Raw genomic sequence first — 72,089 nt, 5'->3', positions numbered from 1 at the left:
ATGATCAGTTTGATTTAGGTGTCAATTGGTACACATGACAACAATATGTTACATGGTCTAGAGACACGGTCGTGTGCCTCCACCTATACGGTCTTAGTCATCTCACACAGTTGAATAACACGGTTATGTCCCATAGCACCACATGACATTAGCTTGTCACACGACCTGACCACATGACCGTGTGACCCCTATTTTCTATTTTTACCATACTTTTCTATTTTGTTTCAAATTACTCCCTTCTTGTTTCTAAACTGATTTTGAATCTTTGTAGGTTTGATTTATGCCCCATTTTTGTATGAATGATATTATTATTAAATGATTATCTACAAATGAATGTTTTAAGTGAATATTGAATTGAAATTGCATATTCTTGACTTGTTAATTATCGTAGCATCCCGTAATCTTAATCCGATGACGAAGATGGGTGAAGGGTGTTACATAAGTTGGCATGGGTTGGTGATTTAAAGAAATTGAGATGAACTTGTGCTTGGTGATGTTGTTATTATAGGTAAAAAAAAATTACCGTATTATATGAATGGTAGGTTGAAATCGAAAAGGATAGGAATCATTGTATTCGGCCTACAAAATCGCGACACCACCTCATGGATGTCATGACATTAGCTTCTAAAGTCATGAAATTGTTCCATGGTTGTTGCAACACCAATTTTTAATTTCCCAACGTCCCCTATTTGATGTCATGATGCTAATTCATTGTCTTCAATGTCGCGACTTCAACTTGGTAAAGTTTGGAAACTTTACATTTTGGTCCTTAAGTTGTGTCACCAACCTACTATTTTGAAAGTTGCGACACCGAATCTCTGATGTCCCGACGCCAGCACAATATATTTTGAAACTTCATTATTTTAGTCCTCAAATGGTCTTGGGTTATCAAAATAGCTTTCGTAAGCTCGTATAAACCCCAATTCAGATGATATGTTATGATATAATGATGCAATAATGTTAATGTATATAAAGTATTGAATTGTTAGAAAATATCTTTTATTTAAATGTAATTACTCCGACAACGAATGTGGCATCCTGTAGCTTGGACTAGATGACTAGGTCGGAAAGGGGTGTTACATAACCCATTTCTCTAACTTCATCACATCTATCCAATTCTATTCATTTGATTCAACATGCAATTCAATTATGGTTTCAACGAGCTAACAAAAGGACCGATTGAACATATGTGATTATGACTCAAATGATTTATAATTAAGGTCCAACATTTTGCTTATTAATTATAAACTCATTTAGTCATGAAGTCATTCTACTATAGTATCGTGATTGAGCTCTCCCTAATAACATACCATTACAAAAGCTACCTAATCTGTTCTCATCCAATAACCTTGTTATAAGTGTGTTACCTTCATAGAACATCCTTAAATTTGTTCTCCTAATATGATCATATTTATCTTATGGTAACCGTTACACCTTCCTTAGTGAAAAGTCAATTAATATCAAATAGTAATTAAGTCATCCATCATAAAGACAAATGACTTGTGGTCACATCTACTTTTCATCTATCATGTAATGCTAATGAGAGGATATTATTTATCGATGTCTTGAGCTATGATTTCCACTATTGTGAATGATGTTACATACTGCAGAAGTCTTATACCCAATGCACTAGCTTTTAGTTCCTTATCTATCTGAACTCAGGCTTTTACTTATATTAAAGTATACGAGTCATGCATGCTTAGTCATCATCCACTCAGGATTAAGATATGCCACATTATGAACATCACAAGTGAATAAATCCATAAAAAGATTCGGGATATATTCTACTTAGGTCTTATTTGATGTACTTTCAATCCGATCGGTCACATCTATGTCTCTATCTTCTAGGAGTCATCTACTCCGATGCTCAAGACAAAGCATGTTCCCAATTGGACTAAATAGATGACATATTAGTCTTTCAATCAATTTCCTCATTTTTGATTAGACTGAGGAATGTTTAAGTTCATCTACTAATACAAGTTGTCTTTCCATATTACGATCCGACCATGCAATACCACTAATATTTGTTTCCATTTTGCCTTGCATGCAAAAACCATTGAGGACAATATACAAATGATATTAATGTCATTCATAATAATTTTATTAAACTAATATGTTCAAAAAAATTTACAAATATACAAATGAATATACTAAATTTAGGACACCAAATCCAACACCAATGAGCTTCAGTATTAATGCTCGTGTGGCATGCTGCACGTCTATATCTGCCACAACCTATGGTAACACTTTAGGAAACTTGTCCAACCATATATGTATGACGAACGACCCAATGATTTTATCATCTGGAGGAACTACTCAAAGGTAAGCATTACAAACTAGTCAAGGCTAGTTCAGTATCCCCTACTACGACCAACCAATCAATGGGTAACCCAAGTATGACTGCAACGTCTTGGAGAGTGATAGTACACTCCCCTAACGGTAGGTGAAAAGTATGCGTCTCCAGTTGCCATCGTTCCAAAAACGTAAAAACCAACTTTCAGAAAATTGTGCATGCCCTTATGTTTACAACATATTTGAATCTGGAAACATTGAAATATTCACAGATTCGATCATCTATCAACCCTAAATCAAGCTAAAACTGGCCTCGATTATGCAATCAATAGCCTACCAATTTATTTAGTCAATCATTTCAATGAAAATTTTAAATTTATTTTTAAAATCTTATTATTATTAAATTAAATTTAATGAATTTTTCAGATCATTAGTCTAACACCCCTAGCCCATCCCAATTGTTGGGACTAAACTATGGAGTGCTATAATACAAAACGGAACAATTAAAGACATTTAATTGTAACAGCTTAATTTTCGGTGGTGTCGGAAACAGTGATTCGAGATCACTACATCCAACGAGTAAGTTTGAAAATTTAGTAAATTAATATTTATGAGTCAAGTGTGACATTATAAATATTCTTGAATTAGTGAATTTTGTGAATTAAAAGAATTTATTAGGTCAAATGGGTCAAAAACGAGGTATCAAGACCTCAAATTCATAAATCGAGCCATAAATATTTTTAGAAATATTTATGGAGCATTATTGAGTTGGCATTAAAGTTTTGTTAGAAAATTTTAATGTTTTAATAGTTAATTAATTAAAAAGAACTAAATTGTAAAAGGTGCAAAACTTGTTAAAGTGATTAAATAGCTTAAATGTCTAATAAGGAGTGTTTTAAAAGGCAATTAGACCCAAATTAAATGGGTTGGACGGTTTGGGGCATGAAATAAGTAAGAAAACAATGTGAACAAGGGGCAAAATTGGAAATAACCTAAAATTCATTAGTTAAAAATGATTTAATTGAAAAATCTAGAGATTTCATCATTTTTCTTCAGATAAAAATGCCATAGCAGACCTTATAATCTTTTTTTTTTCATATTTTTTCACCATGTGAGTTCAATTCTTGTTTTTTCTTTGTAATTTTTATGTTTTTGTGACTTTTACAATTAGGTCCACTTATTGAATTCATTAGTTTTTGATTCTATGGGTGAAATTGAAAGTTACCATGGTTGAGTGCTGGGATTTTGTGATGAATAAATATGGATTTGAAGCTTTAATTTTGCTATGTGATGATTTTATTAAGTGATTTCAATAGAAATTTATTTTTAGGACCTAATTGTGAAAATGTTAAGAATTAGGGTTTTGTATTGAAATTATGAATACCATAGGTTGTGTAGTAGTTTAGAATGATGGAATAAAGTGTTTATTAAGAAAAAATTAGCTCAATTGATGGGTTAATTGAGTAGAGACTAAATTATAAAAAAATTGTAAATTTTGGTGTAAAAGTGTAATTTTAAAAATTGAAAGGTATAGATTGTGAAGTGAATTAGAATTGAATTAGATGCTAATGAATGAAAAATTTTATATTATAGATCGAGAATGCGAAGATAAACGAGGAAAAGAGAAAATTTCTGATTAATCCTTGAATTTCTACAACTTTAAAAAATTAGCCCAGGTAAGTTCATATGGCTGAATTTTTATGTTCAAATTTTAATTTAGGATTGATAAAATATTTATAATTTATATATTTTTTTATTTAATTATGATAATTATATAATGTGAAAATCGAATTGAAACTTCAAATTACGGGAAACGCAGGAATGATTACCTTCATTCAGTGATCAGTGATGAATTGAAAGTTAAGACCATGGTTAAACCATGACAAAGTGTGAAGTGTAAGACCATAGCAGAGCTATGACATAGTGTGGAAGACCATAACTGGGTTATGGTCTGTGAAAGTGAACGTAAGACCATGATTAAATCATGACAGTTATATGTGTGTACAAGTGTAAGATCATAATTAAGCTATGGCATTGTGATAAAGTGTGCAATCATGGCTAAGCCATGATAAAATGTGTGCAAGAAAAAAGTGAATTTGGCATCAAGCTAACGACGTACTCTATTCCGTAACACATTCCCTAATTTGACAAGTATTGGTAAGTGTTATGTGAATTTAAGTGTTGGGATTTAATTAGATGGTATTGAGCTCAATCAAGTGAAATTATTATTTGAAATTGTGTATGATAGGAAACATTAGTGAAAAACTTATTGTTTGATTTGTTATTGTAATTTGATAAGATTTATGTTTTAAGCCTATGAGCTTACTAAGCTTTCTTAAGCTTACTTTTGTGTGTTAAATGTTCTTTGTAAATTAACAAGAGTTTGGAGGATCGGATTATCACACCGGTCAAACTATCCAGATTTCACCAGTAGATTTTGTAATATAACTTAAGGTTTATATGGCATGTATAAGATGGAATTAAATGAAAGTAAACTTGTAATAGGGTTATGAATGACTATTCTTCATATACATATTTATATGCATGTGTTTAATAAAATCTATTATTAGTTAATGAATGGAATTAAATGACAAGTTTATGTAAGAGAGTAGTGCAATTATAGGTATAAAACTTGATAACTAGCTTGAATTGGTTGTTGGATTAGTGTATATGGGTTTATGAAAGTGGTTTGTGCAAGTTGGATGTATAAAGGGTGAGAAAAGTGACCTTAAAATGGCCTATTTTCGTCCATACGAGTAGACACACGGGCGTGTGTCTTGACCATGTGTGACACACGGCTTGGCATATAAGCATGTGTTCTTGCCGTGTGTCCCCTGCACCTTAAAAATGAGAAATAGAATGCTCAGAACTGAACACATGGGCAGGGACGCAGGCGTGTGTCTCAGCCGTGTGAGTGGCACGGCCTTGGACACGGCCATGTGATTTGACCCTGTGAAAACTACACCTAAAATGTAAAAATTAAATTAACTACACGGCCTAGCATACGGGCGTGTGACTTGGTCGTGTGACTTCAATTTCTTCATGCCTTATAAGTCAGAGAGTTACACGGGTTAAGGACATGGGCATGTGTGACCACAAGGCCTGACCACACAGGCATGTCCCTAAACCACACGAGTGTGTGGGCACTATTCATAAGAAAAAATTTGTAATTTTGCGAAAAGTTCTTAAAGCTTCCGAATTAGTCCCGAATATTGGGCTTCGATAGTCCAATTAAGGGACAATATGTTTATTTCTGAATTGAATAGTACTTTTGCATGATTTATTCGAAATTAATCTGTAAACTCTGGTAATGCTCCGAAACCCTGTTTCGGTGATGGATACTGGTTAGGGGTATTACATTAACAGAAAACTTGAGACAAAAAATCTAATAATTCAATAATATCAATTATTCAATACAATTTAAAACCTTTCATGAGTTTTATACAACCTTACATAAGCTCTAAAGATGACCCGAGATCGAGCAAGGACCAAACTGTAAAAAAATTCAAATATTCAAAACATCGCCGTGACGTGATCTTCTCTACGTCCTTACGTCACCAGATAGTATGTCACATCACGATGTCGGACCACATGACGTTAGGACATCACAAACTATTGGCCCATGTTGCGACGAGGGAAGTTCGATGTCAGGATGAGGAATTTGTTTGATGCAAAACTAGGCCATTTGGTACTTGCTTCAAACCAACCTTTCAATTAGATCAAAATAATTCACTTCGCATTGACAAACATGTTGAGAACATACCAAAATATAACATACAATTATCTAATCAATCCACAAAACCAATATGCCACATTTGGCAGCAATTCACAACAAGGATATATGAATCAATGCAAGTCATTCAACCTACTTATACCATTTCATGCCACTTATCTATTCCATACAACAAGTGAATTCATGCATACCTAACTCATTATAATTGCCAATCCATATATGATAGCAATGCCAAATCTATAAACATGAGCAAATTGCCATTACCATAAAGTTTATTGGCAACTATGTTCAAACCAAACTTGACTATTCAAACAACTTGACACTTATAAGTACATGTCACATATAAAAGTCTACTGAATCAAGATATGGATAGTGTGAGCTCCTCACGAATCCGATTGACATGTTTTACAAGCCAAAATCTAAAAAAAGAGGAAAAATAACGGGTAAGCATTACAAATACTTAACAAATTCATAAGTATTTAAATAATTAATTACCTCATATAACAATTATACACATTAAACTAATGTTCATACAAATTTTACCTAACATATCAAAACACAACCACAACATAATGAGCTTCAACACATGTTCAATCATTTAATTTATTAAGTATGAAGCATGACATCTCATATCTTCTAAGTCATCAATTTAACCATATTTCCATCATAATTGAGTTAATCATATATATGCTCAAGGCTTATATTCAACTCATACGATAATTCCATATTTGATAATTCTACATTTGATTATGCCTCTCAACTTGTATTACTAGTTTTACCTGATGAAACTCAGAAAACAAACTTAATTATATAGGTACTAATCACATCAGAGGCTCGTCCGAGCTGAACATATATTTGTGTCAGGTTACTAGTATGAGCTAAACCTTTATCGACACATCAAATAGCTTGACCAAAGCTATTTATATACATGTAAGGTTACTAATCTAGGCTAAACCTTTAAAATGATATTAAGTTAGCAGTCCAAGCTAAAGTTGGGTCACATGTATCTCCATATCCGCAAAAAATACTGGAGCTCAGAATCATCGAAAATCAACTGTAACCATGTGTATGATATATTTACAAAGTTTCATCAGGGTAATTTCCATTACATGAGTTCATATTTATCTCTTTTCAATTTACTCCAAATCTTAAACTTCAATACTAAATTGCAAATAATTCAAAGTACAACAAAACAAACAAAGATTCATAATATAAAATTCATAAGAATTTAAATACAATTATACCTTATTAATTTACCTAGAAAAATAGGTAGACGAATTAAATTGCAAGGACTATCTCGTAAATTTTCTTTTTCCCCAATTATCCTCTAGTTGATTCAAATCATCATGTATATGATAATTCAATTAAATTTATCACTTTCGAATACTTTATAACATCCTATTATATGCATATGTCATTTTAATTTTTAATTGCAAAATTTCCCTAGAGTTTCGTATTTTATTCAATTTAGTCGCTAAAACTAAAATTACCATATCTTTCAAATTTGAGCTTTAGTTTTGAAACTAATCTCAATTTCATTCTTCTACAGCCCCAAATATCTATAATTACATTAATTTCATGCTAATTTTGAATTATTCAAGCTTTAGTTCAAAAATAACAATTTTCACTTTACCAACTAGTCCTTTTTCATATCTAAGCTCAAAACCTATCAATTTAGTACCTGAAGTTTTAAGATTCAATAATGAAAACTTTTGTAAACTTTAACAATGTAACATGCCGATTTAGACCCTATTCGAAACGGTGGTTTTGGAACTATGAATCCGAGCCAGAAAAATATTTAAAAATTATTTTTTGTGTTAATTATGTGTGAATTTTTATGTGTTAATTTTTCGTGTTTTAATTTTACTATTTGGATGCCCGATTTAATAAAAGGGCTTAATCGCTTAAAATGAAAAAGTTGGTAGTGAAATGTGAAAGTGCCTAATTGTTGTTGACTATGTAATATGAAGTATTTATGTTGCAATTAGACCATAATTATAAATGATGGATGGTTAAGGACATGAATATAATGTTTGTATAATTATTTCATTAAGGTTATATTAGTAATCAACGTAATAATATATGATTTAATAAAACATAAAATAAATAAAAGCCATGCATTCATATTCTCAAATGGCCAAATGTTGTAAGAAAGAAAAGAAATAAAGATTTAAGGGTTCGATCATATGCATGCTTAATTAAGGTATGTAATTTACCTCGGTTTTTGATAATTTTTACGTTTTTGAGATAGTTGCAGTGTAATGTTCAAAGCCCATGCTTGAATTTATGATTTTGATGAATATTTTGAATTATGCCATTGATGAATAATTGATTTTTGTGATGTTACTTGATGAATTATGAAAGATATGTTTTGGATTAATATGTTTTGTATTAGAATTTTTGATGATTTTGAGTAATTAGGGCTAAATTGAAAAAAATAATAAATTGAGGGACTAAAATGTGAAATAAATGAAATGTATGGACTTGTATGAACATGGGTAGCATTCGGCCTAAGCATGGTGTGTGCAAATTTTGCATGATTTGTATTTTGTGCAATTTGATCTAAATTGTAAAAAGCGTAAAATGTTAGGGGTAAAATGGTAATTTACCCATTTATGTGGTTTTGGACTAAATTGAATGAAATTATGTTTGAATGAGTTAATTTGAATATGTTTAGATTAAGAACCAAAGAAATCAGACTTAGATCGGGGAAAAACCAAAGTTGTCAAATAATCGTTCTGTTCTGATTACTGTTGTCCGAGGTAAGTTTATAGGCAAATAGATATTATAATTTTCAATATATTTATATTAAAAATGCTGAATTGAATTGTTATAATTGTTTTGAGAATGTGCCGAAATGATATATGTTTGAGAGCAATGGTTACGAGTTCGATTCAATCGAGTTACGACGTTCAAAAGCCCCGTATAAGCATTAGGAATAGATGGGATATATATGTCATGACATAGGATTCCGATATGTGATGTGCGAGTTAGACCATGGCATCGATATATGTGTGCGAGTAAGTCCACGTTTAATACGTTGGCATCGATATGTGATTCCGATATATGTGTGCGAGTAAGACCACGTTTAATACGTTGGCATTGATATGTGATTTCAATTTATGTGTCTTAGTAAGACCCTGTCTGGGATAGTGGCATCAATATATGATTACATGTAAGACCACGTCTTGAACATTGGCATTGTACGATATGTGTGATTATCCGAGTATCCTATTCAATTCTGAATGGTTCAACAGGCAATGATAAGTAGTGATCGAATGTGTAAAATGAGCTAAGTGATTAGGTATGAAATAGTTGATTACTTATTTGAAAATAAGGTAAGTTGGTTATTTGAAATGTGATGCAAATTATACATTATGCTAATGTAAATATATATGTGTATATGTGAAGTATATTTGACCACATGATATGTATAAGTATGAGATATTAAAGTTTGATTCATACTTTATGCTTGTGAATGTGTATATTCGGTTATATAATGGTACTATGTTTTAGAAATTGAATATTACTTTGATAATAGATACATGTATATTTAGCCAAAATAAAATTATATATGGAAGTATATGTTATATATGAAATTGTGTATTTGAAATTAAATGTGACTATGAAAGCATAAATTGATTTAGTTAAATTGAGTTGATATTGTCATTGAGATATTTATTTGCTTATGACTTACTAAGTTATGATAGCTTACTGTGCGTGTTTATGTTTGTCTCTGTTTTATAGATTTTGGAGACTAGTTACAAGCTCGGGGATCGTTAGCGAAGTTTATCACACTATCGACTGTTTCGGTATTTTTATAAAGTTGAACTTAAACCTATGGCTTGTGTAGGCTAGCTTATGTTTATACTTGATTTTGGGTTAAGTAAATATGAGCCATGCGAAAATGGCTTATTATTTTGTTAAGTTTGGATTTTATGTCTTAATCAAATTATGGTTATGTTTGGTTGTGGTTTTGATGATTCGGTTATGGTTTATACATAGATAAATATATGTGAACTTGATTGATATGCTTTGTTAAGGTTTTACTATGTGAGTTGGTATTTGGCTATATGGTTTGGCTTGATTATTAGGTTAATTGATGATTTAGTAATTTGACGTGGGATAAGCATATTTTGGTAAGTATATTCTTCGTAAATGTGTTTGTGATGTTTAGTTAAATGATTCAGCAATGAGGACTGGTAATCAAAATATATAATCATTCTAATTATTAGCTCATATTGGTAAGTTTGTTTGATGGCATAGTTTGCATTTGTGGATAGTTATGAATCGGTTTGTGTGATGTTAATGTAGTGATGGATGTGGTTTCGGTTGTAGCAAGTTTATAAAAGTTATATTATGAATATATTATTTCTTGTGTAATTGGTCTTTTTGGTACGGTCTGTGATAGCAAAATATGACTATATTCCATGGATGATGAGTCAGTCATTTGAGCAAGTATAATGTATCTAGTTAATAATGTTAATTAACTACGAAATGATATACCTAGTTGAGATTTCGTTGTGATAATAGTATGATCTATTGAGGTTAAATTTGATGACCGAATATATATATGGCTAATTGATTGGTTGAGTATATTGTGAAAAATAAAATAAAATAAAATAAATAAAATAAAGAACACAGAAATTTTACGTGGAAACCCTTTCGGGAAAAAAACCACAGGCAGAGGAGAAGAAAATTTACTATGTCGAAAAATTTGAATCAAATACAAGAGGAATAGACTATGTCTATTTATAGGCTTGCAAAGCCATATTCTAGTAGGATTGAAACACCTTATCCTAATCAATATAAAATAGATGGGGTTTAATAAGGTTTAAAAACCTTATTCTAAAATAAAATAAAAGAAGTCTAGTCGTATATGGATTTTACTTTTATTTTATTTTCCATCGTATTTTATTTAAATAAGAATTTGGGTCACTTAATTCTAACAATCTCCACCTTGATACAAATTCTTAATGAATAAGTTCTTCATTGCGAACTTTCAATAAACAAGTTCTCCACCTCTTCCATAAAACCCTTTAAGGGTTTAACTTCAACAATGAACACCAACCAAGTCTAAGCAATGCTCATACTTGGTTATAGGAAGTGACTTAGTCATCATATCTACAGGATTTTCATGAGTACTAATTTTGCTCACAACAATATCACCACGAGCAATAATATCACGAACAAAATGATACCGAATATCAATGTGTTTTGTTCTATCATGAAACATTTGATCTTTTGTAAGAAAGATGGCACTCTGACTGTCACAAAATACTGTGCTGATTTGAAGGTCTTTATTGAGTTCACTAAATAGTCCCTTCAACCAAATAGCTTCTTTACAAGCTTCAGTAATCGCCATGTACTCAGCTTCAGTGGTAGACAAAGCGACTGTAGTTTGCAAAGTGGCTTTCCAACTAATTGCACAACCTCCGATTGTAAAGACGTAACCTATGAGAGATCTTCTTCTATCAAGGTCTCCAGCAAAATCAGCATCAACATACCCTATAACTCCATCTTTAGTTCTTCTAAACTGTAAGCAAACATCAGTAGTGCCTCCTAAGTATCTTAAAATCCATTGAACTGCTTTCCAATGTTCTTTACCGGGATTTTTCATATATCTGCTAACTGTACTGACTGCATATGATAAATCTGGACGTGAACAAACCATAGCATACATGAGAGATCCCACTGAACTAGAGTATGGAACATGTGACATGTACTCAATCTCTTTATCTGATTCAGGAGACAAGACCGATAAAAGTCTGAAATGGGCTGCTAAAGGAGTACTAACAGGCTTAGCACTCTGCATATTGAACCTGCAAAGAACTTTCTCAATGTACCCCTTCTGACTTAGGTACAATTTACTTGCTTTTCTATCTCTGAGAATCTCCATACCAAGTATCTTCTTTGCTGGTCCTAAATCTTTCATCTCAAATTCTTCACTTAGTTGGGCTTTGACCTTTCTTCTCTCTCATTTATCTTTTGCTGCTATCAACATGTCATCAACATAAAGAAGTAGATACACAAAAGAACCATCACTGTTTTTCTTAAAGCAAACACAACTGTCTAAACTACTTCTTTTGAAATTATGAGAAGTCATAAAGGAATCAAACCTCTTGTACCACTGTCTTGGTGACTGTTTCAAACCGTAAAGGGACTTTCTCAGCAAGCAAACATAGTCCTCTTTTTCTGAGATTATAAAACCCTCTGGTTGTTGCATGTAAATATCTTCCTCAAGTTCTCCATGCAGATATGCAGTTTTTACATCTAACTGCTCAAGCTCCAAATCATGCTTGGCCACAATACCAAGCAAAGCTCGAATCGAACTATGCTTAATAACTGGAGAGAACACATCTGTGAAGTCCACTCATGGAATTTGACTGTAACCCTTTGCAACAAGCCTTGCTTTATATCTGGGTTCTTCAACTCCTAGGGTCCCTTCTTTCTTTTTAAGCACCCATTTACAACGAACAACCTTTTTACCTTTAGGAAGTTTTACAAGGTCCCATGTTCTGTTTTTGTGGAGTGATTCCATCTCTTCTTACATAGCAAACATCCACTTTTTTGAGTCTTCACAGCTAACCGCCTCAGAATAATTAGATGGCTCTTGATTCGCATCTATATCTTCAGCCACATTTAAAGCATAAGCAACTAGATCAACCTCGGCATACTTCTTTGGAGGTTTAATTTCTCTTCTAGTTCTGTTTTTGGCGATAGAGTATTGTGGTGAAGAAGCAACTCTATTCTCAATTTTTATTCTGGCTTAAGGAGTTGACTCTGTATTAATCTGATGCTTCACCTGCTTTTGATTTTCTTTATTGGAAGAGTCTTTAAGAGATAAGTTAAGTAGCATAGCAGTTTCATCCAAAACAACATCTCTGCTAATCACAACTTTTCTATTTTCAGGACACCATAACTTATACCCTTTTACACCAGCTTTATAACCAAGAAAAATGCATTTGATAGATCTCAATTCCAATTTTCCATTATCAACATGAGCATACGCAGGACACCCAAAAATCTTTAAATCAGAATAATTAGCAGGATTACCAGACCATACCTTCTGTGGAGTCTTTTTCTCAATGGCAACGGATGGAGATCGGTTGATCAAAAAACATGCAGTAGAGGCCGCTTCTGCCCAAAATGCCTTCGGTAAGTTAGCATTTGACAACATGCATCGAACCTTCTCCATGATCATTCTGTTAATTCATTCTGCAACGCCGTTTTGCTGTAGAGTATGACGAACTGTCAAGTGTCTCATGATCCCTTCTGACTTGCACAACCTATTAAACTCATCAGAACAAAACTCTAAGCCATTGTCTGTGCGGAGGTATTTTATCTGTTTTCCCTTTTGTTTTTCAATCATAATTTTGCAAGACTTAAATGCGGAAAACACATCACTTTTCTGCTTCAGGAAAAACGCCCAAACTTTTCTGGAAAAATCATCAATAAAGGTTAGCATATAATTAGCTCCACCTCTCGAAGGCACTCTGGATAGCCCCCACAGATCAGAATGAATATACTCCAACATTCCCTTCGTGTTATGGATTCCTCTAGTGAATCGAGCTCTCTTTTGCTTCCCAAAAACACAGTGCTCACCAGAAATTCAGTTTGCAAATTCCTTGCCCATTAAGAAGTCCTCTTTTGCTTAATTTTGCCATGCCATTCTCACTCAAATGCCCTAGGCGCATATGCCAAAGTTTAGTAATATCATCATCTGACAAGGAAGAGGAAGCGACAGCTGTATCACCAGAAACAGTAGAACCCTGTAAAACATATAACTTGATAATCTTTCTCTGCCCTTTCATCACAACAAGGGACCCTTTGGAAATCTTTAAAACCCCACTTTTACCTGTGTATCTGTACCCTTTTGAATCAAGAGTACTCAACGAAATTAAATTTCTTTTCAATTCTGGAACATGCCGTATGTCACTAAGTGTTCTGACAACTCCATCAAACATCTTAACTTTAATTGTTCCAACACCTGTAATTTTACATGAAGCATTATTTCTCATCAAAACAACACCTTCAAATACTGTTTCGTAAGTTGTAAACCAATCCCGATTGGGACTCATGTGGAAGGTGCAGCCTGAATCAAGTATCCACTCCTCGCTTACTTTAGAATCATTGACAGAAGTAACTAAAAGTTCACCATCGCTGTAGTCTTCTACAACATCAGCTTCACCAGAATTTTCTGGTTGTTTTCCCTTTTTATTCGCAGCCTCCCTTTTAATCTTATTTTGTAGCTAATAGCACTCAGATTTAATGTGCCCTTTCTTCTTGAAGAAGTTGCAAGTTTTACCTCTGTTTGAAGACTTCGATCTACCCTTAGATTTACCACGAGGATTCCGTTTCTGTGTCCTACCACGATCATCATCAGCATTCTGATCTTGTCTCCCACGAACAATGAGACCCTCTCCCTGAGAGTCGAGTTTAACCACAAAATGCTTCATCTTATCATACGAGGTTAAAGAATCATAAACCTCATCAACTGTGAGAGACTCGCGGCTATATAAAATCGTGTCTTTAAAGGTTGAATAAGACGGGGGCAACGAACAAAGTAGAATCAACCCTAGATCTTCCTTATCATACTGAACCTCTATGGCCTCCAAGTTTGAGAGAATTTCTTTGAACACTGTTAAATGTTCGTGTACAGACGCACCTTCCTCCAAACGATGAGCATAAAGACGCTGCTTCATATGCAACTTGCTTGTTAGAGTTTTCGACATACATATTTGTTCTAGCCTCTTCCATAATGCAGCGGCAGTTTTCTCTTTCATCACATCCTGCAAAATTTCGTTGGACAAATGCAGATGTAATTGTGTTAATGCCTTTCAATCCTTACGCTTCTTCTGTTCATCTGTTAATGTCGAAGGCATCTTATCTATCCCTAGCAGGGCATCCTCTAGATCCATCTGTGCAAGAACTACTTGCATCTTAATTTGCCACAACGCAAATCTGGTGTTGTGATCCAACAGCGGAATTTCATACTTCAAAGATGCCATTACCGTGATCGAGATGAATAACCCGGAAGCTCTGATACCAATTTGTGAAAAATAAAATAAAATAAAATAAATAAAATAAAGAACACAGAAATTTTACGTAGAAACCCTTTCGGGAAAAAAACCATGGGCACAGGAGAAGAAAATTCATTATGTCAAAAAATTTGAATCAAATACAAGAGGAATAGACTATGTCTATTTATAGGCTTGCAAAGCCATATTCTAGTAGGATTGAAACACCTTATCCTAATCAATATAAAATAGATGGAGTTTAGTAAGGTTTAAAAACCTTATTCTAAAATAAAATAAAAGAAGTCTAGTTCTATATGGATTTTACTTTTATTTTATTTTCCATCGTATTTTATTTAAATAAGAATTTGGGTCACTTAATTCTAACATATATGTATTTTGGTATGAAAAAAATTAGCATGCGATTTAGATGTTCTTTGATTTGTTATTTATGTTCAAAAATGTTAATGTTGCTATAGTGCAATAGTATAACTTGGTAATAATGATAATTATATTTGACCATTTGTTGAAGTTTGATAATGACTCTTATATGGATAATTAATAAGTTGTATAATATGGCTTATTTTTTATTTGATATGTGAATGTTCATAAGCATGCAAAATAAATGTACTTTTGGTTGATATTTGTACTCAAAATGGTTCATTTTGTTTGGTAATATGGTATAATATACAAATGTATATTGATTATATTTTTAAAAACCAATGTCGCATATGTTAATATTAAATAAAATTTGGTTATATGATATGCTTGGTTAATATTAAATGGGTTATTAAATACCGAAATTATTTGAGGTATTAGGTTTCTTTAATGATAATAATAATACATGAATTTTGTATGTATTTGAAAGTAGATAATATATATGACTTTGGATTTTCATTGATAATTGTGTTATGATTTAGATTATGTATTTAATGTTTAAACGGATTTATGTTTTAGTTATGTGAATATAACATATGTGTATATGTAAATGTTCAGAACTCGTAACCCCTTTCTGGCGACGGATACATGTTAGGGGTGTGACAAAAAATTTTATGAATTGGTACTTAAGCTAGCTAAATTAAGTTCTAGAGTTTCAAAAATATAAAAATTACAAGAAACGAACTAAAAACGACTTACCAATGAAAGGCTAAAGCTTGGACGTTTTAACCCTCTTCTTTTCTTCTTAGAAACGATGTAAGAAAGATGATGAAGAAGAATGATTTTCAATTTCTTTTATTGTCTTATATATATTTTAATTAAATACTAATTAATCTTAATTACTTAAAGGCTAGTTTATTTAGTCTGAATTATAAACTAAACAAAGTGGATTCCATCATGGAATTCCACTATCCACTATTACCAATTTGGTTAAATAGCTCTATTAGTCAATTAGAAAACTTAAAAATTCATAGGGATTAATTTTTATCACTTTTATAATTTAGTCCTTATACCTTAATTAATTATCAATTTAATAAAATTTGGAGACCAAAATTCAATAAAAACTACAATTAACTTGTAAATATTAATTAATAATATTTAAAGACTCGATAATCGAAATTAGGATTCCAAAACCATCATTTCTAATACCATTAACTTTCTGATCGTTAGAATTAGACACGTGAGACAACCTTAACAATGCCATACTTAGAGCCTATTCTGCACAAACAAAAAACATTAGAAATAAAATTTTCAAACCCTAAACATGCATATCATAATACCAAATTGAATAACATGCCACACATAATATGTAACACCCCAAACTCGGCCTAGACGTAATGGCCGAATCTGATAAGGTCACATGGACTAGAATTTGAAATTGAACTTATCGAGTGAAAATCGTCTCCGATTATTATCTTCTATTTATCTCTCGTAAACTTCAAAACTTATTTCCTCATTAATTTGAGTCGTTTAAAAACGTATTCCGTTACGGAAGCTTTTAAAAACGTGTTATTTAAAGAAAATCGTTCGTGTATAAGAAAGCGTAGTGTATTATAAAACTAAGTTTTCGTGGCAGTTCAAAAGTTCATGAAAATAGTGAAAAATCCAAAACGAAAGCAATCAGTCTAAAAGTCCAATTTACATAAAAAAATAACCTAGAAGATAAATAGGAAATAAATACCATAACTGAAATTAAAATAATTAAAAAAAACATTTGGTGACCTTCGAGTCCTCCGCCGCACCGAACCATCTAAGTCTGGGGATTACCTGTATAGATAAAACAAAAATGGGTGAGTTTATGTAAACTCAGTGTGTAATCCCGATAGAAAACATGCATACAGTCAAATACAGTCTGGGCCTAAGCCCATTTCAGTTTCAGTATCAGATATGCATTAGGGCTTTAGCCAATCACAGTATCAGTAATGCAAACAGTAATCAGTAACAGAGTCCTACCCACCAGCCTCTACACACCATCTCTGTCCATCCCTATACTCCATGTGGGGTTTAAAACACCCACCCATCCCTACACTCCAAGTAGTACCGACTGCAGCACATATTCAGTATATTGCAGCTGAGCTGCCAGATAAATAGGCTTAAAGCCTTTCAGTATACTTCCTCCAAATATCATCATCCCAACCCAATGCAATGCAAACAGACAATATGTCATTCTTTTATGCAACCATCAGTCATACGTATACATATATATATATATATCAGTAATCATGCATAATTTATCATGCATTGCATACACTCAGATCATATATTTAGGGGTCTAGGTAACACTTACAGACCCTACAGTAGGTTTACAGTCGACTTAGGCGATCCGTGCAACCCTAGGAATCTTTTTAGATAAATGGGCTTACACGCTCATGTGCCTTGCTCGTGTAGACTACACGGCCCAAATTGGCATCCACACGGCTTGGCCCAAAATCCCACATGCCCGTGTGGACTACTCGTGTGGGCCTATGCGCCCGTGTGGCCCAAACTGCCCAAATCAGTCTAGGCTGTGTCTTGCGTGCATGGCCTGGCTTCATTGATCACATGCCCATGTTATGACACAGGACCTACCACACGGGCAACCACACGCCCGTGTAGCGTCGACAGTGGGGTTTTCAGCTTTAGTCAAAACCCTGTTTTCTATGTTTTCGGGTACACACCTGGTATTGATTGATACTAAAATGATCCTTGAGCACTCCAGAACCTAAAAAATAACATTCCAACACCCAATTTCAGTAACATTATCAAATCTCAAACGGGATTGTAACAAGATGTTCATCCATTAACCATCGATAACCATACCTTCGATTGAAACGAGAATTCCATGCCCTCTATTCGTCAATTGAGAATGATATACAGTCCATTGATTAACTCCTAAACACCAAAAGAAAACCCCTCTTAGAAAGTATTTAGAAAAATGTTTAGATTAGCAAAAGCAGAAACTTACCAATAACGCGCAAAAGCCGAATTAACAAGTCACGAAAATTCAGAAGTAGATGGAAAATAAAACAAAAAAATGACAGCAAGGGAACAAGAAGGGTAGCGACAAAAAGGAAACAACAAGAAAAAAGAAAGGGGAAATGACAGAGAGAATGGTCAGTTTTTTTCTTAAGAGAGAGATTTTTGGGAGAACTGATTTACTCCAATCCCACTACCTATACTATCCACCACCGACTTCTTAGATTTTCGGTACAACTAAAACTCTCAGCCACCAAACCAAGCAAAATAATCTCTTTTGCCCACGTAGAGATTCAAACACAGAACCTCCAACAAACTAACCCCCTTACCACTTGAACCAGCAAGCTCATTCTGATATAAACTTACAAACAATTACTTAAAAGCCTACTAGCCAGAAATAGGGGAAAGTCAGAAAAATACTAAAATTTTCCAAAGTTAGGGCTTGAACTTAGGACTTCTCACACACATCCAGAACACTTAACTACTGAAATAAATACACAGTTGTTGTCACATTTTCACAATAACAAAAATAATAATTTTGGCGCGTTACACAATAATTACTTAGATATTTAAAAATTAATATTTACTGAAAAGTACACATTTTCTATATCCCAATTATTTATTTAAGATAAGAACGTTAACTCTTAAACCAAAATTTCTATAACTTTAAAAATCAAATATGAAAATTTATATAACAAAAAAATTACTGCAATATTTACTCACATGTTTCACTGGTTGCTATATACCTACAATAAATTTATAATAATATTTATCTTATTAAAATATTTAAACATTTTGCAATGTTAAAAATTGAATTAAAAGTTGAATCCTTCTGACTTTTACCTAGATCGGTTGAATCGGTTTAGTTATAAAAATAATTTTATTATATTTTTATTCAACCAATAAGTATGTATTGTCACTTCAAATTGTTTTGTTTTTTGACTTTTGATATTTGTAGGCTGCTTTCGAGATAACTTTTAAGTGTATTTTAAAAGTTCATTGATATTCAAAATATCTTAGTTCCCAAACGAGTACTTGAATAATACATTCAATGCAAATAAAAAGAATTGTGAGAGATGAAAAGATGTGAAATAGAAAGTTTGAAGGATGAAAAAGAAAACATCATTTCTATTAGTTCCCTTATCTATATTTTTAAGTTTTTTCTCCTCTCAGTTCTCTATTTCTCTTTGGGTTTTTTATTTTTTTCTTCACATTCATAGATTTGAAGGAAGTAGAGGGCGGCAAAGTTGAAGCAAGCATATCCGATGATAAGAGGGCTGATGACTGACGGTTGAGGGAGGCAGCAGGTTGGCCGAAGCTCACGGGTTTTGGGTGGTTTAAGTGTGTGCGTGTTGTGTGTGTACTATGTAGTGCAGGGGATAAAACAATAGCATCTTCAAGTTTTTTGTTGTGTACTTTCAGTTTTTGTTTTTGTTTTTTAATTACTTATTTGGGCCATTTTTTTTAAAATTGGCATGGCTGGGCTCATTTTTTGGCTTGGACAGCTGAAATAGTCCAGTTTTCTAAACATCGATCTGACTAATTTTTTATCGATTTTTTTAATTCCCAGGTCGCTGTCCAATTCCCCTTTTTTTAAAAAAATTCCATCAGATTTTTTAGACTTTTGATCCATGTGTTCGCGCATTTCCCCACTGCAAGCCATTTGTGCAAGTGGATGGAACCTGGCTATATGAAAAATATACACAGATCCTACTTCTTGTGGTTGCTCAAGATGATAACAAGAACGTGCTCCCGATAGCATTTGCCTTCGTAGATAAGGAGAATATGGAATTGTCAGAATTCTTCCTTACCAACCTGCGGAGGTATTTTATTAGCAACGATAATATTGCACCATCTCCGATAAAGGGAAAGGATTAATTGTTGCCATTAGATGTTTCAATCTACCATGAAGATTTGTTTACTTCATTCAGCACATCACGACTAACTTCCAACAAGATTATAAGAATGCAGACTGGAAGAGACAAGTTGTGAGAATGGGTAAAGGATAAACTTATATTTTCAATATAAGTTTTAATGTTTTAGTGCAATACTGTAATTTATCTTTTTTTAATACATACACAGTGCACTAACTAGAGCCACATAATTTGCACCAAAGAGTGACTCGACTTGAGAGTGACTTGGAGGGTTAAACGAACACATCTTTCCGAGAGTGGTTGGGTACCATGGAGACGTGGGAATAGGATCAAAGTTTTGACGAGGGCTTTCATTATGGTCAAATGACCACAAAATTGGTGGAGGGGATCAACGTTGTGTTGTTGAAAACACGATATCTTTCGATTTCATCTGTCTTCTCGGCTACATTCTATAGGTTGGCCACCATGATGCCAAGTGTAACAGCCCGATTTAGACCCTGAACGAAACGGTGGTTTCGGGACCATGAATCCAAGTTAGTAAAATATTTAAAAATTATTTACTGTGTTTATTTTGTGCGAATTTATATCTGTGAAACTTTCGTGATTTAATTTTGTCGTTTATGTATCCGATTAAATAAAAGGACTTAATAGCGTAAAAGGGAAAATTGGTGGTTATTTCTAAAAGGGGACTTAATTGCTAATCGCTTTCTAAATTCGAGTATTTATGTTGTAAATATTCCATTAACATATTGTTGGGACGGTAATGGACTTATATTATAAGATTTTATTATTATTTCATTAAGGTTATAAAAGTAATTTAGTAATAAACATATATTAGTTAAAACATAAGTTATCAAAATTCATTTTATATTCATTTGTTCTTCTTGCCAAAAGTTAAAACAAAGAAAAAGAAAGAAACAAAGCTAGGGTTCGACATTTATTCAAGCTCAATCAAGGTTCATTTTTGTTCGGTTTTTGATAATTTCTACGTTTTTTAGATCGTTCCTTCAAGTACTGCAAAACCCATGCTTGAATTTTTGATTTTGGTGAATATTTTGAGTTATGCCATTGTTGAGAACTTGTGATTTTTGTTGTTTGATGATGAAATATGAAAGAAATGTTTTAGATTAACATATTTTGTATTAGAGTTTTTGATGATTTTGAGTTATTAGGACTAAATTGCAAAAATAATAATTTGAGGGACTAAAATGTGAAATAAATGAAATATATGGATTGGTTTAAGAGTGGGTAAAATTCGGCACAACATGGTATGCGAAAATTTTGTGTATTTTGTGTTTTGTGCAATAGGGACTAAATTGTAAAAATGGTAAATGTTAGGGGTAAAATGGTAATTTTCCCATTTATGTGTTTTTGGACTAAATTGAATGAAAATATGTTTAAATAAGCTTAATTTGAATATGTTTAGATCAAAAACCAAAGAAATCGGATTTGGATCGGGGGAAGACGAAAGTTGTCGACTAGCTACCCTGTTCTGTTTTATAACGTCCGAGGTAAGTTTATAAGCAAATAGACGTGTTTAATTATAGTTAAATGCAAGAGTTACATCCTGTTATGAAATGTATGAATTTATATTTGTTATGGCCTAATGTGAAAAGGGTTTGTTACTACATTTCCGAATTCGTTTCGACCGAGTTACGACGTCCGAAAGCCCCATATAAACCTTAGGAATAGTTAGGATACATATGTCATGACATAGGATTCTAATATGTATGTACGAGTAAGAGCATCGCATCGATATGTGATTCCGATATGTGTTTATGAGTAAGGCCCTGTCTGGGACAGTGGCATCAATATGTGACTACATGTAAGACCACGTCTGAGATGTTGGCATTGTACGACTTGTATGATTATTTGAGTGTCCTATCCAATTCTGAATGGTTCATTGGGCAAAGGTATAATGAGTTAGAATGTGTAAAATGAGCTATATGTCAGGTATGAATTAACTTGTCACCTACTTGAGAAGAGGTAAGTAAAAACCTTGGCTATTTGTTATGAATCTTGTAAAGTGCAAATTAAGAAAATATGTGTATATGATATGTGTATTTGGTTTTGTGAATGAGTAGTAAGCATGTTATGAATAGTTCTTATGTATATGTGTATAAATGATGAGATACATATTCGGTTATATGGTTAACATATGTATAAAAAATTATATTAAGACATATGAGTTTTGTATTTGTGTATGTAAACTAGGTACATAATGAATATTCTGCCTTGAAGGTTAAATGATAATGCGTAAATTTTGGCTATATAAACATTCGGTCAAGGTGATGATACAAATGGAAATAATTATATATGTTTATATATACTTAATATGAATATATATATATATAGATGATTGGATTTAAATGTGAAATGATAAAATAATCTGGTTTAGTTTAGTTAATTTGATAACATCATTGAGTTATTTATTTGCTTATGACTTACTAAGCTATGATAGCTTACTCTGTGTGTTATGTTTAATCTGTTTTATATATTTTGGAGTCAAGCTACAAGCTCAGGGACCGTCAGCCGAGTTCATCACGCTATCTATTGTTTTGGTACCTTATAAGCTAAACTTAAATTATGACATGTATAGGCTGGCTTTGGGGTTAGTTATTTTGAAAATGTTTGTATATTAGCCATGCGAAAATGGCTTAACTACCTTGATTCATTCTGGTTTTTGTTTAGTTATGGTTTAAGTCTATTTTGGTCAAGATGTCATATGCTATGAACAACTATAAATTATGCTATGTGATTTTATATTAAGATTGTTTTTTTTTTGGTTTTGTATGCGACATGGTCAAATTGGTCATAAATATGTTTGGTTGCTTTGGATGTGTTTCATACTGGTATGCAGCATATATGTGAATTTGATCACTATGTTTGGTCTTAATTTTACGTGTCTTTGGTTAAAGCATTTTATTGAGCTTGATTGTTGGTAAAATGATAATGGAAGCTTCGTATATGTATGTAGTTTTAGGTTTAAGGTTCGGTTATGATAGAATAATAGCATAATATATGTACTTGGTATATTAGTTAGTTTTTGATGGAAAATGTGTAATGTGATAATTAAAGTGATGGATGAATGTATGCTAGTTTAAATTATTCTGTTGCTAAATGGTAAGTGTTGCATGTATTGCATGATCATTTTGGTCGGTTGTTTTTAGTATGTAATTAATGCTAAGTGTAGTCTTTATTTTGGAGTAAGTTGCGTATTATATACATGAGCATTGCTAGTATGTTTCAGCCATATGTTTATTTGGATGTTAATTGAACTAAGGCAGGTCACGTGGTTGATGAATAGAAATCAAAGCGTATGCATGGCTATATAGATTGTTAGTTAATTGTAAGTTATAAAATATGTATAAATGGGTTACTTATAACCGAATGATTGTTTTAAATTATGTTGCAAACATATGAATTTCATACAGACAAACGCATTAATGCCGCATACATGGATAAAAGGGTTAGTAATGAAAATTTATTCCAATTGATGTATGATTTGGTGTATATGTATGACTTATATATATATCTATATAGGTCTAATATTCGGTCAATAAAGTTAATGATGTGACATATGTTTTGTATATGCATAAGTTGTAATTTTGATCTGTAAAATGAAATGCATATTTGTCTGAATTGTAATATGATCGGTAGCACCGTATACTTGGTATATTAGTTAGTTTTTGATGGAAAATGTGTAATGTGATAATTAAAGTGATGGATGAATGTATGCTAGTTTAAATTATTCGGTTGCTAAATGGTAAGTGTTGCATGTATTGCATGATCATTTTGGTCGGTTGTTTTTAATATTTAATTAATGGTAAGTGTAGTCTTTATTTTGGAGTAAGTTGCGCATTATATACATGAGCATTGTTAGTATGTTTTAGCCATATGTTTATTTGGATGTTAATTGAACTAAGGTAGGTCACGTGGTTGATGAACATAAATCAAAGCATATGCATGGCTATATAGATTGTTAGTTAATCGTAAGTTATAAAATATGTATAAATGGATTACTTATAACCGAATGCATGTTTTGAATTATGTTATGATGCAAACATGTGAATTTCACATAGACAAATGCATTAATGCCACATACATGGATAAAAGGGTTAGTAATGAAAATTTATTCCAATTGATGTATGATTTGGTGTATACGTGTGACTTATATATATATATCTATATAGGTCTAATATTCGATCAATAAAGTTAATGATGTGACATATGTTTTGTATATGCATAAGTTGTAATTTTGACCTGTAAAATGAAATGCATATTTGTTTGAACTATAATATGATCGGTAGCACCGTATACTTGGTATATTAGTTAGTTTTTGATGGAAAATTTGTAATGTGATAATTAAAGTGATGGATGAATGTATGCTAGTTTAAATTATTCGGTTGCTAAATGGTAAGTGTTGCATGTATTGCATGATCATTTTGGTCGATTGTTTTTAGTATGTAATTAATGCTAAATATAGTCTTTATTTTGGAGTAAGTTGCGCATTATATACATGAGCATTGTTAGTATATTTTAGCCATATGTTTATATGGATGTTAATTGAACTAAGGTAGGTCACGTGATTGATGAATAGAAATCAAAGCATATGCATGGCTATATAGATTGTTAGTTAATTGTAAGTTATAAAATATGTATAAATGGATTACTTATAACCGAATGCATGTTTTAAATTATGTTATGATGCAAACATGTGAATTTCACATAGACAAACGCATTAATGCCACGTACATGGATAAAAGGGTTAGTAATGAAAATTTATTCCAATTGATGTATGATTTGGTGTATATGTATGACTTATATATATATCTATATAGGTCTAATATTCGGTCAATAAAGTTAATGATGTGACATATGTTTTGTATATGCATAAGTTGTAATTTCGATCTGTAAAATGAAATGCATATTTGTCTGAACTGTAATATGATCGGTAGCACCGTATACTTGGTATATTAGTTAGTTTTTGATGGAAAATGTGTAATGTGATAATTAAAGTGATGGATGAATGTATGCTAGTTTAAATTATTCGGTTGCTAAATGGTAAGTGTTGCATGTATTGCATGATCATTTTGGTCGGTTGTTTTTAATATGTAATTAATGGTAAGTGTAGTCTTTATTTTGGAGTAAGTTGCGCATTATATACATGAGCATTGTTAGTATGTTTCAGCCATATGTTTATTTGGATGTTAATTGAACTAAGGTAGGTCACGTGGTTGATGAATAGAAATCAAAGCATATGCATGGCTATATAGATTGTTAGTTAATTGTAAGTTATAAAATATGTATAAATGGATTACTTATAAACGAATGCATGTTTTAAATTATGTTATGATGCAAACATGTGAATTTCACATAGACAAACGCATTAATGCCACATACATGGATAAAAGGGTTAGTAATGAAAATTTATTCCAATTGATGTATGATTTGGCCTATACGTATGAATTATATATATAAATATATATCTATATAGGTCTAATATTTGGTCAATGAAGTTAATGATGTGACATATGTTTTGCGTATGCATAAGTTGTAATTTCGATCCGTAAAATGAAATGCATATTTGTCTGAACTGTAATATGATCGGTAGCACCGTATAACCCCAATCCGGTAACGAATACGGGTTAGGGGTGTTACACCAAGAATGGGTCAGCAACAAGTCAACCAGATAAATGTGGGACATGTGTTTGTTGAAGATGTTAGGGATGCAATGGTTGCAAACCGTTAGATGGCGAGGTCGATGAATGTAGAAATATATTCACAACTTTTTGAAATGTTTTGAGTTACAAAAACCATCGATCGTCGACCTGGTATACCACCTAGGTCCTATGGAGTTGATTTTCGGAACAGATGGCGCTATTGTAGGAGGTTCCAAACATTTCATTATCCATATGCGCATGTCATGGCAGCATGTGCTAAAGTTTTCTCAATGTTGAGCAATTTGTCGATGATGTGTACACACTCAAGTGCACGTTGCGTGTCTGGGAGAATGAGTTCCCCGTCCTGCCTAAGCTGTCTACGTGGGAGGTGCCTCCGACAACTTTCGAGCTTGTCCTAGACAGAGGGATGCGTAGGAATCTGAGAGGTCGTCTGCAATCATCCAGAATTCGTAATGAAATGGACATTAGGTAGAAATCCAATGGTAAGCATTGTGGATTATCCAGATTAATTGGTCATAATCGGAGCAAATGCCCGTAGCGAAACTATCATGTTAGACAATTGTCACGATCGAGTAGTAATTGAGCTTATGTAGTCTTTAGCAAAACTATTATGGTTGTAATGTATTTAATTTATATAACATAATTTATATTACAAAGTTTTATCCAATTACATTATGGTTGTAATGTATTTAATTTATATAACATAATTTACATTACAAAACTAAGTTTGTTACAAGTTTTAGTGTTCTAATATTGTAAGGTTGCAATTAGTCTAATTCATGACCACAAATTTTGTTCCAATTTTTAAAGTTCCAATTAATATAATTAAATATATACAAATATTGTCTTTTTCTTGATTTATATTTTTTTAGAATAAAAAAGTACAAATTTTGTAATATCAAAACCGCAAGAAACCCCTAAAATTGATGGTTTGATGGTGTGGTCCTAAGGGTATATTTCTGTGGGGGTCGACGTTCACGTTGTGCGTGATTGCGACGATCAACATCTTTTTTAGTCGTAGGTGGGGGTGTACTAAACATGGAAGAAAAATCATATGCCCCGAACGCCATCGATGAACTTGAGCTAGGAGGAGTGCTATACTACGATGGATACAACCTAGGAGGAGTGAAGTACTACGGTGGATATGGGCCAGAAAGAGTGCTATATTGCGTTAGATACAACCCAAAGATATCAAACCCGTAATGGTATCTGTGTCCTGACGAGCCCGGGAAATAGTCATTGACTGTCAAATTCGGATGCTAAGAACTATCAGCCGAATTTGTATGCGATTGCTCAGACTCGGTCTCTGGCTATGGCTCGGGCTCAGACTCAGGCTCGGGATCTTGCTCTGGCTCTGGCTCGGCCTCTATGTCGGCCATTGGCTCGTATGCCCTAGGTCACTGCATGTGTAGGGGGACTACAGTCAACTGCCCATCAAGTAAATATGGTTTTTCCGTAGTAGAGCACCATTGTATGTACTCTAACGATGGTTGCAAATCGGAAGATATATCCATCTAAGTTCACGGCGCAATCCAATTATCTCACACTGCAATATATTTTTGGTGCACAACTCCCCAATTATTTCCATGTTTTCCTCTCTTGGTGATCAAGTGAATCTTCCTCACCTACATTAGCAGATCCGGGATATACTAGATGCAACCAAACTGCCGGAGTACTCGATCCCTGTTATACCACTCGACTGTCTGGAAATTGATAATTGGTGCATTAATGCACCATAGTTGAGAATGAATATGGGCAGATAAGGGTATAATAGCTACAATTTCTAGTCTCCGTTAAGACATCCAAATAAATTGTACGATTAATAAAATGGTTAAAATTTAACACCGTTCAAGTAAGATATACAAAGTAATTACATGTCACGAATATTGGAATAACTTACCCCTTCCTCAGCATGTTGTTCAATCATCAGACTATATATTGAAACAGTATACGACCTACATACCCGAATAAAAACTCTATCTACGAAAACAAATTTCAAGTAAATATAGTATCGTCAGAATAATATCATTATAAAGAAATTGTCAATTAATAACAAGTTAAAATTTATCACCTGTTCACTAGTGGAAGTACGTATGGTTGGTGCCTAACCGATGCCAAGAATGGCATCCAATAAAGAGCCCATGACTGCAGCAATACAAGGCATCCACCTATGTCAATGGCATCAGGCTTTGTCGTCTGACAAAGCTCACGATACAACATAGCCAAAACTACGGAACCCCAACTATACAAGCGAACATTTTGCAAATCAACTAATAGGGGTAAATACATCAAATGAACCCTGTTGTTGGGCAATATGGGATAACCAAATGGCGCAGAGACCTCAGATGGATATTTCTTCCGATTTGCAAGCATTGTTAGAGTACATACAATGATATTCTACTACGGGAAAGCCATATTACTTGGTGGGTAGTCGACTGTAGTCCCCCCACACATGCAGCGACCTAGGGCATACGAGCTAGTAGCCAATGCAGAGGCTGAGCCAAAGCCTGAGCAAGACTCTGAGCCGTAGCCCAAGCCCAAGCCCAACCCACAACGGAGATCGAGTTCAAGCAATCACATACTTATTTGGCTGATAGTTCTTATCATTCGGATTTGTCGGTCAATGACTATTTCCTAGGCTTGTAAGGACACGGATACCATTCCGAGTTTGATATCTTTGGGTTGTATCCACTGCAGTATAGCACTCCTCCCGACCCATATCCATCCTAGTACAGTACTTCTCCCGGCCCGTATCCACCTCAGTACAGCACTCCCCCCGGCCTGTATCCACCGTAGTACTCTACTCCTCCTGGGTCGTATCCGCCGCAGTATGGCACTCCTCCCAGCTCAAGTTCATCGATGGCGTTCGGGGCATATGATTTTTCTTCCATGTTTCACAAACCCCCACCTGCGACTGAAGAGGATGTTGATCGCCACAATCATCCACAATGTGAAAGTCGACCTCCGCAGAAATATACCCTTAAGACCACACCATCAAACCATCAATTTTAGGGGTTTATTACGGTTTTGATATTACAAAGTTTGTACTTTTTTATTATAAAAAAATATAAATCAAGAAAAAGACAATCTTTGTATATATTTAATTAGATTAATTGGAACTTTAAAAATTGGAACAAAATTTGTGGTCATAAATTAGATTAATTGCAACTTTACAACATTAGAACACTAAAACTTGTAACAAACTTAGTCTTGTAATATAAATTATATATATAAATTAAATACATTACAACCATAATAGTTTCACTGACGATTACATAAGCTCAATTCCTATCCGATCATGAGGATTGTCCAACATGATAGTTTCGCTGTGGGCATTTGCTCCGATTATGACCAGTTAATCTGCATAATCCACAACACTTACCGTCAAATTTCTCCCTAATGTCCATTTCATTACGGATTCTAGATGATTACAGACGACCTTTCAGATTCCTACACAACTCTCTATCTGGGACAAGCTTATAAGTCGTCAGAGCCACCTCCCACGTAGACAGGTCAGGCAGGACAGGAAACTCATTCTCCCAGACACGCAACATTTGCTCGAGTCTGTACACATCATTGACAAATTTTTCAACATTGAGTGAGACTTTAGCACATGATGCCACGACATGCGCACATGGATAATGAAGTGTTTGGAACCTCCTCCAATCGCACCATCTGTTTCGGAGATAAACTCCATAGGACCTAGGTGGTATATTGGGTCGACGAACGATGGTCTCCGTAACTTGAAACGTTTCAAGACATCGTGAATATATTTCTACATTCATCGACCTCGCCATCCGACGGTTTGCAACCATTGCCTCTTTGAAATATTCGACAAGCACGTGTCTCGCCTCTATCTAGTTGACTTGTTGCTGACCCTGTAACACCCCTCGCCCGTATCCTACTCCAAGACAGGGTTCAAGGTGCTACCAGACTTAACTCAAGCATACGCATATAAACCAGACCATAAATTTCTTTTAACTTGAAACTTCTCGTTCACATGCATTATGTCCCTTGAACAGGCTCACGAGGCCCAAATCATACATTAGAAACGGTTCCGGACTAAACCGAGAACTTAAGAAAAACTTGGAAAATTTATGCTTTAAGGCTCCACACACCCGTGTGGCTTAGGACACACCCGTGCCCTTAGTCCGTGTGCAACACTAACCTTAAAACACGACCATGGCACACGCCCGTGTGGCCTGCCCGTGTACAACACTGACTTAAAATTTTTAGTGCAGGGGACACACGGCCATAACACACACCCATGGAAGTGAGCCGTGTGTGACACACGGCCTAGATACACGCCCGTGTGCCCAACCATGTGGACCCTAATAGGCTATTTTCCGAGCCTTTGGTCACCTTTTTCGCCACTTATACTTAATGGTTATCAAGTACAAAGCAAAACATGATTATACTCTTATAAATGATCTTGGCAAAACTTATTGCATGGAAATTATTGGTTTCATACATACTAGATTATTTTCCCATCTTGTTTTTATGGTTTTCCATGTCACAATAACCTATTCAAAATTGGCTCGTTCTTGTGACTCATTGCCAATTATAAACAAACCATCACATATGAATATAAACATGCATAGAATTGTAGGTCATAGCCTACTTCAAAATAAGCCGATTCCCATGGCCATATACAAAAAGATAGGTATATCTTTACATGCCTACATTTGGTAAATCAAATGACAGATATAACAAAATACTTAAAGGTCCTATACATGACATTGAACAAAATAGAAATGTCTTTATACCATAGCTGGTCTATTTGATAGTGTGCTGGCTCTCCAACCGTCTTCCAATCCTTACGAGTCCTTGAGCTCTGAAAAGCAGAGAAGAGAGTGGAGTAATCATTTACATGCTTAGTAAGCTCGAATAATCGAAAAGTAAACTTACCAAGTTATTAGCATACATCCATAATAGATAAGGAAACCAACAAGTATGAAATGCTTCCCTATCACATGCACTCAACTAAGGAGTTAGTCACATAACAAAGCACCATGTAATTTATCTTAGATGAGCTCATCATTTAACATTTCATTTTGTACATGTATTTCATGTTAATCCCATTGAGTGTCTAGGAAATCTCAATGGAATATCCATTAACCATAAATTCGTAAGGATGATCATTTTAGGTGTGCACTCCTGCGAATCTCACATATTATGGCAGGATTACCAGTCCAGGCTAAATCCCCCATATCGTAAACTCATAAGGTGATGTCAGGATTACCAGTCCAGGCTAAATCCCTTATTGCGACAAACACCTTTAATGAGCTCGGATCTGAATTACCAGTCCAGGCTAAATTTAGACCCTAATCGGATTACTCGTCTGGGCTAAATCCATAATGCACGTGTATTCTTCGGGAGACTCAATCATCTAAAGGAACACCTGTCCGGGCTAGATCCTTTTCATAATTGAGATCAATGGATTACTCATCTGGGCTAAATCCTTTCTGCAACACATGCAGGATCTCATTACACATATAAAACATGGTTTATCCATGGAATTTCCTTTTTAACCTCAACCGGGACAATTTTTTTAACACATCATTATTAAGAATGCATTTCATGAAATCTTATGCCATCAATAAATTCAATCATCATTCATTCACAAATCATATAATTTAACGTATTAGAAGTTTACTTTAAGTTATCCAAACTTACCTGCTATTCGTTTCAGAGCTGTGTTTCGGTTATTCTGAAACCTTTCGTTTTCCTCGATCGACCTCTGGAATTTGTTCCTCGGGGTCTAATACAACAAAGTTAAATCATTAACACTCTACATTATACATTTCAAGTCTAAATTCCACCCTCAATCCAAATGACCGTTTTGCCCCTAACCTTTCATATTTTTACGATTTAGTCCCTAGGCTCGTATAATAAAACACATGCAATTTCTATCTTACCCAAGCCTAACCGAACATTTTTCTCTCTTATGGCAGCCCAAATTTTCCATTATTTTCACATTTCCACCTCACATTTTACAACTTTTTGTAAAAAAGGTCCTTTTTGGGGTTTTTCATGAAAATCACTTAGGAAAAGATGTTTAACACACATCCAACTTTCATATTCCTCCACAATCAATCAAAATACAAGTAACTTATGCATGGGTAAATGTTTAGACATGAAACCTAGCATGAAATATGGGTAGAAATGGAGAAAGCAATCTACCGTAATTTCAAAAATACAAAGAATATTAAAAACGAGGCTTGGGAGCACTTACTATTGAGCTTGAAAAACTTGAAAACCCTAGCTATAGAGGGATTGAGAGTTTCAGCTGGTAAAAGGGAGAAAATGGCTGATTTTTGTTTCATTTTTCCCATTTTATTTCATTAAAATGCCAAATGACCAAAATACCCTTAAGCCATTTCTTTAAAATTTCATCCATGCAAGCCCAATTTTTTCCAAAACTTAGAAATTGGGAAAATTTCTCTCCAAGACCTTCTAATTTATAATCTAAAGCAATTTCATACAAATTGCTTCTAGAATCCAAGTTTTGCAATTTATTCAATTTAGTCCCTAATTTCCAATTGGACACCTTACTTAAAGAATTTCTTCATGAAACTTTAACACATGCATATTCTCATATTCTAACCCTCATAATAATCATAAAATAAATATTTTGATGTAGGATTTTTGGTCCTGAAACCACTATTCTGACTAGGCCCTATTTCGAGATGTTACAGACCCATTCTTGGTATCAAGGTAGCCAACCTGTAGAATGTAGCCGAGAAGACAGATGAAATCAAAAGATGACATGTTTTCAACAATATAGAGTTGATCCCCTCTACCAAGTTTGTGGTCATTTGACCATAACAAAAGCCCTTGTTAAAACTTTGAGTCCATTGCTACGGCTCCACGGTACCCAACCACTGTTGGAAAGATGCATTCATTTGACCCTCCATGTCACTCTCAAGTTGAGTTATTTTTGGCCAAAAATATGTGGCTCTAACTCGTGCACTATATATGTATTAAGAAAAGATAAATTACAGTATTGCACTAAAACATTAAAACTTATATTGAAAAGATAAGGTTATCATTTGCCCATTCTTACAACTTGCTTTTTCCAGTCTGCATTCTTATAATCTAATTGGAAGTTAGCCGCGATGTGCCGAATGCAGTAAACGAATCTTCATGGCACACCAGAATGCCTAATGGCGGTAATTAATCATTTCCCTCTGTCAGAAATGATGCAAATATTATCATTGCTAATAACATACCTCCGCAGGTTGGTAAGGAAGAATCCCCACGAGTCTATGTTCTCCTTATCTACGATGGCAAATGCTATCAGGAGCACGTTCTTGTTGCCGTCTTGAGCAACTACAAAAAGTAGGATCTGTGTATATTTTTCATATAGCTAGGTCCCATCCACTTGCACAAACGACTTGCAGTAGGGAAATGCGTGGATCCATAGATCAAATGTTCAAAACATCTGATGGAAAATTCTTTTTCCCGGTTGTAGTTGGTCATCCGGGCTGTAATAAGGTCGTGTCTATAACTCAATGACAATCCTCAGTATGTACTCCCGTATAGCGGCTATCCATCCTTGTAGCTCATTATACAACGCATCGAAATCCTCGTACAATTGCTTAATTGCCATCTATTTAGCTATCCACTCCTTTTGGTATGATATTTGATACTAGAATTGTGCCTGCATTTCGGTAATTAGTACTGAAATTTTAATGGTCGGCATGTCCTTCACCATTGGCATGATACATGTATAGATAGTTTTGGAATCAAGTTTTCGATGATCTTCTACCATACGTGTTGATGTGCATATGTGAGGCCTAACAAATTTTTGTATCTCCCACATCTACAAATTTTGAATAAGTGCAGCTCGTACCCGCCAATTGCAACCTTCCGCTGACTTTCAACACTCCCCAATATATAATGTCGATTTAGACATTACAATGTTGTAGTCCACTGATATATTCATGCTATACCACTTAATAGAAAATACGCACTCTTCCTTACTTTTAAATCACTGGCCTACGAAAAACTCCTCAGGATTGGAATTTACAGCCAGCTAGTGAGCAGGAAGTATTTCAAGGTACTCTATGAACTCGGCTACTGTGCCACACCAGGGTTTATGAGCGGCATGTGTGGCCCAGGATTATTGTGTATACCAATACGTCAAATCTGGCTCCCGATTGAAGGCGCGTTAATGTTTCCATCATCATTCACGTCTTCTTCGTCAATATCATTGGGGACATTGTCCACATCGAGATCACTATCACTATCGACCTCTTTATCACAAGGATCACTACTATCATATCTATCATCACCAACCACATCAATATCGGGTGTAACATTAAGATCGATATCGATCCTGCGTATAGTCGATTCACTATCAATTTACGATATTAGAGCCACCATGCACGATTCTTGAGCTCCATGTTCTTCACCATATGCAGTGAGATCTTCATTTTGCTCCATACTGGCTAACTTAGCAAATAAGTGAATCGGTGCATTTTTGTCACTTCGATTCCCATAATAAAGAGCGATCATTGTCTCTTGGTCTTCATCGTCTACAAGTTCTATTTCGGTGAATTTGATTAGATCTGTTGAAATTGGAAACTTGTAGAAAAGTTTCGAGATCCTTCTCCCACAACGTCTAACAATTTTTGCGTTAATCCTTCCCTTCATATCATCCAACAAGACATTTCTACTAAATCTCATTGCTATTTGTTGCCATGTTTCAAATATACATCCAACGGTTGTTGTCAAGATGATCCCATCGAAATAAACACATGCGAAAAACTGATTATTCATCTTCAATGCTCAATATGTTAAAAAATTAACAAAAAATCTCAAAACAATTTCGAACAGCATAAAAAATACTTATATAAAAAATTTAATGAATAATAGTAGTCTATTTCTAACAATATCAAATATATTAAAAATTTGTACAAGATAACATTCTCAATAATCTAAACACAAAACTTACTAATAAATCACAATAAACAAAATAACTTTAAAACAAAACATAAAAATAACACTAAACAAACTATATAATACTTACAAAATTTTTTTCTTATCATATATATTTAAAAATAACAATAAAAAAATTACCTTTTCTTTTCTTTCTTCTATTTTCTTTCTTTCTTCTCATCTCCCTCTCTTGTTCTATTAAATTTTTTTTCCAAATTGATGGGGGACTGAGGGGAATATACTGGGCCAATTTGGTTTTGAAATCATTGCAATTTTATCATTTTCTCACATTTTTCACTAATCTCTAAACCAATAAATTTATAACAATATTTATTTCATTTAAACATATAATAAAATAACTTCTCATTATTCACCTATAATAATCATATTTATAAATAAAATAAAATTTATTCACATTTTGCAATAAAAATAAACATATAATTTAATAAAAACAAATTCTAATTCTAATTAAAATTTTTTGGTGTATAGACACTTATCTTATCGATTTAATTATTCAAAGCCTGAAAAAAATTACAAATATAATTAAAAATAAAATAATTAATTTTAAATAAATTATAATTAAAAAATATATTTTTACAAAACTAACTGTTTTTTTTATTGGAAAAGTAAAAATGGATTTTTAATGGATTTAGGGTTTGTAAAAGTGGTTTAAGTTTAGGGTTTTGGTTATTTTGTGGGAGAGTGATTTTGAATTTTTTTCAATTTTTTGGTGGTTGTCTATTTGGGGCATTTGGAAAAGTGGGGAAGAGATTTTTGGGAGTATAGAGGTTGGGTTAGAAAATGATAGATATGTGGTGTGGGTTTAAAGAAGCTAGGAATAGGAGACATCTGTAGGGGTTAGGATGGAACGTCATTTATGGGGACGGGTGGAGGTTGGTGTTAATGAGGCACCTATCCCCAAATCGTTAGTTGTTTTTATGATTTGTCAAAAATTATACGTCTCAATTTTCCCAAATTGATATGTAGGTTGTGGATTTGGGGTTTTAAGGTTGCTTGTCTGTTTTAAGTATTTTTATTGCTTTGATTTCAACCCTAATTTGTTAGTCTAAATGAGGATTTGGGATTTTTATGCAAACCTCATATTTTCTTGATAAAAGAAGCTCATATTATTGTAGCAAATAATCTATTTTTTTGTATTATTCTGAAAAAGAAGCCATACCTTCACCCTTTTATTAAATACAAGCTTTCCATATATTGAGTCAAACTTTTATATATATATATGGTGCTAGCATGCTTTAAATTTTGTTTCAATTTAGTTGATCTTAAATATGTTCTCACTTTAAATCTATTTATATTTATACATAACTAATTCAATCTCATTTTAGATTTGTCTATACAATTTTTTTAAAATTATGTTATTTATATTTTAATAATTGATAATTTTTTATACTTTTCTTTTATTAAAATTTCAAATATAAACAACTTCACATTTTTTTTTTCATGTTTAAGTTATATTATTATATAGGCTTAATGCATCTCTTAGTCTATAAAATATACTGTTTTTCTTAAAGTTTTTTTTTGGGTGTATTGTTTATCAATTTTTTTGAGATAAGTGTTTTGATGTGTTCATCGAAGTACCAACGAAAGTGGCCACTATGACTATCATTGCGACAAATTGTTCTGACCATATTTGAAGCTAACAATTTTTGAAACAAAATCTTTGAGCTTTGAATGGTGTTGATATTGTAGAAGTATGCAAGCTCAACTATAAAGACCAATCCATTTGAAGCAACTTATCTTGAAAATTCGATTGAATCAGGTCAAGCAATTGGATCCTTGGATTAAGATAACATTTTACATTGGTATTTATTATTATATTGTATTTGCTATATTTTAGTTGTTGTTTAATAGGGGATTGGATTGTAATTGATCTCTAGTATGTTAGCAAGTCTTGAACCCCTATACATTTTAGAGACTTGTATAGGTTTTTGTAACTAAGTATTGAGAGCACTTGTCTGTTTATTGTGGAATGTATTTTTTAAGTGTACTTGAGAGTGTAAACAAATTTTGTTTGTTGTCTAGGTTCTCAAGGGAGAACTTAGAGGTAAGTGATATAGGTTTTTAGATACAAAAGTAAGGTTGTTATACCCGGGTGTGATAAAACTTAAAGAACTTGTATCAATATTAAAGATAGTGGATTTACTCATTGAGTTAAGCTTTGCAGATGTAGAAAAATCAAACTACATAAATAATCTTGTGTGTTCTATTTTTTTGGTTTTGTTTATTATAGTGTCATCTGAAGTGACTACTACATTTATCACTTCCATTCAAGCCCTCTATTTTGGCTTAATAATTAACAACTATCTGTTTCAACAAGTTTAATCCTTTTAATATTAAAAAAAATTGACTTAGGCTTCTAGTCACTTTTCTCTACTACGTGTTAGATAATGATATCATTATAATGCCTCAAATTTTTTGATACAAGTGGAACTGTTTCAGGACCCCTTACAATGATGTTTTGAGAAAATTCAAACATGAGATGAATAAAGAGAAATTTTTTAAAGGAATTATAGTGATTTGTGGTAAAAAATCAATAAAGAAGATTTGGATGTGAAAATGTGGAAAAAAGACTAAATTGGAAAAGTGAGAAAAGTATGAAGATTAAAATGTAAATAGACCAATTAAAGAAATTACGGATTGACAATGGTGTATTGATATCAAGATAACATAGAGTGTGTATTTGTATCAGAAAATTTATTTTTGGACTAAGTTGAATAAAATGAAAAATGCAAGTACCAAATTACAAATTTTCTATTTATGGCCTAGATCAATTTTGGATGCAACGTTGGCATAATTGAATAGTATTATGGGCCTTTATGGTGTTATGTGAAGTTTTAATGTGTTAAGTGTCATATTTGGTATTAATTAATGAAGTGACTAAAGAAAATGACTAAAAGTGTAAATTCCCCATTAAAGAATATCTTGGGACTTTTCAAGAGTATTATAATGAGAATTTTAGAATTTATTCTATATCTGTAAATATGAGAATTTTGATGGCCATATATTTTGGGAATTTTTAATTCATGAAAAATGAGGGCCTTTCATTTAAATTATGGGTTGACTTTGATTAGATTTTTATGGTAATAAAAGAAAGAAAAGATGAAAAGTTTTCATATTTTCCTCCCCATGCAGCCCCCTTCTCATTGAAGAAGAAAAGAGTTTCTCTTCTCACTTATTAATTCTCTTTCTCAAATCTTACAAAAAATCTTTACTTTCCAATTTATTTTCTAGCAAAAATCTTGTAGAGAACTTATTTCTAAACTTGGTTCCACCATCATCTTCATCATTGGAAATTAGGGATTTCATAAGCTAGTGAGAGAAAGCTTGAGTTAGTGTGAGAAAGTGAAGAACAAAGGTAAGAAAATGCATTTTGACATCTCTAATATTACTATTTAAGGTTACATGTTATGATTTCTACATGAACATGAGCATTATGTGTGTCGTGTTTATGAAGAAAAGAAAGTGTTGTTAAGTGGGTGGTGGAGCTTTGAGCAAGAGAAGTCTTAAACTTGTAAAGAAGAGAAATTTGATGATTTTTCTCTTTCAAAAGAAGGTAAATACTCAAGGAACCATCTTTACCTTGTATGTATTAATATCGATAATCTTTATAATTTAAATGTTTACATGCCAAAATGGGGTCAAGTATTAATATTCATAAGTGAATGAAATATGATAAATAAAAATAAATAAATAAAAAGAGACTAGTATAAACAAGCCGTAGTCTTGAGCTTAAAAGGTGAAAATTAAGTTGTAATGTGCCATGTTAAGTATTGGGCAAAAAACTTGACTTGAACTATGATAAATAGAAATTTTAACGAAGTTGATAAATTAGTGAAGAAAAGGGCAAGTTATGGTATAAAATGGGCTAGCAAGTAATTTGTGAGCAAACATGAAAAAAGGGTATTACAAATTGACTAGTATAACGATAAGAATTTGTAAAACGAGATATTTTATGAAATATAAATGTAATGGAAAATTGAAATAAGGAAATAACAAATAGCTTCATAAGCTTTTATGAATGTTTATCATGAGGTGTTGAACATATGTGAAATTATGTGTAAAAGGCACAATTATTAATGTTGAGATTCATCTATAATCATAAGAGTAAGAAAGTATTAACCCTGGAATCTAAATGAAAAAGATTGCTTATTGAGTTCTTATATATGAACATGATATGTGAATTCTACATTCGAAGTATCAAGTGGAAATATGCATGCATAAGTACCATAATGAAAGTGTGAAATTGTATGAAATGGTATAAGTGAGATTATGATTGTGTTATAAATGAAATTGAATTATTACTTAAACTTAGCCCTTGTAAACTTAGAGAGGTGGTTAGGATACAATAGATATGCCAATAGGGTTAGATATGTTAAGATCTAATTACCTAAGTGTAGTGTATTCATCAATTTAGACTTGTCATTTTTCAAACAATTTGGTTTAAATAAAATTCCATTATACATTAATATCATTTGTATCTGTCCTCAACGATTATTGCACACAAAGCAAAATGTAAGTAAATATTGGCTTATTGGTTATCTAATGTTTAACTAATATTAAGTTGCAGTATGTGGTTAGATCATAATGCAAGAAAATAACTTATATTAGTAGATAATCTAAACAATTTCATCGTCTAATTGAAATTGAGAAAATCAATTGAAAGATTATTATACCATATATTAAGTCCAACTGGGGAGATACATTTTCTTGGGCATTGAAACTAATGACTCTCAGGAGATAGAGACATAGATGTGACTAACTGGACTAACAATACATATGATGTGACCCAAGTAAAATAGATCCTAGATCCAATTATGGATTTATTCACTTGTGACATTCATAATGTAACTTGCCTGAATACTAAGTAAGTGACTAACTATGTGTGTGTGACTTGCATACGATGAAGGAAACTACTAGGAATTGTTGTTTCCATCGTCAAAAAGTTATGTTGATATTCTAAAATATATTCTTTTAATACCTTGTTTCAATCAAATTATGTTTTCCGTAGTCCATTTTTTTTCTAATTGTGAGCTAAGAAGTGGCCACCATGAGTGCAATTTCTTGATTCATATTTGCTAGGAATTTATTATCTATTTGCATGCTCTTGTGATAAACAATCAATAGCAATCCCCTTAAAGCTTTAACAAAGATTTGAATAAGAGTTCTTAGCTTTTAAACCTAAATTGTTAAGTTCAGATGTAATTGTATTCTTCTTTCTAGGAAAGGAGAAGGGGCTAAGTTTCTTTTGAAAAATAACCACTTTCCATTCGAGTTGGCATTTATGCTTGGAATATTTCTTGAGATAGCATAGGCTCTCAACTTAAAGATTACACCATGTTATATGACCACTACTCATACATCCACTTGGTACACAAGAAAAGTAATAAGATATCACCTTCTGGGCATGTGGTAGCCAATGCCCTCCCTAATGCAATACAAGCTAGAAGCAAAATAACAAGTCAACCTCGAGCTTTCAGATTGGTCAGGTTCATTTCGTGAAATAACACTACAGGCTTTGTGATTAGAACTTGGCTTACAGCTATGCAACGACTAGTAGGTCATTGGTTTATTGGCCTAGAATGCTCTCGATAACAATAGTTGTAATATGTATATGTGTTACTTTACTATTTAAGAGCTATCACAAAGTTCTATACATGTTTTGACCCTTTAGGTGAGAATTGTTAGATTACAAAGCAAGTTGAAGTCTAGTAACTCTCCCTAAGTATCGTTTAATAGGTGGTTATAATTGCAATCGTTTATACTAGACTATAAAGTTAAGATTAGATGGTATAACTCAAATGTTTGGATAGAGTTTGAGACAGAGTAATATGGTGGATATATATATGCATGTATCTATATTTATTGTACACCTCAGTCATCAATGTAATCCTTTTACATGATACATAATAGCATAACTGTAGAATAGGTTCTCTCTAAGTCTGAGGTCATTGACTTTAATATTGGTAGCAATAGGAGAGGTACCTATCGAAACCATTTTTAAATCGAGTTTTGGAAAATGGGAATCAACTTTAAGAAAAATGAAAACGGGAGTCGCCACTAATCTTTTTAGGTGTGATTGGATCACCTTATAAAATGTTTTGTTTTAAAACATTAATTTTGGTCTACGAAAGTCGAGAAAACGGATTCGGGAGTCGGTTACTTACGAGGAAGGGTTAGCACCCTCGTAACACCCAAAAATTGGTACCTAATTGATTATCAAGTGTCTTTAATGTCGGAAATTTGAAAGTTTTAAGATGCAAACCTCTTTTAATTAGAATGTCTCAATTTTGAAAATTAAGGCTCACTTATTTCAAACGAGTCAAAACATCACATCCAGTAAGTTAGGACGCAACATTTTAAAACCTTCGAAACTAAGCTCGTCTTTCGAAAATTTCTATCTCGAAACAACAAAACGCCATATCCAGTAAGTTAGGACACTATGTTTTGAAATCTCGAAATAATTGTTTAAGTTTTGAAAACTCAAAATCATTTAGAAGGGTGCTTGACTATTCGAATTCAACGAGAAAAGTCACAACCCAGTAAGTTAGGGCACTACCTTTCTCGAAGTTTCCAAACATCAAGCATTGCCTTTTATTTTTTTAAAAAAAACCTTGGAATATTATTTTAAATGATGTTTTAGTATGACATATTAATGCATCATGAAGCATAGATGTACAAAATATTCTAACATTTCCATACAAACATAAATAATATCATTAAGACAAAACTAAATAACATGAACATACGTTTAATAAAAAAATCATACTAGGGTAAATATAAGATAATAAACAAATAAAAACATGAGTAAACTAAAAGAAAAACATAATACATGCAAAAATTATACAACAATATATATCATAAAATAACACATAAAAGAAATATTTAAACATAGCATATAAAAAAATGAAACTATGCAAAAATAAGATAAATGACATACACTAAAAAAATGAATAAATAGAACATTTACAAATTATAAAAATATAATGCAATAGTTCAAAATACATGAAATGATAATATAATATATATACATGCATAGAAAATATATATTTGAAAATAAACTATATAAAAGGTTAAATATTATAATATATAAAATACATAATCAAATGTATAAAAGATAGGAATAAATATACATATTTGAAAAAATGAAGAAATTAAAAATAAAAAAGGTTGAAAAACTAAGATAGACGAAGAATAAAATAAGAACAAACCACAGAGAGTAAGAACGCAAGAGGGAGAGAAATTTGAGCGAATGCTCTCAAGAATTCTTATTGCTTCCCAAAACTCAAGTGTTTTACAATGAAGGGAGAGGCCTCTATTTATAATTGAACCTCCTCAAATCCAACGGTACAGATCAATTACATCAACGGTTAAGATTAAAAGGTATTTACAAATTAAATCTCTAAGATTACAAAATCATATCTTCTAAGATTGCATATCATATCTAAGATTGTATCATATCTAAGATTGCATATTGAAGATTATATTTCCATATGAGTCAAGCTTGTAGATGGACCTTAAATCTTTTCAAGTAATGGGCCATTCCAATCTGGCCAAATTATATTTGTAATTCTGGACTGAACTTGGACTTCAAAATAAATATTTATTTATCCATCTATCTATTTTGCCCTTTTAAAGCCCGGTCAAATTTGGGCTATTACAGTACCCATTATAACCATTATTTTATATTTATCATTATGATAAAGTTGTCTTGCAAAGGTTGCAACATAGAGGAGTTTTTTTTGGAATGGTTATTTTTACTTTTTCTGAACTTTTCTTAAAATTTTGGGTATGATTTAAATTAAATTTAAACTAAAAAAAACCATAAGTATTGTGTTAGAGTTTGTGTGACCCGAATCTCGTCACTTTTTGAAGAAATAATTACAGTGGCAAAATAAGGGGATCTGTGGGGGTGAGAGGTCATAGGCCATACCGCACAAGTTGAGTCTATATAGAACTACACTTCTACTATTTGAATTTGATTAGAACAAGGTTTTTCAACCCTTAAATAGATGTAGTCGAAACTTCTCTTGTACCATTCGGCTTTCAACATTAATGAATTTCTTCTTCTCTGCCCGTGGGTTTTTTCCTCGAAAGGGTTTACATGTAAAATCTGTGTGTTTTTATTTTTCTTTTCTTATTACTTTGCGATCGTTTTACCATCATTATCGACGTTTATTATAACATATTGTATTTAATATAAAAATTATTTTGAGAAGAACGAAAACCCATCTGGAAGGAATAAAAGGAAGAAATATGATAAGGTTTAATAACTTAAAATAAGGATTTTGCTAAGTTACGGTGAAAATCTTGATGAGTTAATTATTATACATAATAAAATTTATTTTAACCTAGTTATGGTTCACCTCTTTTGAAAGTTAAGCTTAGCAGTAAAATATATAAAAATAGAAGCAAAGAAAATTGGGTAAGCAAGTAGTAAAATAGCTGTAAGAAGCAAATCCTCACGCTTGAATCCATAATGGCTTTCTAAGAAGGCGGTGATAGTTTTACGCTTTCCAAATGCAATGATTTCTCGATTTATATCTCCATATTGGGAAGTGAAGAGACCTCTTAATGTCCAAGAAGTTGGAATGATCCAATAGAACCAAACCCACCATTTTGGCAACATCTGCAAGAGTCAAATGTATCATATATCAAAAGTAGACCTCTCAATTTTCACTCTTTCCTATTTTGGATTCTTAGTTTCTTATTAAAGTAGACAACATATGAGATTTTATATAAAGAAAGGAATTGTAATTTTAGTTAGCAAGATATGGAGTAAGCTTACAGGTTGTGGTATGAGAAATCCAGAGAACAAATTCACCACTGTGATACAAAAACTTCCACATATTGAGGCCATCTGGTAAGTTGAAGACAAAGAAGCAATAGCCATGCCCATGTATTTGTAGTTGAGCAATGTACAAAAAATGTCATAGAAATACCAAGATACTTTGTAAGCTGATTCATACAAGTTGACTGCTGGATATGAAATGATCAAGAACAACGTTGCTTCAAGGAAGATATATGGTATTTCAATTATAACCTGAAATTTCAAATGGGAAAGTTTATTATTCACATGTTAAGAATGCAAAGAAGCATGATGTGAGGGTAGCTCTAGACCTGTGCTAATGAATGTGCTTTGGATGGGTACATTCCAGCAAACCTTTCCCGATACATGATAGCCCGTTGACTAGTTACGACTGGAAGAATTGAAAGCAAGTTGCTTGCTCCAATAGAAATCATGAAAACATATACTGATCCCATTATGTTAAACAAATCCTGGTCTTTATCACTGCATAAAAGATGATTATGATTTCAACACAATTCCACACATTTAAACTTAAACATAATAAGTGAGCTTTTAGGCAAACTAACTTTATGTATTCTTATTTTGAACCAATTCAATGGTTAAATAAATGATAACAACCATAGTAAAAATTCTTTTGGTCATAGGAATTCAAAGATAGAAAATATTGATAATGTTGTAAGGGTGAAAAAAGTATATTTTTGAATGTATTTTGTAGGGAGTTTAAGTGTTTTTCTGAGAAGAAATATATAAATATGATAAGGGAAAGAAAATATCAAGTAAGCATCTTACACTTTTTGCCCTTTATTCCAAAAAAGCACTCCATATAACAAAGATGATACCATGGCTAAAATCAAGCGCCCCAAGTTATATGTGGGGTTTCTCCAATAAGACAAATGTTGTTTCCAGAGGCATGTTTTGAATTGCTCCCATCTATTTTGTGAAAAGTGTGTAGTAAAATGTAGTTCCTCTGAACCTTGTGTTGGAACTCTTAACTCATTGACTAATTTTTTGTTTCTCCTACATAAAAAAGTTCAATATTATGCAACAAAAATATATTATTTAAGCTTTTCTACATTCCTTTTATTTTGAAGAGTGCCAGATGATTCAAGGTCCTGAATATATCAATTATGGTCAACTTCCTAGGTTTAAACAACTTATTTTCGACTTGTCATGGTGAACTTACTGATATAGATAAGATTCTTTGTATAGATGGGCAAAATCCACTCTAAGTTCAGCTTCAATAGAAGGATTTGTGACCTCTAACATCCATGTTGCTGGATTGTAGTTTTCTTTTATTTTCGACACCCCTGGTATTCCCTGCTTGATGTGTTTTAAAAAAATTAGAAAATAGTCTTATTCAAAGGAATGGTCCGTAATCTATAGGATGTTACTTTGGATTACCTCAAAATATTCAATAAGATTACAAGAATTTTGACCTAGCTCTCCAGAATATATTATTTGCCCTCCTCTTTTCATCAAAATAATCTACAAGATACATTTAAGATATAAGAAGCAAAATGATATGGTACCCAAGAAGGATTATATTATCAAGCCTATGCAATGAACCATGGAACTTTATAATCATATCGTTGGATAGTAAGTATATGTTGAGAGCAATGTTTCTAATAAGAAATGAACAAAACAAAACTTTTATGAACACATCACTCAATTACCTCATTGAATGCTTCAAATATGTCTATACTTGGCTGATGAATGGTACATACAACGGTCCTCTTGGTACTAACTATATTCTTTACCACTCGCATCACAACAACAACCGCTCTAGCATCTAAACCAGTGGTTGGTTCATCCATAAATATTATTGATGGATTAGAAACAAGCTCTACTGCTATAGTAAGTCGTTTGCGTTGCTCTCTGGATATACCACTAACACCACATGTGCCAACTAAAGCATCTTTGATTTCTTCAAGCTCAATAAGCTGAAGAACCTCTTTCACGAATTCCTGTTAAATTCAAGAATTAAGTGAGTTTTTTATATAAACTTTTGTTTTAACATGATAATTTTTATCTTGTAATATAACTTAGTGTTTGATGCTAGAAATTTAAATGTGAATTTATTGAGTTATTATTTATAAAAAAATTTATTTACTTAAATACTTATGTATTATTTGTTTTTTTATTAGTTGTTATCTAAAAGGTTAAGTTTATTATTTTTTAACATAAGGATAAATTTAGCCTTCAACATTTACATTTTTTCTCAATTTGGTATTTATTCTTTTTTTGAGCTAAATTTGACTATTAACCTTTCAAAATGAGTAAAACCATTTTTTTAATGGAAATGCTGATAAAAACATTAATTTTTAACAATGCTTGCATGACAATCCCATGTGGAATGTGAAAGTCCACTTGTACTTCATGCTAACATACACAATTTGTCTTATATCAATAAATAAATTAAAAATTATAAAATATCTAAAAATTCAAAAAATTCAATATTTTTAAAAGTTCATAAAAATTAAAAGAAAATAGATGGAGTACATGTGGATTGTCATGTTTAAAACTTTAATGTTTTAGTTAATATTTCCATTAAAAACGACAACTCGACTCTTTTTGAAAGGTCTATGGTCAAATTTGGCTTTTTTAAGGTTAATGGTCAAATTTAGCTCAATTTTTTGCCCTTAATCTTAAGTAGTACTTAGTATTACATTATCAACATTGTTCCCAAGGAGATATATCCATACATGTATATACGACAGAGTTTATAAAACTTGCTAAGTGAAACCAATTGATGGAATAAGGCAGTCAAATGGCGGCTTGATATATTAACTATTTGAAGCATGCAATTCAGGACAAGATCAATGTGCCAATAGTAGTAACTGTCTTTAAGGCTTGAAACATGACAGTAAAGAATGAGATGATTATGGAAGTAAAAAAGGCATAGTTTATTAGAAAGGATCATTATGAATTGGCACTAAGAAATATAGAGAATGACCTGGCATCTAGTGAGTTGCAAAGTCAAATGGAGAAATCTAGTTATGAGTACAAAGCATGAGACATAAGTTTGTGAAGGGGGCCAAGACACAAGCACAATCATATACATGGAATAACCAATATTCTTGTGAAATATGAAACTAATTTGGTGCTAGAGGGAGTGCCCACATCTTTGCCAAATATGTGCGAAGACAATTTCTATATTTAGGTCTTGGAAATTTGTTGAACCTTATCTTTAGGCTATGCTGATTTCATGATGAATATCTAGCCTATCATAGAAGATCTTTCTGCTTGGGAATAAGAATATTGGTAATCAATTTGGATCAAAATTCCTTAAAGTAATCTTTTAGTTTATGGACTTTGGATTGGATCGTGATTCTTTTGATGAGCTACTATAGAGTCCATATTTACTTCATATACTATTATTGTATTGTATTAATTTTATGATGTTATTGTTTTATTAGGACTGTATTAGATCATCTATTGTAATCAGTCTCGAAATCAATATATATATTTGAGAGACTTGCTTAGGAAAATGTACCGAGAATTAGGCATTTAATATGTTCTTAAGAGAATACTTTTGTAAGAGTGCTATTTTTAAAGTGAAACCTGTTGTTGCTTTTTACTTGTTGTGATCACAATAGGTGTTCATAATGGTGATAGTATTGTATTTTCAAAGTACAGGGGTGAGGAAACAATCACGATACGTGTGATTGAGTAGGTCCACTTTGTAATTGGTAAAGAGAGTGCATATTTCTCATTAAGCTAGGTTTTACAAACATATGGAAATCAAACTGCGTAATCATCTTCTTGTGTTATTTATGTTTTGTATTTTCACATTTAACGCTTGAAGAAATGCCCACCCACTCAGTCACCAATTTGATTGTAATACTTTTGCAATTAACAAGGTTATTTTTTTTTATAACAATTGGCATCAAAGCCTACTACTTAAAGTAGTTAGTAGAGATTCGAGTATTGCTAAGATCTAAATATGGAATATTCATCCACATCAAGATCACCTAAGCTTGGAGTTGGCAATTACGCCTACTGGAAAGCACGCGTGAAGGCTTATATAAAGTTAATTGATGAGAAAGCATGGCGTGCTGTGTTAACTGGATGAGAGGCACCGAAGATGGATAGTGACAATGATAGAGTTATTAAGCCTGAAATACAGTGGACCACAGAGGAAAAGAACTTGGAAAATGCTAATTCAAAGGCATTATATGCAATTTCTATGGAGCGGATATGCAGGAATTCAAAAGAATTGCTAAATGCATTGCAGTAAAATATGCTTGAGATATCTTGGAAACAACTCACAAGGGAACTTCCACTATCAAGTAGTCAAAGAATGCAAATGTTGAACTCAATATTTGAAAGTCTAAGGATGCAAGAATTAAAGAAAATTGGTGATTTTTATGCAAAATTGTGACTTATCAAACCAAGCCTTTGCATTAGATAAAGAATATTCGAATGAGGAGCTTGTAAGAAACATGCTGAGATCTCTCCCTAAAAGATTTTCCATAAAGGTCATTTGTCATTGAGGAGGCCAAGAACCTTGAACAATTGGCCAGAGGTTAACTCATTAGTTCTTTAAAAACCTTTGAGATGAATCTAGATGAAGCAAAACAAATCTAGAGAAAATGAGTTAAAAATACTACTTTTCTTGTTAATGAGGAAATGCCCATTTCTCAAAATGCTACCTTGGAGAACATACAAGAGATTTTCTTATTCAAAATTTCAATAAGGCTTTCAAAAAAGCAACAAAGAAGATACAAGAAATTTGAAGCCAATATTAGTTTTCCCAAAAACAAGTAAAAATGAGTTGTGGTCAGAAAAAATTGAAAAGGACAAAATAAAATGTGTGCATTGCTATAAATGCCAAGGGTTTGGCCAAATTCAATCTGAGTGTGCTAACATATTAAAAAAGAGGAAAAAGGCTCTTTGTGTGACAAGGAGTGATGAAACTTGGTATTTTGATAATGGGAGCTTATGACATATGATAGGTAATTGGTCACATCTTATTGATTTTGAAACTAGTATTGTTTGAAGGACGATTGTTGATAATGTAAAGAAAGGCTAATTTCTTGGAAAAAGAAACTCTGGATGTGCTAGGAATGCCTAGATTAAAGAATTTTCTACTAGTAGATAATATCAATGCCAATTTTGTGAGTATTAGTCAACTTTGCAATGAAGGTATGCTTGTTAATTTCACCTAAACAAGTGTATTGTGACTAATGGTGATAAAGTGATCATAGAGGGAGCTCGTACTTTTAAAAATTCTCTCAAAGTGATGATTAATGCCTAATGTAATAGCTTTACAACATCTGAGTTAGAAATGTGGCATGAGAAACTTGGACATGTACATTTTGAACGTCTTCACAATTTGATGAGGTATGCAGCTGTTTGAGGAATACCCTAGTTAATAAGAACTACTCCTAAGGTGAGTAGTAATTGTATGAAGGGCAAACATTATTGAGAAAAACATAATAAGGTGGCCTATGTGCAGACTAAGACACTTTTCGAACTTGTACATATTTACTTGCTTGGTCCAATGCAGACTAAAAGTCTTGGAGAGAAAAATGCATGCTCTAGTTTGTGTTAATGACTACTTGAGGAAAACTTGGGTATGCTTTCTAAGGGAAAAATAAAATGCTTTTGATGAATTCAAAAAATTGTGCAAAACTTTGATGAATGAGTAAGGAAAAATTATTGGCATGGTAAGGAGGGTGCGTAGTGATCATGGTCGAGAGTTGGAGAAGGAAAAGTTTGATATATTTTTGTGATGATGAGGGGATAAAACATGAGTTTTCAACCCCCAAAACACCACAATAAAATGGTTTTGTAGAGAGGAAGAATAGAACAGTTCAAGAAATGCAGCAATGAGATTCCTCATCAATTTTGGATTAAGGCAATGAACATTGTGACACATGTAATCAATCGTGTGCTGACTAGACCAAAGATTCATGTAACTCCCTATAAGATATGTAAAAAGAGAAAGCCCACTGTGAAATACTTCCATGTCATTGGAAACACATGTTATATTAAAAAAGATAGAGGAAACCAAGGTAAATTTGACTCTAAATCTGATGAAGATATTTTTCTTGGTTATGCACACAATAGTAGAGCCTACAAGGTGCACAAAAAACACACCAAGAAGATTATAGAGTCAATGAATATGGTGGTTGATGATGCTAGAGTTCACGAAATTCACAGTGATGATAATAAAGAGAAGACTTTGAATTTGGTGCTTGAGGAAGTGCCTACTCCCCTTGGCACTACTAAGTCTGAAGAACAATCTGAAATAGAAAGTTAAGAAGTTCAAATTATTGATCAAATGCATGATCAAGCTAATTTTGGTGAGTTACTTTGGGTTTCCTGACATGTTAGGAAGAATCATTGAAGAATCATTCAGCCTCTAATATCATTGGGGATGTGTATAGTAGGATAAAAAAAAGAGAGGACAGCGAAGGTAAAATTACAAGGATTTGATTTTATTGGCATGTTATGCTTCATAGTTTGAGCCAAAGAATGTGGAAGAAGCCCTCAATTATGTTGATTAGATTCAGCCAATGCAAGAAGAATTGCAGTAATTAAAAATAAATAAAGTATAGGAACTGGTTCTTAGACCATCTCAATGCAATAACATTGGCACCAAATGGATCTTCAAAAACAAGACAAATGGGCAAGGCAACATCACTAGAAACAAGGCCCAATTGGTTGTACAAGAATACACTTAAGGGAAAAGTACTAATTTTGAGGAAACATTTTCCCTAATAGAAATAATTGAGGCTATTCGATTTTTTATTATTGTGAATGCGCATCTTAACATAAAATTGTTCTAAATGGATGTTAATAGTGCTTTTTTAAATGGGTTCTTGAAAGAAGTGGTGTAAATAGCTTAACCAAATGATTTTGAAGATCCTTCATATCCAGATCATGTCTACAAATTAAAAAAGCTTTGTATGGATTGAAGCAAGCCTCTTGTGCATGATATAAAAGACTATCATAGTATCTAATTGGATAGAGATTTGAAAAAGGTTTAGTGGATAAGACATTTTTTATAAAGAGGAGCAAATGAATTATCATCATTACAAAAATATATATAGATGACATAATATTTGGTGTTACCTCGGTTACTTCTTACTACTAAGGACTTATTTTTGAAGTCAATTTAAATTAAATTCAAAATGAGCATGGTAGGTGAGTTATCCTCCTTTCTTGGGTTTCAAATTAAGTAATTAGAGTAGTGAACATTCTTATTATAAGAAACGTATGCTAGAAATCTTGTGAAGAAGTTTGATCTCGAACAATCAAAGTTTGCTAGGATTCCTATGTTAGTAAATGAGAAATTGAGTTTGGATATTGAGGGAGTGCCCACTCCCCAAACCACTTACAAAAGTATGGTCTGTATTTCACTGCAAGTCAACCTGATTTGAGTTTCAGTGTAGGTGTATGTCCAAGATATCAAGTTAATCCAAAAGAATTTCACGTCAAGGCCATGAAGAGTCATCAGGTATGTCAATGACACTCTTGAACTTGATATTTGGTTCACTAAAGACAATTTTATGTACCTAGTTGGATACAATGATATTCATTTTGGAACATAGATGATCGAAAAAGTACATTAGGAGGGTGTTTTTAATTAGGAGGTGATCTAGTCTCATGGTACAACAATAAATAAGGATCAATCTCGTTATCCACAACAGAGGCCGAGTACATAGCAGTAGTTAGTTGTTATGCACAACTGCTTTGGATGGAACAAATGCTTGAAGACTTTTGGATAGCCTTGCCAACAACCATAGTTTATTGTGATAATACAAGTGCCATTAACATATCAAAGAATCTTGTTCAACATTCTAAGACCAAGAATATTGATATAAATCATCACTTTATCCATGAATTGGTGGAAATTCAAATTTTTGAGATGAAGTATGTGGAAACTCAAAAGCAATTAGCTGACTTATTCACAAAAGCTTTGGATGCCAAGATGTTTGAGAGCTTGAGGAGCATAGTTGGTATTTGTTGTTCATGAATGTTCCTAATTTGTTAATTGATGGGGCATCCAAATAATCGCTCAAGATACTGTTTTGAAGAAAAATTATTGTCCATTTTACAAATTATATTTCTTTATTTTGGAGGGAATATATTTATTTTTTGTAGTTTATTTTTTGTGGGAAAAATATCAAATGTTTTTCTTTTTCCCTCTTTCTATATCCTTGGGAATGACATGCAATTAATGGATTGTGATATCTTCTTTTTATCTATAAAGAATATTTCACATAAATTAAAATATCTTAATTTTTTGTTGAATTTATTTCTGAAACATCTCAAGTATTCTTGTTTCGCAAGTTAGTGTTTTCTCACAAAGGGTTTTTCAAAGCATTCAACCTCTATTCTTATGACAAGGACTAAGATGACAACTACAGAAGAATATGAAAAGCACCACCAGTAACAATATGTTGGTGGCGAACCAAGTGGTCATTCTCAGGCTAGTGGTCATTCATCCCCTATGGTGGCACCAAAATCAAGTATATCACAAGACCAATCTGGAAACATACCTATCTCTGAACTATCCACCCCTCAAGAGAATCTGATACCTCAGAATTCCCAATCCTTAATAAAACCCAAGAGTCCTTCTCCTAAACCCTCTATTAGAAAGTTGTCTCCTTTAATGCCAAACATTGATATTGTTCATGAAGATACAATTGACTCTCTTATCCAAGATCTAATAAGCCAGAACGAAGAAGGTACTCTACAAAATCCTTCTTTGATTCCTTATTTAACCTCTGAACCTTCATCCAAATCCACCAACCTAGATGATTTCATTACCCATGATTCTGAATCTATTTTAGAAAAAGAAGGCTGGTAGAATAAGATGCTCCTGAATGAGAAGCTACAAAAGTTCTCGAGGATAAAACCTCTTTTGATAAGGTTTTGGTGACAAAACAACTACCAACTCCCTAGATATTAATGAATCTAGAAGAAGAATAAGGTCTATGGTGACTAAGGAAATCGAATCCCTTGTTAAAATAAGAAAAGAAAAAGGAAAAAAAATAAAGAAAAAAATAGTGCGCTGGAAAGCTCCCTTGAGTCTGAATCCCGTGCAAGCTCCAAATCCTTTTCCTCTTAAGGTAATGTACCTCTTTGTGCAATGTTACAACCAAGGATCGATCAAACAACCAAATGTTCCAGACTAGGCAACAAAGCACAACAAAATATTGAAGAATATGAGAGTTCCCAAACTGTTATCTAAGGCTACTAAAGTAGCCGAAAAACAAGAAGAAATAATTATTGCTTAAAGAAAGAATGTGTTTTTGAATCCTTATTGTTCAAGAAGGTACTACAAACTCATCCTAAAAGATTTTATTTTCGACCAAAATATTGATGACAATTCCTTTGACTATCATGTATTGATGCGATCTTGAAGAATGTTGGGTTTTTTTTTGTTCAAATTGTTATGTGCAATCGTTTGTAAAAGGGTTGTGTATGAATTATATACAAATCTCAACCGTGACATACGAATGAGTCTACCAAGTTTACCATAAGGTATTTGGACCTAATTAAATTCGAAAATAGTTGTATTATTCTTTCACCAAAAATCTAAAGCTTGATGAATCAATAAATGCTGCTACTACTACTCTAACCAATTATCGCTCCCAACTTTACCTGAAAAAGGTAGTCTTCAATCCTTTTAACTTGATCCTATATATGCTGCTCTACATGCCATTGCTACCGGGAACTGGCTCCCTAATAGCCAAAGAGAATCTATTACAAAACGAATGGTTGCTCTTCTTAGGAAAGTCGTAGAAATGGTAGAATTTGGTTTAAGCCAGCTGATTTTTAATGAAATTACTAAATTTTCTATTGTTTATATGAGAATCTTTTACTGCCTTTTGCATATCTCATATTTAGAATCTTCTTATTAAGATTTCGAACATGTTAGATCAAAATACAATTATTAGAAAACTATGTCTGAATTGAACTTTTCTCATAAATGACTGGAAGGGAAACATGAGTTGAATAAGCCAGGCAGAGTTCAACCTTTAGAGGATGAGTCTGCTAGGTAAGAAGAAAGAATTCATGAACTGCCCATTCCTGCTAGCACCATTCCTATCTCAAAAGACATACAGGCTAGGAATGTTGTAGATCTCCAAGCCTATGTCGATTTTCTCAAATGTACTATGATAATTTAAAGGCAAAGGCAAAGGCTATTAAGAAGATTATTTATAAATAGAAAGCCTTAATAGAAAATATTCAAGCCTCGAAAGAGGTGCCTAGTTTAGCAATTATGTAGAACAAAAAAGGGGGAGAGAGAAGATGAGATAAAGGGAGAAAAAATGTGCTGGTTTGGTGATGAACTTCTTTTAAATGCTCATTTTAAGGGGGATTTTTATTTTTTTATGAACTTCTTTTATAATTTACAATTTTTTGGATAATTGTAATGTGTTTTTTTTTTTGCTGCTGTTTTTCTATTAGAGATGAACTTATATTTCCTTTTGTTATGATATGGTTTTTAATTTCACTGGGCATAGCTTTCTCAAACTTTCTTAGTTATAATTGTTGTTGGTAGTTATTAATGCAAAATTATCTTAGCATTAATGATTGATTGCTTAATTATTTTCTAAGGTAAGTTAGATTAAGTTAATGTCTATGTGCCGAGGGGGAGCTTATGTGGATCGATAATTCATACTTTCAGCTTTATGATTTTTGTTCAACAAATTGCCAAAAGAGGGGAGATTTTTGAGAAATATAAAACTGACAATTTGGTGCCAAAAGGAGCGCCCACTTTCTTACCCACCAAATCTGTGTTGGTAGTTTCCATATTTAAGTATTGGCAATTTATTGAACCTTATTTTTGGGCTATGTTGATTACATGATGAATATCTAGCCCATTATAGAAGATCTTTCTGCTTGGGAATATGAATGCTGGTAATTGATTTGGATCGAAATTCCTCAAAGCAATCCCTTAGTTTATGGACTTTGGATTGGATCGTGATTCTTCTGATGAGCTGCCATAGAGTCCTTATTTACTTCATATGTTATTATTATATTGTATTATTTTTACGGTATTATTGTTTTATTGGGATTGTATTAGATCTTCTATTATAAGCTAGTCTCAAAATCAATATCTATATATTTGAGAGCCTTGCCTCAAAAAATGTACTGAGAATTAGGCATTTAACCTATTCTTAAGAGAATACTTTCGTAAGAGTGCTATTTTTAAAGTGAAACCTATTGTTGTGGTTTTACTTGCTTTGCACAAGGGGTGTTCATAGTGGTGAGAGTATTATATCTTCAAAGTACAAGGGTGAGGGAAACGATCATGATGCGGGTGAATGAGTAGGTTCACTTTGTAAGTGTTGAAGAGAGTGCATATTTCTCACTAAACTAAGCTCTACAAATGTAGGGAAACCGAACTGAGTAATCATCTTCTTGTGTTCTTTGTGTTTTTTGTTTTCTCATTTAGTGCTTGGAGAAGTGACCACCAACTTAGCAATGTTCTTTTTTTCTAACATATGATAACCTAATTCCTACAAATTGCTATCATGGGCATCACTTTAATGATTGACAAAGAAGAAATGGTATCAACATTGTAAAGTATGGCGATTATGTTAAACAACTTGAGAAAGGAGATGAGGTAATCTATGGCTTTGACGATGATAATGATAGAGAAGATTTAAAAGATGGGAAAATCTTTCTATTACAAAGGATGATGCTAGCCTTAAAAAAGAAAGAAGAGTTGGTAATGGTAAAAATATTATACCTAAGGAATTACCTTAAAATTACTACTTTTGACTGACAAGTTTCTTAAACATATCACATTATCGAGTAAGTCTAAAGAAGGAAATTTTATTACAGAAAGTTGAGGAATTATTGCATAATAGACATATTCGGAGGATGAGACTATCTCGAGCATGATTTTTTCTAGAAAGGGGAGAATGGATATCATTTATTAGTTATCCCAAAGTCATTATCTACTTATTGTTATTTTATTAGTTATCAAATATATCTAATCTATATTATATATAGCAAGGTACTTAAATCAGTCTTTTAAGCATCATATATTAATTTAAATTTTAAAATATGTAAATGATATACTTTTAAAATAGATTAATAAAATTAAACTTTAAAAGATTTAAAAAAACACTTGTTAAAAAATTATTAGAAATAGATTCCATAAATAAAAAACTAATAGATTTCATAAACACTTTTTTACATATCTTTAATTTAAGAAATTGTAAATATCATACTTTATTTTTATCAAATAAAATATTGAATTCAAAATATATAAAAATTATAAGATAATTTAAACTTATTTATAATATGGATTATAAAATTTGTACAAAATTATTAAATAATTTTAATATATTTTAATTGATACAATCAAATATATGTAAGGATAAAAAAACTAGTTATATAATAGATAAAGGTTATTAGTTTTTTTTTTAAAATAATGCCCTTAGATAAAGTTTTTTATTATTATTTATCTACTAGATTAGCTTATCAATTTATTTTAGGGTAAATTATAAAAATAGTCACTTTTATTTGCCTCAGATTACATTTCAGTCACTTATGTTTGAAATGTTACATTTTAGTCACTTACATTATTGTTTTGTTATGAAGTGGTTACTCCGCTATTAAGCTCCGTTACCCCCCTAACGACAATCCTATGTGACAGTTCAAATGAGTTTTAAATGCCAACTTTGGTGTCTAATTGGGATAATAATAGATTTTTAATTAAATAAATTTAATTAATTGAAAATTTTAAATTACTTACACATTGAACTGAAAAAAAAATCTGAAAAAAAAATCATTCGTCTCATTTTTATTTTAGTTTTATTTTCCATTTTGATTGAACAAAATATTCTCATTCTAGTTGGACATCCAAGTTGGCATTTAAAACGCATTTCGTTTGCCATGTAGGATTTTTGTTAAGGAGGTAATGGAGCTTAACAGTACAATGACTATTTCGTAATAAACCGATAACGTAAGCAAATATAACATTTCAAATATAAATAATTTAAGGCAAACAAAAGTGACTATTTTTATAGTTTACCTTTTATTTTATAAGTTATACTTTCAGCCTATAAATAGGCTAGCTTGTAAGTTTTGTAACTAATTTAGAAAACAACTAATTATTTACTTTTCTCTCTTAACAAGAAAAATCTTCTCTTTTTTTAGTTAAATTGTATACTTGTTAAAATTTCTTTTTCAAGACAATTCGTGAAATAGCTTTCGTTGCTCATCCTATGTTGTGTTGCATCAAATATCAAATATCAAATATCAAATTGACTTATGAGGATTTGCATAAAGTTTAAACACTCATACCAATCTTATATGCTTAGGAATCTCTGCTGGAAGGCGTAACCAAGCTGAGTACATCACCGATTCCTTTACTGTTATTTGTGGAGAGTGTACGTCAGTTTGCTCGCAGTACCCAAAGACTCTAGCATATGCCTCTCGGCCATTGGGGTATCCTCCAACTCTTATATCCCCTTCAATATAGCCTCCAGTTTTTCTTCCAGATAGAACATCCATCAATGTCGTCTTGCCAGCTCCACTGGCACCCATCAATGCTGTAAGAACTCCAGGTCTAAATGCACCAGAAATATCTTGAAGAAGATGGAGCTTCTTATTTGGGACTTGAAATTTCTAGAAAAGGGACAAAATAACTTGAAAATATTTCTAATCACATTAAAAAAAAAAGGATAAATCAAATTGTTACCTTGGGGGTATCCACAAAGTAATGCACATTATCAAATGAGAGTGCAACGGGCACAAAAGGTAAAACCATCCTTGTAACTTCTGATGTTGTATGAGCACCTTGTAATTGGTCATCTTGCATGGAATTGCTTAAATCTTCTTTTCTTTTCAGATAAGAGAACCTTTTATGAGAAGCAAGAGCTCGAGATCTCCCAGTCCCTGGAGCTGTACAAATTTTCATTTTTTCAAATTCATCTTAGAACTAGTAATGTTTAAATTCATCAGTCGGGTTTCTTATACTTTTATCACTTTTCTTCTTGTAGCTGTATATACATAGAGTAAAACTTACGCTTTGAATAACTAAGGGCTAAGGTGAATCCAATGTTAACAAGAACCCACATTCCTATCAAAGTTGAAACTGATATCCAGTAGAAGGATTTATTGAAGTTTAGTCCACGTTTTAGTAGAGCTCGATGCCCCAAAGTCTCATTTAAAGATGAAACCTGAAAGGCCGCAACACAACCAAAAAAAACAAGGGATAAGTGTTGATTTTTTTATCCGTAATTCATGAGTAAAAATCCCCTACCCCTAGTTCCCAGATCCCGTCGGTGACCCCTCTCAAAATGATGGCTCTTTTTTTTTTCTATTAAATTTTAATTTAACTTATAACAAATTTTATATTAATTGTAGCTAAAATAAAAAATAACAATAAATAAATATAAATATAAAAAACTAATAAAAATTTTAAATTCATTATCATGCTTTTTTTAATTTATAAAACCAAAAAATAAAAATAATTGAAAGTTATCTTCTAATAAGTAAAGTTTTGATGGGTTGAATACTAAACTTAATCTATCAGAGTAAATCAAACAACTAATTTTTATAGATTTTCTTTCCAAGAACAAATATAATAAATTTAAAAAGACTGAATTTTTTACATAAATTGATTAGAATTTGCTCCATATCTAATTCTTTTCCGATTAAATAAAATTTATTCTATGAAACTTATATATTCAAAAATCGATACGAGAAGAAAAAATTAATGGTATTTTTAATCTTGTCAGTATTATACCAGTTGTTGTATCTTTTTCTTTTCATTTTGACTCAATATTGGTGTATTTTAGTCAAATAATTCAAATTTATCAATATCTTTAAAATAATTTTTTCATATATATACACATGAATATATATCTCAATTATAATATAAATATTGTTAGCCCTAGTTTTTTAAATGTTTTGATATAACAAAGTCAAATTATAAATTTCCTTTAGTCAAATTTGCAATCGATTGATGTAAAGCTCTTAATATTATTTTCAAAGTGTTTAGAAACTTAAAATTACAAAATGCCTTTGAATAACTTTGATTCAAAACAAATTTTATAACTTTAGAAGACTTCTACTGATACAAGTGCATAGAAGAATTGATAGAACCAAGTTAGAGAGCAACTCAAGAATTCTTCTGAACTTCTATCGATACTTGGGAGCCATTCTACTGAAACGACCCCAGTTGAATCGATAATTGGGTTGAGTTTTATCAATAGAAGTAAGTTCGAGACATTCCAAGCCAAACAACAGACTTCTATTGATACTCAAGGGGACTTCTACCAATACAAGTCAATTAGCAATTTTTGGTCTCCCATGTACCTTATACTAATACAACTATTGGTACAAGTTTGAACCCTTGAAATCCTCAAACTTCTACCGATACAAGTGGAATTCTACCGACACATCGAGCTCCAACAGTTATAATTTTCAAGAGTTCTACCGACATAAGTCCACTTGTGGTCTGCAATTTGCAACTAATGCACAAATTAATTGCAACAGTGGCTCTAATTGACTCCCAACATAGCCAAATGGCTCCAAGCTTGTTAGATGACATAAATACAAGTCAATAACTCCACATTGAAGAGAAGAAACAAATTTGTAAAGTCAATTGCACAAAAATCCAATCTTTTCATTGATATTCTCTTTGTTCTTCATATACACACTTGAGTAACCATCTCTTTTATTCTTTTCAAGTGTTGTTGTATTGTAATTTAGTGAGCTTTATAATTGTAATATCTTCCTTTAAGAGGAGTATTTTATCCCTATTATTATTTCTCATATTTGCAAGGGTTTGTGCCTTGCATTTTGATCAAACAGTGTGTGACGTCACAACGAGGAGAAGATCTTCGTCCTGACAACCAACCAATGCCACGACGAGAAGAAAGCCCTCGTCCCAACGATGTGATCCTTTTTTTCCTGATGACCAAATGCCACATCACGACATGGCAACGTGGTCCTCAAGTTTTTTGGTTTTCTTCTCTCAATTAAACTTTGTTTTTAGTTTCTCACTTAAACTCTGATTAGCTTAGGGATATTCTAATCATATATGCTATGAATTTTAGCCTATAAATAGGCCTTAGTTACTCTAGGTTTTACAAAAAAAAAATATTTAGATTGAGAGAATTTTATTCTTTGTTTTGAAGGGATTTTCTTTTTGAGGTTTCAAGTTTTTTTTATTCTCTTCTTCCCTTGTACTCCTCTGTTATTATAGTGAAATCTCCCTTTTCCCATGATTTTTTATCATTTTTTGAGAAGTTTTTTCACGTTAAATTTGTGTGTTGATCTTTTCAGTCTCTTAATTATTTTTCTTGTTCGTTGCATACATGGGTTAATTCCCTACAAACTAGTATCAGAGTTAGTTAAATTTTCGCATTTAACCTATTCAGAGATGGCAACATCAAGGTTTGATATTGCTAAGTTCGATGGTATTGCAAATTTAAGTTTGTGGCAAGTTCGAATGTCAGCAATACTAATTTAGAGTGATCTTGATAGGATCATTAAAGAGAAAAAGCCTGCGGACATGGATCAGTCAAAATGGGATAAGCTAGATAAAAAAGCTCTATCTACAATTCAATTATGTTTAACAAATATTATGTTACATAAATTTTTGAAGGAGAAAATTACATATACTTTATGGAAGAAACTAGAAGCCTTGCATATGACGAAATCCTAGGCTAACAAGTTAGTGTTAAAACAACATCTCTACACGTTTAAAATAACCGAAACAACATCTCTACACGTTTAGAATAACCGAAGGTGAGTCTATTAGAGCTCATATTATTAAGTTTTTTTACCTTTCTAAATGACCTAAAGAATCTCGAAGAAGAGATTAGCAACAAGAATCATGCTATGTTATTGTTATGTTATTTGCCCTCTTCTTATAAAACTTTCAAGGAAATTCTGATTTATGGGAAAGATCATCTCATTTGAGGACGTAAAAGAGTATCTATTGAGTTTGGATAAACTTGACAACGAGTTAAGCCTAAAAAAAGGTGAGGCGGGCAAGCCTCAGTTCTAGTTGCAAGGGGCAAACAACAATCTAAAAGGCCGGATTGAAGTAGGTCTAGGGTGATATCTAAATATAGAAACTAAGGCAAAGAATGTGGCTACTGCAAAAAGAAGGGCCAATGTGGCTACTGCAAGAAGAAGGGCCAATGTGGCTACTACAAGAAGAAGGGCCATATCAAGTTGAAATGTTGTGAACTTCAAAATAAAATTAAAATAAATGACAAAAATGACGAGAAAGATAAGCAAGAATATGAAGTTGTTGATGCTAGTATAGTAAAAAATAGAGGTGATGATTTTTTGTTAGTGTCTATAAGCGAAAACTTCAAGCTTACTTCTGAATAGATTCTAGATTCAAGGTGCTCCTATCATATGTGTCCCAATAGGGACTAGTTCTCTACATACAATTCAGTTGAAGGTGGAGTAGTGTTGATAGGGATTAATTCTCCATATAAGATAACCGACATAAGAATAGTACAAATCAGGATGTAGGATGAAATAATTCAGACACTGTCAGATGTCAGGTATGTAATTGACTTAAAGAAATATCTCATCTCATTGAGAATTTTGGATTTTAATGGTTGTAGGATAGTCAATGAGTCAAATGGTTAAAATTTTCTCGTGGAGCTCTTATTGTAATAGAAAGACAGAAAAAGGGCGGCCTATACGTTCTACAAGGGTCAATGGTTACTGGTGCGACTATAAGTATCGAATAAGAGTCGAAATCTTCACCACATCACGACAAGAACCAGTCCAACATCACAATGATGCGACGTGATTCTTTCTTTACAGATTTTGATTCAACCAAACTCTGGCGCACGTGACTCGATCATATAAGTGAGAAAGGTATGACAACATTGTGTAAACAAGGTCTTATTGAAGACACTGAAATTGGTAAGTTAGGTTTCTATGAACACTATACTTATGGAAAGCAGACACGAGTAAGTTTTGATTTAACTGAGCACAGAACAAAAGGGACTCTTAACTACCTCCATTTCAATTTATGGGGTCCGACTCCTGACATCTCAAAAAGAGGTAATAAATATTTTTTAACTTTTATTGTTGATCATTTTAAAAAAATTTGGGTTTATTTTTTGAAATAAAAAAACAAAGTTTTTAGAATCTTCAAGTAGTGGAAAAAGCTGTTAGAAAAAATAGACTGGGAAGTTCGTGAAGCGGTTGAAAATGGAAAATGGACTTGAGTTCTATTTATCTGGGTTTAATGACAAATGAAAATGGGAAATGACAGAGAGACATTGCACCTTTGTAGGTACTCCGCAACAGAATGGAATTGCAGAAATAATGAATAAAACCTTGTTGGAAAAGGCCCGATGCTTTCAAATACAGGTCTAGGGAAGGAGTTTTGGGCTGAAGCCGTAAATTTGGAAAGTTATTTGGTAAACCAATCTCCATATCGAGCATTTAATGGTAAAGTTCTAGAGGCGATATGGTTAGATAATCCTCCCAATTATTCTAATCTTAGAATTTTTGATTGTCCTGCTTAATGCTAAAATTAACTAGGGAAAGCTCGATCCAAGGGCCGTAAAGTGCATTTATCTGGGTTACTCTGCTGATACGAAAGGTTTCAAACTATGGTGTCTGAAAACCAATAAAACTATTGTTAGTAGAGATGTTAAGCTTTATGAATCAACTATGATTCATACGAAAAAGTGGACACATATTTTGAAAGACACAATAAATTAGAGTGTCTCAAGCAATATGGAGTCAAAAGAAGAAACAAGGGGTAACATCACGATGACACGAAAGGCTACGTTGCAACGTAACAATGACTAGGGACATCATCTCAATAAAGAAATACATGATGTCACAATGATACGACAAAATTTCAGTCCTCGCGAAGCTAACGCTGTTTCGGATCAGTTTGGGATTTCATCTGGCTCTTAGGTACCTTCACCATATCAATTAACTAACATAAGTTGGCTCATGATAGGAAGATGCGAGAAATCTTACCACCATAGAGGTACTGTGAAGGAAATCTAGTGGAATACGCTTTAAATGTTGTAGAGAGCATTGATTCAACTGACCCTTCATGTTATTTTGAGGCAGCTCAAGCCTCCGTTTCTAGCAAATGTCTCGTTGCTATGGAAGAAGAGATGGAATCACTTCAAAAGAACGAGAGTTGACGGCTAGTTAAACCACCCATCTGTAAGAAAATAGTTGGTTGCAAATGGGTGTTTAAGAAGAATAAAGGTTTGGGTTCAAACAACACTAGGCATAAGGCAATATTGGTCGCAAAGTGCTACAATCAAGTTGAGGGAGTTGATTTTCATGATGTTTTCTTTCTCGTTGTGAAACATACGTCCATTCGGACACTTTTGGCTCTTGTTGCATCAAATAATCTTGAGTTAGAGCAGTTAGATGTGAAGACTGCTTTCCTTCATGGTGACCTTAAAGATGACATATACATGCAACAACCGAAAGGCTTCAGAACTAAAGGTAAAGAAGTTTGTATTTTCCTTCTTAGAAAATCGTTGTACGGTTTGAAGCAGTCTCTCGGTAGTGGTACAAAAAGTTCGACTCTTTAATGTTAAGTATTGGCTTTTCACGACGTAAGTATGACAGCTGTGTAAATTTACAATGTCTTGATGATGGTTCATTCACATATTTTTTTATTTATGTTGATGATATGTTGATTGCGACTAGGACCATTCAAAATTGAAAGACTTAAAACCATGCTTAACTCTAAGTTTGAGATGAATGATTTAGGTGCAGTAAAAAAAATTGGGATGGAAATTTCAAGGGATAGATGTTCCAAAAAATTGTTTTTATCGCAACAAAGGTACATCAAGAAGATCATTGAGTGATTTGAGATGCAAGACTTAACATCGGTAGTACTTCCTTAGCTACATATTTTAAATTGTCAATTTTAGATTCTTCCCAAAATGAAGAAGCAAGGTATATGTCAAAAGTACCTTATTCAAGCGTAGTTAGAAGTTTGATTTATGCAATGGTATGTACTCGTCCCAATATTTGACATGTTGTTAGTGTTGTTAATAGATACATGGCCAAACCGGGTAAGTTACACTGGCACACAGTTAAGTGGATATTTAGATATTTTCGAGGTACTCCTAACATGTGCTTAAAGTTCTAAAGAAGCCAAAAGGGCTTAGTCGGATATGTTTATTCAAATTATACAGGAGACTTAGATCAAATGAGGTCTCTCATAGGTTACCTATTTGCCTTTGGTAATTGTGTCATTAGTTGGAAAGCTATACTTTAACCTACAGTGGCCTTATTAACTACTAAAGCAGAATACATAATAATTACTGAAGCAGTAAAATAAGCAATTTAGTTAAGGGGTCTGTTTAGCTAACTGGTTAATGAGAAAGGGGCAACTGTCACTTATTGTGATAGTCAAAATGCCATACATCTCACCAAAGATCAGATGCATCATGAAAGGAAAAAGCACATAGACATTCATTATCATTTTGTTTGAGAGGTGATCATTCAAGAAGATGTTCAAATTCATAAAATTGGCACAAAACACAATATGGTTGACATATTGAGAAATAGTCTTCTAGTTTTAAAGTTAAAACATTGTTTGGACTTGGTGAATATCCAACAAAGATCCAATTAGGCCCGTTACAGGGCTTGGTAAAGGAGTTAAGTGAAATACAAGTCAAGATGGAGATTTGTGAAAATATGCCTTGCATTTCGATCAAGCAGTGTGTGATGTCGCAACAAGGATGAGCTATTTGTCTCGATGAGCAGCTAATGTCACGATGAGAAGAAAACCCTCGTCCCGACAACACGATCCTTCTTTGTCTCGATGACCAAACGCCACATCACGATGTGGTGACGTGCTTCTCAAGTTTCTCAATTTTTTTCTCTCAGTTAAACTTTGTTTTTAGTTTCCTACTTAAACTCTGATTAACCTAGGGATATTCTAGTCATATATGCTACGAATTTTAGCCTATAAATATGATTTAGTTGCTCTAGGTTTTAGACAACAAAAATATTTAGATTGAGAGAATTTTGTTCTTTGTTTTGAAGGATTTTTCTTTCGGGGTTTTGAGTTTTTATTTTGATTCTCTCTTTCTCTTGTACTCTTCTATTATTATAGTAAAATCTCCTTTTTTTTCCAGTGGTCTTTTATCCTCTTTTGAGAAGTTTTTTCACATTAAATTTGTGTGTTGATCTTTTCAATCGCTTAGTTATTTTTCTTGTTTGTTGCATACGTGGGTTAATTCCTTATAGTTTTCTTAAGGTTTTTGGGTAGAAAATCTTCAGGGAAGTGATTCTATCTTATCTAGTGAAAATATAGTGTTTTGTAAAGGTTAAACATTGTCCTTAAAATGTTCAAATATAGTGAATTTGGGAAATTCCTAGTTGTGGTAAGTTAAGGTAGTGTAGGTAGGCAATTGGGACCGAACTACTATAAATTCTTGATTGAGTCTCCTTTGTTTGTAAAATATTTTTGAAGTTTTTAAAACACCAATTCACCTCCTCTTGATGATTATGGAGCTTAACAAATATATTTATATGAAAATGTAAAATTTAAATTATTAATTATGTTTCAAAAACATAATTTATTGATTATATTATATTTTAATGTAATTAGAAAGTAAAAATAGTTAGAAAACAAATTATTAGAAATTGATTTAAAATATAAAAAACATGTATAAACAAGTATGAAACTATACACACCGATGCACATCGATATTAGTTAAAATGGGTTGAAAAAAAATGATATTTGGCAAAATTGTCTATTCAACTCGTAATTTTATATATTTTAATATTATAATATTTGTATATATAAATTTTATAGTATGAATACTATTTAATTAAAAAAAATAAATTTTGAGCAAATCTCACTCCACTTTTAAACTAAGCTCTTCCTTTATTTAAATTTTTTTTATTTTAATATATTTTTTAAGTTTGTAAATAAAAATTAAATAAATAAAAGCCAGTCAGTTCTTTTGTTTAGTATTTATATATTTATCATATATTAGACCAGCATGCCAGAAAAGTTGGCTATTTTTATTTTTCGGTTTGTTAAATTAAGAAAATCATGATAATGAGTTTAAAATCTTTTAGTTCTTATTTCTTATTGGTTTTATTAATTTCTAATTTGTCTACTATTAATATTAAATTTATAAAATTAGTTATAACATTAAATAGGGGTAGGGATTTTTCTTTATTACCTTTTGCCACCTTGGAGACAGAAATTCGTTCACTGAGATTCCTATAGCCGTATAGGAGAGAGGAGAAATCCAAAAGCACCACTTTATCCAAGAAGGCATTGATGCTACATTGAGGCAATGTCTGTTATAATTACATGAATATACTTTGAACAAATCCAATTTTAGAATTTCTTCATGCTAAAAAGGTTGGTCTTACGTAAGGGTACTATGAAGCCACTGAATAATAATGTTGCCACCACTGTAAATTGACAAAAAATTGCAGCTACAGGAGGTGTTTGAATTACAACAGCAATCAAACGGAAAATTGAGGTTGCCACTTGATGGAGAAGGAGCTGGATGAAAAGCTGACGGAAGAACCTGAAAGTAACACTTGGGACTTAGAGAACATATTGAAATTTATATATAGCATAATAATAGAATATTGTCCTTAAAATGCTAACCTTTCTGGTTCTGGACTGTAGCCAACCCCAAAATATATAAGAGATGTCCAAATAAAAGTATCCAGAAATGAAAATGGAATCCTTAAAATAGCTGAAGGAATTGAATAAGCCCATGCAGGATAGAAATATAAATCTCTTTGCTTATGGAATATGCCAAGCCTAGAACTAGTGAGTGCCAGCTCTGGAACTCCACTTGTCAAAATTCTCAAAAGACCAAAAAATAAGCAAGCCATGTACTTTCTTGCATGGAACTCATCAATCTTCATTTGAGTGCGTATAAAAAGTGTCACAACTATCAATGACAAGGAAACAAGCTGCAAGCAAAATAATAATAATAATAACACCCATGGCGTGTTGATTCATATTTGCGATCTCCATATTGATTCATAAATTAATAATATCATGTTAATTAATTGTTATTATGCTTCTAAAAAAAAATGTTACCTGTGCTGATCTGAACATATACAGAAACGAGTTGCGCTTGGTAAGAAGCCATTCCCTAGTCAAGCATGCTTTGAATAATTCCCATTTTTCAAAAGAATAGATATTAAAAGACAAAGCATTCTTGTGATCCTCGGTTATTTTGAAGGGTGCATAGAGTTCTTCATTTAGTCTCTGTCCAGCATGGAACTCCTTGAATGCAGCTATGAATTTTTCAGTAGAAAAATAACTATATTGGTCCCTGTGAAACCAGTATTGTGCTTGATCTTTCTGGGAGAGTACCTGTTGTTTGATGAATAAACTTCAAAACAATGTTTCAAGAATTCAATGCAAGTATATGTTCTGACACTTTGAGTGGGGATACTTACTTCTAGTAGGAAGTCAGCGAGGCCTTTCCGTGGTGGGCACTCGAAGCCACAATATTCAAAGAACTCTTGAACATCACTCTTAGGTCCGTTGTATACAATCTTCCCTTCGTCCATTAGAATAATGTCATCAAAGAGATCAAATGTCTCCGGAGTTGGTTGAAGAAGTGAAATTAAAATCGTGGCCCCTATTATATGGGCCAATTGTTGCAAACATGTTACAATTTGAAAGGTGGTGGAGCTATCTAAGCCGGTTGACATTTCATCCATAAAAAATGCTTTGGTTGGACCAACCATCATTTCTCCTATTAAATGGAAACGTTAAGCAATTAATACAATAATTTAATTTTCTAACTCAAGAAATTTTTTCAACCACAAATCTCATGTCTTTTCTTTTGACTACATAATTTCACTTTATAGATTATGCTAATAAATTAAGTAAAAGACAATTTTTTAACATATATATAGTAATATTAATATCTTCACTCGATACAGTGGAAATCATGGACTACTATATTTAATTTAACATTTATACTTAAAATATAATTTGAGTTGGTATCATACCAATTTAATTTAAAAATTATTTAAGTATGTTTATATATATAGAGTAAATTATATTATTATGGAAGTATATTTGTCCATCTATACTTTTATATAAACTCAATAAAAATTCAATAATAGTAAAATTTGAATCCGTGTCATTATATATTTTAAACATTTTAACTTTATTATTTGAACAAAATATTCATTTAATTTTTATGTAAACTTTTAATAAATATGTTTATTGCATAAGTTTTTCATCCACATCATGAGTATGCTATAACTAATATTATTAATATGGGTCCACTTAACAAAACCTAAAGGTATTCGTGAGAGATTATTTATTTATCATTTTAAAAAGAGATAAATGTCAAATTCACACATGAACATTGATCTAATTTGTATTTGATATATGAGTTTTGATTTGATGCAATTATACATAAGAAACTTTAATTATAGATCATCCGTGCACATGAAACTTTAATTTTGATTCAATTATACACCGTTAAAAATAAATATGTTTAATTATTTTCATATTTGATTAATATAATTATTTGTGTATGCAATGTATGAATGTAAGTTGGTGTTGTGTCAATAATATTGTTAGTTGTTTGTGAAAATTAAATAAATTAAAATTATATATAAAAATTATAAATAAATAAAGTTGAAATATGACATATAGTTTTGATGTTCAATAGTTTTAGAAAATTTCCTTTTTACTCAATTAATACATTGTATTGACTAAATTCAAGATATATATCATTATTTCATGTAAGAGAAGTAATAAATTTATGAGCGAGTGGTATAGATTACGGGCACAAAACCTATCGTCAGCCTTTTCTTTTCACCGCCAGAGATTCCACGGCTCATTGCATCTCCCACAATTGTATCACCACAAATATCCAGTCCTAAGATCTAAAAATCATAAATGTCAGCAAAATCTTTAGGGAAAAGCCTATTTATTAACGACAAGACTTGGAGATTATGATGAAAGTCAAAATGAAGTGGATCCAAAGATACTACTACACTTCTTTTGTTTCTTCCCTTTAATTAAGCGAATCACCTTTAATATATAATCTGTCTGGAGTGTTCTTTTTAATCCTTCTACTGAAATTGCCTGCCACCATAGATTGTTGTCAAAGAAAGCAGCCATGGTAACATGTCAGATAACCATATTCTTGCATAACTGGTTACCTTCATATAGGTGTCTAAATCCGGTTCAGGCATGATCCCAAGGAACTTCTCCCGTCTACTGAGTTCTTTCAAAATATCTGCAAATCATAAACAAATTTAAATGATGAATATAATGGTAAGAAGGGTTGATTGTTAATGTAAGATGAAGAACAAAACAATATACATGTACCTGCTCTGCTCCCAATGCCCTGACAACGTGCTGAGAAATCAATTGTCTCTCTTACAGTCATGTCAGAAATATGCAAGTCATATTGATTTATATAAGCCGACGTTTTCTGAGGAACAAACTCACTGAGCTTGTAACCATTATAAGAGATTTCCCCTGAGACCTGAACTTGAATATACAGTTGTTGAGTCAAAACTAGTTTAGCGCAGCCAGTATATTTCCAAGAACAGGTTAGATAAGGAAGAAATGAACCTTGAGAGACGGGTCATGCTTCCCTGCAAGTGTCTGCAAAAAAGTTGTTTTCCCACAGCCGGGAGGGCCAAGCAACAGCGTCATCCTGCATTAAAATTAAGCTGCATGCCTGATTTCAAATGAAACAAAATAAAAACGTATAGCTTAATCTTGAAAGGCACATCCTTCGCATTTACCTGGAAGGGTTGATGATTCCGCTCACATCGTTCAGAATTTTAATCTTGTTTGGTTGAGACATACATCTATTAACGTTTGTAATAGCCTGCTCACCATAAGGTATCTCATCCATTACTCACTGTATGCTATCATGTATGTTTTTTTACAAGTAAATCTAAAAGGTCACACTATAATATGCGACGTTAAACACTTACAGAGAATATGTTTGTGATGGTATTCCAAAGAGTAGGGATATGGGGCTTTCCATGAACCACTTTACACTCTGCTTCCACATTCAGATTCTTAAATCTGACGTCGGTTTTTGGCAATTCCAAACCCACCCTGAAAACTCCAAAATAGCAATTTCAGTCTGAGACCTCCAAACCCCAATATTATAATTATTATAGAATTTGCAATGACAATAATGTTATATATTACAAAAAGAAAAAGACGAGTTTCGAAAGGTTGCTTGGCTTGTTTTAATTTCTTGCCTGGCCAGTCTTTCTTTTAGTTTCTTTAACAGCTTGAGATTGTCCTTATCGATTATGGTGATCAGATGGTCAATAAAAACGCGGCGTTCCAATGCTCCTAGCCGAGTAACATCTATCACCTTCTTCCCTAATGCCTCGTCTTTGCCATCGTTTAACAACTTTTGATCAAACAAAGATGTTCTAATCCACTTGAAAGTGGGTAATCTTTCGATTGCAGCCCACTGCAACTCCACTTCATCATCACCAACATCATTATCCTCATCGTCGTCATCATCATCTGAACGTTTCCTCAAGTCTTGAAAAGACGTCGACGACCCCATGGCCATGCTTCTCTCAAGTTCAGTTGCTTCCACGACGTTTTTTTCCATTGCTAATTTTTAGCATGGATAAGTAATCTAAAAAATTGTGTTCCTTTCCAGGTTTGGTAGTGAATGGACAATATCTTGCTTTGGTTTGATCAACACAACAGCAGGTATTATCCTAGATTTGTTTTGTTTTGTGTGAACCTATATATATACACATATTACTCCTGTCGCGCCGTAATTATGCTGTTTTCCTTTAATATATGCACGTGAAGGAGAAACATCACGTTTTACCAGTTCACACCATTTTTGTGGGTTTCTTTCACAATAATTATATATTGCCCTGTGCAAGTGGTTACCCCTCCAAGGATGCCCACTTGATAGTACGGTCCTTGGCTTAATTTGTGGACTAATTGCATTACACCAGAGAAAACACAATTATAATTTATGTATTGATTGCTTATACTGTACAGTTTCTCTCTCTCTCTTTTTTTTTTTAAAGACCTTAACCAATGCAAGCATTATAGGAATTTTACACCAGAATGAAATATACTGCAAGCTTTCTCATAATGGGATGTGGAGGGCCTTCAAAGTATCTCAGCTCATTGTACTCCTCATGGATCTGGCCATATGATCAGCTCATTGTATTTGTACCCCTCATGGAGAAGTCTGGCCGTATGATCAGATACTCTTCTAACGTGCCTTAGGTGAACATCCCATCTTCGACTGCATATTTGATGATGGATCATTCACAGCTCCGCGGAGCCACTCTCTGCTGCACTTTCATTACGGACAGCATCTACTAGTAGTATTTTGTATAGATTTATTGTTACACCCGTAAAACCGTTACGTTATAAAAGTAGTAGAAAATTGAGAATTTAGGATAATTGACCACTCGGTGAAGTGAGAAAAGAATATAAAAGTTGTTAAATTAAACTTTGTTTGATAATAGATTTTGATATAACAAATTAAAGTGTTTTTGAATAAAAGTTTAAGTTAAACAAAATTGACAAAATGATTCCTAAAATGAAGTCTAAGAAATAAAAATTTTGAATTTTTTACTTTGAACTCTTAGAAATTTTTTATCAACTGTAAAATCAAGTCAAAATAATTTTAATAAGTTAGAATTCTTTCAATTAGTCAAACTGTTTTTAAAACAAGTCAGTATAGCTCCAGGACAAAAAGTATCGATAGTTTTCGAGATATCAATCGCTCTCTTAAAACTGATACCAATTTGACATTCCATTTCTCAACTCTTTCAGCTAGGTATCGATCTAGTATCTATACTTTTTATACTTTTTATATGGTATCGATAAAATTTATCCAGTATCGATATCTTTAGCTCCAATGGTTACTGAATTCTGCATTTAATGCAAAAATTATCGATACCTTTTTAGCTAGTATCGATACTTGTTGTTGCAGGTGAATTAAATACATTGGTTTTCACATCCCCAATGGCTCTATTCATATCTCCAACAACTACAAGAGTTGACAATCAATTAAGGGGAATAAATACCAATTTTCAAAGATCCTACAATAAGAAGATAAATAATTCAAGCCTAAAAGATCTATCAATCAACCCTTGTGCTTAATTTTCATACTTTTCTTGTATACATTTGTGAGCTTTCATTGTTATTCTTTTAGCTCAAGTGAATTCTTGTTTATTAGTGCTTAATTGGCAAACAATTCAATATTGTAAGTGTTTCTTCTTAGTTTGCTATTTGTGTTTACTCTTTGAGGTCAAGGCATGTGTCTTAAGGTTTGGGTAAAAACCTTAAAGGGAGTTTGTAAGGTTAAAACTTGTCCTCAAAGGTTATCAAATTAGTGA

At 32.6% G+C, this 72,089-nt stretch overlaps 3 protein-coding genes across 3 annotated transcripts; all 3 read right to left on the bottom strand.

The window, feature by feature from the left end:
• Positions 1-29,421: 29,421 nt before the first annotated feature.
• On the bottom strand, positions 29,422-29,808 carry LOC107955840 (uncharacterized). Its single transcript, XM_016891630.1, has one exon. It carries the CDS (start codon positions 29,806-29,808, stop codon positions 29,422-29,424), a length of 387 nt encoding a protein of 128 aa, XP_016747119.1.
• Positions 29,809-43,196: 13,388 nt separating this feature from the next.
• Positions 43,197-69,807, bottom strand: LOC107955842 (pleiotropic drug resistance protein 3). The gene is made up of 22 exons (XM_041117894.1): positions 69,684-69,807; positions 69,489-69,574; positions 69,313-69,397; positions 69,064-69,223; positions 68,895-68,971; positions 68,764-68,817; positions 68,525-68,615; positions 67,164-67,465; positions 66,799-67,077; positions 66,355-66,668; positions 66,111-66,271; positions 65,915-66,018; positions 57,769-57,922; positions 57,442-57,644; positions 57,045-57,368; positions 45,437-45,727; positions 45,165-45,248; positions 44,947-45,080; positions 44,553-44,780; positions 44,075-44,246; positions 43,743-43,997; positions 43,197-43,583 (listed from the first exon to the last, which is right to left on the bottom strand). The coding sequence occupies exons 2-22, from the start codon at positions 69,548-69,550 to the stop codon at positions 43,317-43,319; spliced, it is 3,801 nt and encodes a 1,266-aa protein (XP_040973828.1). The 5' UTR covers positions 69,551-69,574; positions 69,684-69,807; the 3' UTR covers positions 43,197-43,316.
• Positions 69,672-70,549, bottom strand: LOC121203695 (pleiotropic drug resistance protein 3-like). Its single transcript, XM_041074134.1, has 2 exons — positions 69,960-70,549; positions 69,672-69,810 (listed from the first exon to the last, which is right to left on the bottom strand). The coding sequence occupies exons 1-2, from the start codon at positions 70,325-70,327 to the stop codon at positions 69,672-69,674; spliced, it is 507 nt and encodes a 168-aa protein (XP_040930068.1). The 5' UTR covers positions 70,328-70,549.
• Between the last annotated feature and the right edge of the window lie 1,540 nt (positions 70,550-72,089).

This window comes from Gossypium hirsutum, chromosome A07, assembly GCF_007990345.1.
Source record: "Gossypium hirsutum isolate 1008001.06 chromosome A07, Gossypium_hirsutum_v2.1, whole genome shotgun sequence".
Lineage (NCBI taxonomy): Eukaryota > Viridiplantae > Streptophyta > Magnoliopsida > Malvales > Malvaceae > Gossypium > Gossypium hirsutum.
The sequence above is the reverse complement of the archived record's forward strand: the minus strand, read 5'-3'. Positions and strand labels throughout refer to the sequence as shown.

What these genes read in the sequence shown, in the direction of transcription:
- LOC107955840 (XM_016891630.1), bottom strand. Translation starts at nt 29,808, where the DNA reads ATGGTTGCAAACCGTCGGATGGCGAGGTCGATGAATGTAGAAATATAT.
- LOC107955842 (XM_041117894.1), bottom strand. Translation starts at nt 69,550, where the DNA reads ATGTCTCAACCAAACAAGATTAAAATTCTGAACGATGTGAGCGGAATC. An exon ending in TACAGTCCAGAACCAGAAAG is followed by an intron (nt 66,272 to 66,354) that starts GTTAGCATTTTA and finishes TGTTACTTTCAG; the next exon opens with GTTCTTCCGTCAGCTTTTCA. An exon ending in TGGAATAAAGGGCAAAAAGT is followed by an intron (nt 44,247 to 44,552) that starts GTAAGATGCTTA and finishes TCTTTTATGCAG; the next exon opens with TGATAAAGACCAGGATTTGT.
- LOC121203695 (XM_041074134.1), bottom strand. Translation starts at nt 70,327, where the DNA reads ATGGAAAAAAACGTCGTGGAAGCAACTGAACTTGAGAGAAGCATGGCC. An exon ending in CTAAAAGAAAGACTGGCCAG is followed by an intron (nt 69,811 to 69,959) that starts GCAAGAAATTAA and finishes TGGAGTTTTCAG; the next exon opens with GGTGGGTTTGGAATTGCCAA.